This window comes from Piliocolobus tephrosceles, chromosome 1, assembly GCF_002776525.5.
Source record: "Piliocolobus tephrosceles isolate RC106 chromosome 1, ASM277652v3, whole genome shotgun sequence".
Taxonomy (NCBI): Eukaryota; Metazoa; Chordata; class Mammalia; order Primates; family Cercopithecidae; genus Piliocolobus; species Piliocolobus tephrosceles.
This window is the reverse complement of record NC_045434.1, coordinates 86848703-86920791: the sequence shown is the minus strand read 5'-3', so window position 1 is coordinate 86920791 and position 72089 is coordinate 86848703. Positions and strand designations below refer to the sequence as shown.

The 72089-nt window shown below is 40.5% G+C and overlaps 2 protein-coding genes, 1 non-coding gene and 4 pseudogenes across 4 annotated transcripts; 5 read left to right on the top strand and 2 right to left on the bottom strand.

The window, feature by feature from the left end:
- The first annotated feature begins 21992 nt into the window (after positions 1-21992).
- On the top strand, positions 21993-22063 carry TRNAG-CCC. Its single transcript has one exon. It is a non-coding gene; the product is annotated as a tRNA-Gly (tRNA).
- Positions 22064-26858: 4795 nt separating this feature from the next.
- On the top strand, positions 26859-27559 carry LOC111543921 (annotated as a pseudogene).
- On the top strand, positions 27168-29016 carry LOC116418871. Of its 2 annotated transcripts, none has more exons than XM_031935961.1 (2): positions 27168-28100; positions 28705-29016. In XM_031935961.1, the coding sequence occupies exons 1-2, from the start codon at positions 27931-27933 to the stop codon at positions 28808-28810; spliced, it is 276 nt and encodes a 91-aa protein (XP_031791821.1). In that variant the 5' UTR covers positions 27168-27930; the 3' UTR covers positions 28811-29016. The 2 variants fall into 2 exon arrangements, with proteins under 2 accessions (XP_031791821.1, XP_031791820.1); XM_031935960.1 differs by having other exon boundaries at positions 28646-29016.
- LOC111544015 lies at positions 28631-28772 on the top strand (annotated as a pseudogene).
- Positions 29017-36457: 7441 nt separating the features above from the next.
- On the top strand, positions 36458-37427 carry LOC111543920 (annotated as a pseudogene).
- A 23183-nt stretch (positions 37428-60610) lies between these two features.
- LOC111543581 lies at positions 60611-61574 on the bottom strand (annotated as a pseudogene).
- A 9309-nt stretch (positions 61575-70883) lies between these two features.
- On the bottom strand, positions 70884-71223 carry LOC111543580 (40S ribosomal protein S27-like). Its single transcript, XM_023213551.2, has one exon. The coding sequence runs from the start codon at positions 71190-71192 to the stop codon at positions 70938-70940; it is 255 nt and encodes an 84-aa protein (XP_023069319.1). The 5' UTR covers positions 71193-71223; the 3' UTR covers positions 70884-70937.
- Positions 71224-72089: the final 866 nt, after the last annotated feature.

Here is a 72089-nt window from a genome sequence, read left to right as displayed (position 1 = left end):
TTGGTAGAGATGGGAAGAGGAGATTAAGTTTTAAACCAGACTTTCATTTTCCCCTGCTCAGTTTTCTCTTTAATTTTCCTCCTGAAAAAAGTGTTTGAAGTTTTAGGCCAGTATGAATCAAATCCTAATGTGGACAATACCAATAAATTATGTTTAGTCCCTGGCTGTATCTGATGTTTTTTCTAAATTGGTTATTTTAGGCAATGAATGACGCATAATGGTTTTTTTTTTTTTTTTGAGACGGAGTCTCGCTCTGCCGCCCGGGCTGGAGTGCAGTGGCCGGATCTCAGCTCACTGCAAGCTCCGCCTCCCAGGTTTACGCCATTCTCCTGCCTCAGCCTCCCGAGTAGCTGGGACTACAGGCACCAGCCACCTCGCCCGGCTAGCTTTTTGTATTTTTTAGTAGAGACGGGGTTTCACCGTGTTAGCCAGGATGGTCTCAAACTCCTGACCTCGTGATCCGCCCGTCTCGGCCTCCCAAAGTGCTGGGATTACAGGCTTGAGCCACCGCGCCCGGGCATAATGGTTTTTTGTTGTTGTTGTTTTTGAGATGGAGTTTTGCTGTTGTCTGCCAGGCTGGAGTGCAGTGGCATGATCTCACTGCAACCTCTGCCTCCCGGGTTCAAGTGGCTCTCCTGCCTCAGCATCCGAAGTAGCTGGGATTACAGGTGCTTGCCACCATGCGCGTCTAATTTTTATATGTTTAGTAGAGACGGGGTTTCACCACGTTGGTCAGGCTGGTCTCGAACTCCTCACCTCATGTGATCCAACTGCCTCAGCCTCCCAAAGTACTGAGCTTACAGGCATGAGCCACCGTGCCTGGCCCATAATGGGTTTTGATCTGGTACTATTCTCATTTCTCATTTCACAATGAGGAGCAAAGCAGCAAAGTGTTTCCTTTAAGATTATAGCAGCCAAGGAAAGACAGGAACTTCTCATTGATTGAGCACCTATTATGCTCACATTATTGACCACTATACATACGTTGCCTCATTAAATTGACACAGTGATCCCCTCAAGTAGATAGTGGTGTTCTGCTTTTCTAGTGGAGGACACTGAGACTCAGCAAAGTTGAGGAACTTACTAAAGACAAAGCAGCTTGCCAGTACACTACAGGTTGACTGTTCTAGAAATTTTGGTTCAAAAAGCAAAGAGGAAGTGGTGATAAACAGTTGCACCTCTGAAAGGACAGTGACTTCAAATGGGAAAGAGAAGGGCTTCAACCTCCCTCAGGAAACATAGTCATGGCAAAAAGTAAGGCTGGTGGTCTCCACATGCATCACTCCAGTTCACTGTTACTGATAAAACTTAGAACCTCCTATGGCCATGGTTGAGAGTAAACTGATTTTCTGAGATAAACGAGATTTGAAAGAGGGTGGGAATGACATTTTGATTGAGTTCCTACTTTAAGTACTAGATCAAAGCAGCTTGGGGTAACATATACTTTGAGTCTACCTGACTCAAAGCTCAGGTTCTGAGTATTTCATTCTGAAGTCTAAGAAGTCAGGGGCTGCATACAGAGGGTGCTCACTCCTTCTCAGCACCTCTTTTGCTAGGCTTATGGAGCCAGTGTTTTTCTCATTCCACTTTTTCTGCTCTGTGCACCCAGCACAGAGTTCTGGCCTCTGAAGATGGGACAAGACCTTATACATATTACAATTCTATCTAAGAATTTGTAAATAGATGAGCTGCCCTTCATATGTACATCACCTATTCCAAGGGGCCAATGGGACTTTCATGTGCATCCTTGATTCAGTTGCCCAGAGGCACTTGTTTCAACCTCAGCACTGCCCCGAGAGATGGCAGAAGGGCAAGCCCACGTTTCCCTTACCTGCAGTCCCTGCCACTGCCTGCAGTGAAGTGTGGCCTCTGGAGTGATGCATCTAGAGAGCACCAGCCTTACTTTTTGCCACGACTATCTTTCCTGAAGGAGATCGAAGCCCTTCTCTTTCCCGTTTGAAGTCAGTGTCTTTTCAGAGGGGCAACTGTTTATCATCACTTCCTCTTTGCATTTTGAACCAGAATTGTTAGAACAGTCAACCTGTAGTTCACTGGAATGACAGCCACACTGTGAGGCTAAATTTCCTTCATGAAAATCTAGTCTCTGTTGCTTTCCATCTGCAGTGTAGGACATGTTCCCCTTGTGGTATGGTCAGGGAATGTGAAAACACTGATCACTGTTACTGACAAAACTTAGAACCTCCTATGGCCATGGTTGAGAGTAAACTGATTTTCTGAGATAAAGGAGGTTTGAAAGGGGGTGGGAATCACATTTTGATTGAGTTCCTACTTTAAGTCAGGCATTGTACCGACGACTTATCATAGTTTTCCTTACTCTATTTCAGAGTGATTCTAATTAGTATCTGATATTTTATAAATTGGAGAAGGAGAGACCTACTGGATACTGATTTAAATATGCAGTTCCTAAAAGAACGTGATGTTGTTGTGGGCAAACAGAAACCTCACTCCCACCTTCTCAGAGAAGAAACTTGTCTATTCTTTAGCCCTTGATAATAATACTTGAAAGGGGAAAGATTCTTAAACTTCTCTCTGAATTATGGCCCTGCCACTCCAGCTGGGTTTTTCTCTCAAAGGGAAGACAGTAATGAAGGGCCCAGAGGATCTGGCTATGTTGTCATGGTATCATTGAGCTGTAAGATGCTATGTATTTTCTGATTCTACAATCGCCTATTCAAGAGTACACTAGCTATTCTTTGGACAGGAGCCAGACAATGTGAGCTGCACATAAGAATTATTTTTGCAGTGTCAAAAGCCATTCTAGGTGGAATCCAAATGACCACTTGCCTTAGGCAGCGTGAGGGGGTCCTCAGCTTCACTGCAGGTCCAGAGTCAGCCCAGGCCACAGTGAGAACCACCAGGAGTGGAAGCAACACTGTCTAGAAACTGCACATTGTCTAGAAGTGGAGGCCATTTTCCCCTCCTCCTCCAACAACTTCAATGTAGAACAATCCCAGGAAGGAGTAGCTGGTGTGTTTCTGGCAAGGGCATATACTGTTGAATAAATAATCACCTGTTCACAGACCAACAAAATGCTTCACTCCTCACTGTCTGAACTCCTAGGATTGGCTGTAAGTCCTGCTATGAGAAGAAACATTTCTGAAGTACCCCTCTAGGATCATTTCCACATGGTGAATCATAAAGGGAGCTAGGAGAGGGGCCCCATACTTTTCCTGTGTGTGCATTGTGATGCTCAGATATTACATCTAACCACTACTGCTTATGTCACAGGCTGGGAAATGCCAGTGACTTTAGGGTGAAATGGTGAGTCCTTGGGAAATGAGTCTGATGACATCTGCCTTAGTCTTCATTCCTTGGATTGGTTTATTAGTTTTCGAGGGCTTCCAAAACAAAGTTCCACAAACTGGGCATCTTAAAACAGAAATGTATTCTCTCCTAGTTCTAGAGGTGAGGCATCTGAAATCAGAGTGTCAGCAGGGCCATGCTCCCTCTGAAGGCTCCAGGGAAGGATCCTTCCTTGCCTCTTCCTAGCTTCTGGTGATTTCTGGGGGTGTTTCCCTGGCTTGTAGACACATCACTGCAATCTCTGCCTCTGTTGTTACATGGTCTTCTTCTCTGTGTGTCTCTTTATCTCTGTGTCTCCTCTCCTCTCATAAGGACATCAGTCATGTTGTATTTAATACATACCCCCAATTCAGTATCATCTCATCTTAATGAGAGATGACAGTGTCCTGGCAACCCTCGCTAGCTCTCGGAGCTTCTTGGGCCTGGCGCCCACTCTGGCAACGCTTGAAGAACCCTTCAACCCGCTGCTGCACTGTGGGAGCCCCTCTCTGGGCTGGCTGAGGCTGGAGCCGGCTCCCTCTGCTTGCAGGGAGGAGTGGAGGGAGAGGTGCCAGCGGGAACCTGGGCTGCACGCGTGCTTGTGGGTCAGCTCGAACTCCGTGTGGGCGCCGGGCTCGGCTGGCCCTGCACTCGGAGCGGCCTGACAGCGCCGCCGGCCCTGGGCAGTGAGGGACTTAGCACCCGGGCCAGCAGCTGTGGAGGGTGCACCGGGTCCCCCAGCACTGCTGGCCCGCCCGCGCCGCGCTCGAATTCTCGCGGATCCTCAGCCGCCTCCCTGCGGGTCAGGGCTGGGGACCTGCAGCCTGCCATGCCCGAGCTCCCTGCGCACCGTGGGCTCCTGCGCGGCCCGAGCCTCCCCGATGGGCGCCGTCCCTTGCTCAGCAACCGCTCAAGGGCTGAGGAGTACGGGCACGTGGCACTGGACTGGCAGGCAGCTCCGCTCGTGGCCCTGGTGTGGGATCCACTAGGCGAAGCCAGCTGGACAGGCCAGTACTGATGCAGGCACTGCAGGACCCCTGACTCCACAGCATGTTCGAGTTCATTCCTCTCCAGCTTCTCTGCAGTTGGGAGCTGTTTCTCTTGGGACACTGAACCTGAACCCCACTGGAGTAGTCTCTGGCCCAGCAGCTATAACCACAGCTCAGTCTCTTCCACAGTCTTCTTTTGAGATACCGATGATGTACCTCTGCCAGCAGATTGGGAGATGGCAAAGACATCTTCTGGTCAGAGATACTTCTTAAATCACGTCGATCAGACAACAACATGACAGGACACCAGGAAGTCCTTGCTGTCTCAGATGAACGTTACAGTCCCTACCAGTCCACCAGTGCAGTAGAATATGATGAACTCGGCCTCAGGTCCTCTTCCTGATGGATGGGAACAAGCCATGACTCAGGATGGAGAAATGTACTATATAAACCATAAGAACAAGAACACCTCTTGGCTAGACCCAAGGTTTGACCCTAGTTTTGGTAAAGCCATGAACCAGAGAATCAGTCAGAGTGATCCAGTGAAACAGCCACCACCCCTGGCTCCCCAGAGCCCACAGGGAGGTGTCATGGGTGTCAGCACCTCCAACCAGCAGCAACAGATGCGACTGCAGCAACTACAGATGGAGAAGGCGAGGCTGCCGCTGAAACAGCAAGAACTGCTTCGGCAGGATTTAGCACTGCATAGCCAGTTACCAACACTGGAGCAGGATGGTGGGACTCAAAATCCAGGGTCTTCTCCCGGGATGTCTCAGAAATTGAGAACAATGACGACCAATAGCTCAGATCCTTTCCTTAACAGTGGCACCTATCACTCTCGAGATGACAGTACAGACAGTGGACCAAGCGTGAGCAGCTACAGTGTCCCTTGCACCCCAGATGACTTGCTGAACATGGATGTCATTTCTTTTTTTTTTTTTTGAGACGGAGTCTCGCTCTGTCGCCCAAGCTGGAGTGCAGTGGCACTATCTCGGCTCACTGCAAGCTCCACCTCCCGGGTTCACGCCATTCTCCTGCCTCAGCCTCCCAAGTAGCTGGGACTACAGACGCCCGCCACCTCGCCCGGCTAGTTTTTTGTATTTTTTAGTAGAGATGGGGTTTCACCGTGTTCGCCAGGATGGGCTTGATCTCCTGACCTCGTGATCCGCCCGTCTCGGCCTCCCAAAGTGCTGGGATTACAGGCTTGAGCCACCGCGCCCGCCCCGGAAGTCATTTCTTTTGCCCAGTTAAATATTCATTTTAACTTGATAAACCAATCATTTTAACTTAATAAGCAGACTTAGAAGTCAGATGCTTCATGTCACAGCATTTAGTTTGTTCAACAATTGTTTCTTCAGCTGCCTTTGGCCAGTGGAAAAACGTGATTTACTGGTCTCACAAGCCAAAAATGTTATATCTGATATTAAATACTTAATGCTGATTTGAAGAGATAGCTGAAATCAAGCTGAAGACTGATTTACTTTCAGTATTTTCTTTTCCTCCTAGTGCTCTCATTAGCCACATAGTGATCTTGATTTTATTTTAGGAGCTTATAAGGCACGAGACAATTTCCATAGAAATATATTAATTATTGCCACATACTCTAGTATAGATTTCGGTGGATAATTTTGTGGGTGTGCATTTTGTTTTGTTTTGCTGGGTTTGTTTTTGGTGGGGGTGAGAGGTAGTTTGTTGGTTGGTTGGTTTTGTCAGAACCTAGGCAAATGACCATAATAGTGAATCTGTTCATAGTTGTAGCTTGGGATGGTTATTGTAGTTGTTTTGGTAAAATCTTCATTTCCTATTTTTTTTACCACTGTATTTAAATCTTGATTATCTGCTCTCTCTTTTATATACATACACACACCCAAACATAACATTTAAAATAGTGTGGTAGTGGAATGTATCCTTTTTTAGGTTTCTCTACTTTCCAGTTAATTTTTAAAATGGTAGCACTTTGTATGCATTTAGAATACATGATTTTAAGTAAAGTTGCCTGGTGCTTCCTGAATGCCCAAGAGAGAGGAAGAGGCTGACAGAAGGATATAGATAGGTAGGGATCTTGCAGAGAGATGCCGAGCAGGCCCCACAGCTGCCCAGGGATGATCACGCTTCCCCACCTCCTACCTCTTCTGTGTCTTAGTGGTTTGCAGTAGCGGCCAACCTGCTGGAAAAGAATCTTGCTGAGATCCAGAAACTGCGCCAGCATCTGGAGAAGTCTGTCAGCCTCAGTGTCCGCCTGAGGGAGAGGCTGGAGCATGTGCTCAGCAATGGTGACCAAGGAAAAGGTAGAAAGGCAGAAATTTTATGTTTCTGTCCACATCTAGGAAGTTTCAAAAGGGCATATAGCTTCTTGGGGCAGAGTTTTACAGGTGTAAAGCACATTGGTGTGCATGATTTCACTTGTTCACTGTACAATCAGCCCAGATAGGGAAGCAGGAAGGGTACTATTGCTCCCAGCGAGTGGTTTGCCCCAAACAGGGCTGGGTCTCATTCTCAGGACTATCTGAAGTGATGTCATTCTTAAATGTCCTTATACTGCCTGGTGCTGTTCCTTGGGCTTGTGGCTCGACTGGCGACTGGTAGCACCAAGGTTTCCATGGTGCCCACTTCAGCAGAATTAGAGCAACATTCCACCTTTATGCCATTACTACATGCCTTGGATATCACCTGCCTCTTCTCTTGTGCTAATGACCCTTATTCCCACACTCTTCACCCTGGATGCTCTCACTTGGAGACCAATTCTTCCACACCCCTTCTTCTCTCATATTAAGGCCAGAAGAATGATGACCTACAACGTCATAACCAAAGCCAGTTAGGGGGAAAGACCCTGGTCCATACCAGAAGCCATTGCATGTGAGAGTGTGTGGCCTACTGTGGTGTGCCCAGCAAAACCTGAGCCTGAGCCATATTGCACTGTTAATCCCAGTGCGTGAGGACACCAGGTTTTCTGATTGGCTGAGACTAAAATTTTAATGGGTGCAGGAAAGTACATCTTTGAAAGTATCTGTTACCTAAAAGTGTGACTTGTCTGGGTTGTTTGTATTCCCTGTGAAGTATCTACCTCCATCTTCCATGGGTAGGACCTGTAGTCCACACCCTAGTTCTGCAACAGGAAAAGGGCTCAGGGAAGCAAACTGGAGTTTTCAGGCTTCCAGAAGGAAAAAAATCAAAGCTGAAGTCATTTCCATATTTCTTCCTTTCTGCAGCAATGTCCAGTCATAGAAGCAAAGAGAAGTAGGCAGCACAAAAATTGACCAGATCCACACAGCTTAAAACTGTAATAGATGATTCCCAGTCTAGACAAGGCTGCTTCTTACAAGATGCCACCTAACATTCACAGACTCCTAGCTCCAGGAGTAAATAGTTCTGGAAAATCTACATGTCTTGTATAAGTTCCTTTCCCAATCTTTGCAGATAATCAGAGAGTCACTAGCTGTCAACCAGAAAGCAGCTTGGTGTCTCTCTTCCTGTCTTCTCACTTTCAGCTGAGTATGGAATAGGAGGGAAGAAATACAGTTTTTGTTTGGTACAATCAGTGAATTCCCTAAATCCCTCAGGACTTCATGCAGCCCTGTCTCTTCCTGCCTAGGTACTGCATAGTCTGCTCTAGCCCCTCATTCATATACTCAGAGTCCCTCTTCTGGCTCTGGTGAGGACATCCTGTGACATGATGCCTAGAAGGTCTAGAATGATGTTCTCCAGAACTTTTCCAGCCCTATCCAATGGAATTCTTGGGTGGGAAATTGGAGGCATTGGATATTACCTTTAAATGAAGAGATCAAATTAATAAATTATTTTTAAAATTAGTATTTATATTTGTTTGAACACCTTTATATCTTTATAGAGTAAAATTTGTGTAGAAAAGAATAAACCCAGAATGGTCTGAAATTCATAGAAAAGGTTAAAGGAGAAATGAGTTTTCTTTATTAGCTATCTCTGTCTTAGAAGACTGGAATGGGAATTTCACCGTTGTTGGAAGGTAATAAATATTAATAGATGTGAGGATGTAGAATTCCTTGACTTCCATTACATGCTTAGAAAGAACAGAAAAACTGTCAGATGTGAAAGGATTACAGGATAAAATCTGAATGTTTTAAAATGAGGACAACTTACCATACCAGGTGAGCTTCATTCAAGAGAATGACAGAACCTGCTTCTCAATGTGAATAAACACTGAGAAGTCATGAAGAGCACACTTGCTTCGAGTCTGGAATGTAGCCATTCTGACTACTGTGAGATGATATCTCACTGTAGTTTTAATTTGTGTTTCTCTGATGATTAGTGATGTTGTACATTTTTTCGTGTGTTTGTTGACTGATTGTATGTCTTCTTTTGGTAAGTGTCTAGTCATGTCCTTTGCCCATTTTTTAAAAATAGGATTATTTGGTTTTCTCCTGTTGATTTAAGTTCCTTATAGAGCCTGGATATTAATCCTTTGTCAGATGCATAGTTTTCAAATATTTTCTCCCATTCTGTAGGTTATCTGTTTACTCTGTTGATTATTTCTTTTGCTGTGCAGAAGCTTTTTAAGTCCCATTTGTCAATTTTCGCTTTTGTTGCATTTGCTTTTGGTGTCTTAGTCATAGGCCAATGTCAAGAAGAGATTTTCCTAGTTTTTCTTCTAGCATTTTTATAGTTTGGCATCCTATATTTAAGTCTCTAAACCATCTTGAATTAATTTTTGTATGTGGTGGGATATAGGGGTCCAGTTTCATTCTTCTGCATTTGGCTAGCCAGTTATCCCAGCACCATTTATTGAATAGGGTGTCATTTCCCTCATTGTTTATTTTTGTCAACTTTGTTAAAGATCAGTTAGATGTAGGTGTGTGACTTTATTTCTGGGTTCTCCATTCTTATCCACTGATTCATGTGTTTATTATTATACTGGTACAATGCTGTTTTGGTTGCTATATCCTTGTAGAATAGTTTGAAGTTAAGTAATGTGATGCCTCTGGATTTGTTCTTTTTGCTTTGGATTGCTTGACTATTCGGGCTCTTTTTTGGTTCCATGAGGATTTATTTATTTATTTATTTATTTATTTATTTATTTATTTATTTATTTACTTGAGACAAGGTCTCACTCTATCACCCAGGCTAGAGTGTAGTGGCATGATCTCGGCTCACTGCAACCTCTGTCTCTGGGTTCAAGCGATTATCTCACCTCAGCCTGTTGAAGTAGCTGGTACTATAGGTGTGTACCACCACCCCTGGCTAATTTTTGTGTGTTTTGATAAAGACAGGGTTTCACCATATTGGCCAGGCTGCCCTCGAACTTCCGACCTCAAGTGATCCTCCTGCCTCAGCCCCAGCCCCCCAAAGTGCTGGGATTACAGGTGTGAGTCACCATGTCCAGCCCCATAAGAATTTTATAATTTTTTTTCTAATTCTGCAAAAAATGACATTGGTAACTTGATAGTAATTGCATTGAATCTTTAGACTGCTTTGGACAGAATGGTCATTTTAACATTATTGATTCTTCCAGTCCACAAGCATGGAATGTTTTCCCATTTGTCTGTGTTGTCTATTATTTCTTTCATCAGTGTTTTGTAGTTCTCCCAGTAGAGATCTTTCACTTCCTTGGTGAAATATATTCCTAGGTGTTTTGTGTATTTTGTGTGTGTGTGTGGCTATTGTAAATGGGATTAAGTTCTTGATTTGGCTGTCAGCTTGAGCATTTTTAGGGTATAGAAATGCTACTGATTTTTGTATGCTGATGTTGTAAACTGAAATTTTACTGAACTTGTTTATCAAGTCTAGGAGTGTTTTGGAGGAATCTTTAGGGGTTTCTAGATACAGGATCATGTCTTTGGTGAACAGAGATAATTTTGCCTCCTCTTTTCCTATTTGGATGGCTTTCATTTCTCCTGACTGATTGCTCTGACCAGGATTTCCAGTACTGTGTTGAACAGGAGTGGTGAGAGTAGACATCCTTGTCTTGTTCCAGTTATTAGGGAAAATGCTTCCAACTTTTGCTATTCAGTATGATGTTGGCTATGGGTTTGTCACAGATGGCTCTTATTATTTTGAGTTATGTTCCTTTGATGCCTGGTTTGTTGAAGGCGTGCGTCATGCAAGAGTTATAAGATTTTATTGAATGCTTTCTGCATCTATTGGGATAGTCATATGGTTTTTGTTTTTAATTCTGTTTATGTGGTGAATAGCATTTTTTAAATTTGCGTATGTTGAACCATCCTTGCATCTTAGGAATAAAGCCCACTTGATCATGATGAATTATCTTTTTGATGTTCTGCTGGATTCAGTTTGCTAGTATTTTGTTGAGAATTTTTGCGTCTATGTTCATCAGGGATATTGGCCAGTAGTTTTCTTTTTTATTGTGTCCCTGCCAGATTTTGGTATCAGGATGATACTGGTTTCATAGAATGAGTTAGGAATTCCTCATCCTCAATTTTTTGGAATAGTTTTAGTAAGATTGGTACCAGCTCTTCTTTGCACATCTGGTAGAATTCAGCTGTAAAATTCTGTCTGATTCAGGGCTCTTTCAGATTAGTAGAATTTTTATTACTGATTCAATTTCATAACTCATTATTGGTCTGTTCAGGATTTCACTTTCTTCCTGGTTCAATCTTAAGAAGCTGTGTGTTTCCAGGAATTTAACTATTTCCTCTAGGTTTTGTAGCTTGTGCATATAGAGATGCTCATAGCAGTCACTGAGGATCTTTTGTATTTCTGTGGTATGAGTTGTAATGTCACCTTTATAATTTCTTATTGTGCTTATTTGGATCCTTTTTTCCAGGTTAATCCAGCTAGCACGTCTATCAATCATGTTTATCCATTCAAATAACCAACTTTTTATTTCATTGATCTTTTGTATGTTTTTTTGTGGTCTTTATTTCATTTAGTTCTGCTCTGATCTTAGTTATTTTTTTCCTTCTCCTAGATTTGGGTTTTGTTTCTTCTTTTTCTAGTTCTTTGGGTGTGGTATTAGGTTGTTAATTTGAGATCTTTCTATCTTTTCAAGGTGGACATTTAGTGCTATAAACTTTTAACACTGCTTTTGCTGTATTCCAGAGTTTTTAGCACATTGTGTCTCTACTTTCATTTGTTTCCATTTTTTTATTTCTGCCTTAATTTTATTGTTTACCCAAAAATGATTCAGTTGTTTAGTTTCCGTGTATTTGTGTGGTTTTGAGAGTTCCTCTTGGCATTGATTTCTGCTTTTGTTCTGTTGTCTGAGAAGATACTTGATATAATTTCATTTTTTTAAGAAATTTATTGAGACTTGCTTTATGACTGAGTATGTGATCAATCTTAGAGAATGTTCTGTGCACAGAAGAGAAGAATGTATATTCTGTGGTTGTTGGATAGAGTATTCTATAGACATCTATTAGGTTAATTTGGTCAGGAGTCCATTTTAAGTCCAAAGTTTATTTGTTAGGTTTCTGCGTCAGTGATCTGTCTAGGGCTGTTGGTGGGATGTTGAAGTCCTTCACTATTGTTGTATGGCTGTCTATTTCTTTGCTTAGGTCTAGTTGTATTTGTTTTATAAATTTGAGTGCTCCAAAGTTAGGTGCATATGTATTTAGGATACTTAAACCTTCTTGTTGAATTGAATGCTTTCTGATTATATAAGCCCTTCTTTGTCTTTTTTTTTTTGTAACTCTTCGTTGGTTTAGTCTGTTTTACTTGATACAAGAATAGCAACTCCTGATCTTTTTTGTTTTCCATTTGCATAACAGATCTCTCTATCCCTTTACTTTGAGCCTGTGGGGGCTATAACATGTGAGATAGGTCTCTCTTAAGGGCCACAGAAAGTATTATATGTAATTTTTTTTCCAATTTTCCACTCTAAGGCTTTTTTTTTTTTTTTTTTTTTTTTTTTTACAGAGTCTCACCCTGTCACCCAGGCTGAGTTCAGTGGTACGACTTTGGCTCACTGCAGCTTCTGTTTCATGGGTTCAAGTGATTCTCCTGCCTCAGCTTCCCGAGTAGCTGGCATTATAGGTGCCCACTACTACACCCAGCTAATTTTTGTATTTTTAATGGAGACAAAGTTTCACCATGTTGGCCAGCCTGGTCTTGAACTCTGACTTAATTGATTTGTCTGCCTTGGCCTCCCAAAGTGCTGGGATTACAGTTGTGAGCCACCACGCCTGGTCTCCTCTATGCCTGTTAAGTGGAGCTTTTAGGCCATTTACATTCAAGGTTACTATTCATGTGTGAAGTGTTATTCCTGTCATAGTGTTAAGCTAGCTGCTTTGTAGACCCAATTATGTATTGCTTGATAGGGTCTATGAGCTTTGTAATTACATGTGCTTTTATGGTAGCAAGTACCATCCATGTTTAGAACTCCTTTGAACATTTATTACAGAGCCTGTCTGGTGTTAATGAATTTTCTTAGCATTTCTGTGTCTGGGAAAAACTATTTCTCCTTCATTTATGAAGCTCAGTTTGGCAGAGTATGAACGTTTGACAGGCCCCCCTTTTTTTTTTCCTTTAAGGTGGCTAAAAATAGGCCCTGGTCTCTTCTGACTTGTAAGATTTCCATTGAGAAGTTTGCTGTTAGTCTGATGGGATTTCCTTTATAGATAATTTGGCCCTTTTCTTCAACTGCCTTGAAGATTTCTTCTTTCACATTGATCTTGGAAAGTCTGATGACTGTATGCTTTGCAATGGTTATCTTGTATAGTATCTTGCAGAAGTTGTCCAAATTTCTTGTATCTGAGTATCAGTCTCTCTAGTATGATTAGGAAAATTCTTGCCTGAATTATTCCTTCAAATCTGTTTTCCAGGTTGCTTACTTTTTCTTCTTCTGTCTCAGGAATGCCAATAAGTCACAGGTTTGATCACTTTACATAACCCCATAATTCTCAAAAGATTTCTTCGGTTTTAAAATTCTTTTTTTTTCATTTGTGTTGGACTAAGTGAATTTGAAAGACCAACCTTCAAGCTCTGAAATTCATTCTTCTGCTTGTCTAGTCTATTGTTAAAGCTTTCAATGTATTTTGAAATTCCTTTAGTGAATTTTTTCAATTACAGAAGTTCTACTTTTTTAAATATACTTTTCTTGTCTTTCATATTCTGTATTGTTTTTCTGGTTTATTTGTATTGGACTTCAACTTGTTCTTGGATCTCATTGAGTTTCCTTGCAATCTGTATTTTGAATTCTCATCTGTCATTTCAGACATTTCAGTTTGGTTAGGATCCATTGCTAGAAACGAATGCAGTCCTTTGGAAGTATGTAAATACTCTAGGTACACTGGAGTTCTTGCACTGATTCCTTCTCATCTGAGGAAGCTGTTGCTTCTTATTTTTGAATTTGGTATTGTTTGGATGAGGATTTTAAATTTTTTTATTCTTTTATTTCCTTGATGGTATGACTGTGGCACATGTAGTATATGATTGTTTGACTTCATTTCTGGGTGCTTTTGGGGGTCCCTAGCTCTGTATGTGTTTCTTGGTTGTAGATAGCTTCTAACCAGTAGCTTTCTCAGATGCTGCTTGTTGTGGTGATGTATTGGAAGTAAAAGCTAACACACTGAGCCTTGTTGGGGGCTGAGGGTACAGAATTCTCAGGAAGGTTATATCATGGACTAACACTAAGTCCTTCAGGTAGCAGTTTTTTTTTAATTTGGAGGTCCAGTTTAGGATGCAGTCCAGTAGATGGTACTTAAGAGTAAGGGAGGGTAGGGTAGGCTGGTGTCCAGTGGAAACACCTGCCCTGACACGTTGGTGGCAAGAGATCATGTTAGGGTGTGCTGAGGCCTCAGGGGAAGGGGCAGAAGTATGCTAGCTCCTTCTCCTGAGTAGGCAAGAATGTGATATGCTTCCCTATCATGGCCCTGTCACAGAGCTCACAACCTTCAGTTTGTAAAGACTTTGTCCTTTGGTTCCTGGCTGCGGTGCAGCTGAAGTCTGTAGATCTGCCACTCTGACAACTACCACTAAAATGGGGTTCAGGACAGAGTCTCTTCTCCAAGTCCAGGGCAGGCAACTCCATGGCCTGTCTTCCATTGGCAGGGCACTGCAGCTCTGTATAGAGAGGTTGAGTTGGGCTTGTCCTTCCTTAAAACCCAAGCAGCACAGGCTCACTTTCAGCCTGGTTAATCACGTCACCATGAATAACGTGAATAATGTTCTCTCCTAGTGCACACTCACTGGGTCCTGGAGAAAAGAACCACTGCTATGTCTGCAGCCGTATGGAGGGGAGGAAAGAGATGACCCCTACTTTTCCTGCTTTTTCACCCCCGTTCCTGAATGTCAGTGCTGCCTTCTTCTGCGATTGGTGTCCTGCCAGTGTTTTCTTTGTCCCTAGGAGGGCTTTGGCAGTCTGTGCTTCCCCCTCGCTTATGGGTGGCCCATGCTCAGCATTAGCTCTCCAGGGGTCCTGCAGCTCCCCAGGGACCTGCCCTGTACTTATCAAAGTCAGAGTTGGTTGTGGGCATATTGCAGGTGGACAATGACTCAAGGGTAGAGAATCCCCAGGCAAGATAGTGCTCCACCATGGGTACACAACCAGCATGGCAGCCAGTCTCAGTTTGAGTGTGAGGAAAGTGCAGGCATGCCTGCATGTGCTGGCCACTCAGTTCTCTGTCCCTGGGAAGTTTTCAAACTGCTACTGATGGTGTTGTCCTATCATGAGGGCAGAGGGTCTCCCCAACAGTTTAACAGTCGGCAGATTGTCAGAGGGGTCAGGGGAACAGAGAAGCACTCCCACCTACCCTGTGGGGCTCCAAGTTCCTTAGGGGTTGATTTCTGCCAGACTCTTGCTGCTTCCCTTTTCTGCACCCCAGCTACTTCCTGTGGGCACTCCAGCAGGACCTGGCTTTCTTCTCTCTGTTTTCTGTTTGGAATGTGTCCATTCACTGGTAACTTTGATCTTTCTGAGGAGAACTGGTGTCAGCTGTCCCTAGTCAGCCATCTTGGAAACCCACCAAATTTCACTCCAGACATTTTACAGATAATCTCATAAATACATTTTATTCGATTGGGATGTTAGTTGACACATATGTGTTCCTTAGTCCTGTTTTATCAGCCAGTGATTGAAAACTGACTGAGTATAAATAATAGGAGTATATAGCTGAAAAAAGATATTTCCCAGGAGACATTCTCCTGAAATTCTTGTTTTAACAGTGGAAATAACTATGTTTGATACAAAGTCCTTTGACATGCCTGGAGGGTGAATTAGGTGCTTTGGACAGGGAAGCTGAGGCCAAGGCTTGTGTGGTGGCTCTGCTGCCATCAAGTAGTGAGGGAGATTGGGAAAATCTTTTAGCCTTTCTGAGCCTCCGTTTCCTCATCAGGAAGATCAGGTTATTGTTCTAGTTCTCTAGGGTCACTTTCTGCTCAGTTTTCTCTGAGTCTATGAGTGAGTGAGATGTGTATTCAACATACTTCGGACGCTGCAGCGGAGACTGACCTTGGTCCCTACTGCATGTTTCCAGGACCCAGCCCAGCCTGAGCCAATGCCCTTAAAGTGCAAAGCTGAGACACAAAATGGAAGAAAGTCAGCAAGTTTGGAGGATGAAAATAATTTTTTTAACTATTTTTTTTTTTTTTTTTTTGAGACGGAGTCTTGCTCTGTCGCCCAGGCTAGAGTGCAGTGGCCGGATCTCAGCTCACCGCAACCTCTGCCTCCTGGGTTCACGCCATTCTCCTGCCTCAGCCTCCCGAGTGGCTGGGACCACAGGCGCCCACCACCTCGCCCGGCTAATTTTTTGTATTTTTAGTAGAGACGGGGTTTCACCGTGTTAGCCAGGAGGGTCTCGATCTCCTGACTTCGTGATCCGCCCGTCTCGGCCTCCCAAAGTGCTGGGATTACAGGCTTGAGCCACCGCGCCCGGCCGAAAATAATTTTTTAAAGTCCAAAGTAATAGTGGAACATGTGGTAGCCTATGGTGGTGAGAATAAGGACAGATTTCAAGCTGGGTTCAGATAAGTCAGGAGAAAAGAGTGTCTACAGCATCATCAGATTCCTCAAAGAACATCTTGGGCTGAGCAGTTTGTAACTTACTCCACAGTGAACTTGTGCACCATGTGAAGGGGATCCATAAGATAAATTCAGGTCTGGTTTATACTGAGGGGGAACACCAAGTCCAAGAGGGGAACACCAATTCCATGAAACCCTGCCTAAGACCCAGGGGCCTTGACCTTGGGACTGCCCTAGCAGTGGACTCTCCTCAAGTAAGTGTGGGCTTAGCAGGAATAAATGGTGCTTAGAGAAGGGTTGGAGACTCCATTTTACCTTAAATAGTTCTGCCCTAAGTTTAGGAGGGGCCAGAGTAGGATAATTCTTGTATCTGAAGCAGCGATACTGATAATGTTCTTCTGTATTTACAATTGAGAAAGGCTTTACATACAATATCTTATGAACATGTTAAGTGCTGAATTTTCGTTTCCCTGTGTTTAGCACTTGGGTTCAGATATTAATGTCTTCCTGAGGAACTCAAGCCAGTGGGAGGATGAACACAAACAGATAATTTCGACAAATGTGATAGCTCTCCTAAACTGGGAGTGATAGCTCAAAGTATATGCAGGCCAAAAATACTCTTCTATATAAGAGGGTGAACCATTGAGAGGAATTGCTGAGAACAGTCTGTTTTCATCAAGTCTTATCACAGATAACTGGTCTCAGGACATGGACCAAATGGTGGTATAAAGTAGAGTTCTTTCTATGGAAGAGAAGTTGTCCAGCCATTGGGCAAATATTACTAAGAACTTCTTTAATTCTTGACCCTGAACTAGGAACCATGAATTCACAGATCAATAAAACATTATCTAAACTTTCAGGGGATCCAGGTGAGTAGTCAATAATGGCCAAATTGCATGAGAAGTGTTCTGACTAAAATATGGGGGAGGGGGAATAAGATTAAAAATAGGAATTGGCCTGCATCATTGCAATGATAATAAATGAATAGAAAGAACAACTTTACACTCTTAATTCAACAATTTAGAAGAAACGGACGAAGTTCTTAAAATCCACAAACTAGTAAACTCAACCAAGATGAAATAGACAATCTGCAGAATCCTATAAACACTGAAAAATTGAATTTGTCATTAAATAACTCCCCACAAAGAAATGGTCATGCCAAGATAGTTTTACTGAATAATTCTACTAACATTTAAAGAAGAATTAACACTAATTCACACAATCTATTCTGGAAAAATATAAGAAGAGGGAACACTTCCCAACTCATTTTATGAGGCTAATATCATCCTCACACCAAAACCAGGCAAAGACAGCACAAAAGAAAACTATAGACCAATATCCCACATAAATTTAGATGCAAAAATCAACAAAATATTAGCAAGTCAAATCCGGCAATGTACAAAAAATGCACCATCACAAAGCAGGATTTACTCCAAGTGTGCAAAGTTTGTTCAATATTCCAAAATTAATCAGTGTACTCCACCATATCAACAAACTAAAAAGAAAAAGGAGATGATTATACCACTTGAGGCAGAAAAAGCATTGGCAAAATCCAATACCCCTTCATGAATAAAACGCTCAGATTGCTTACACAATCCCTCTTCCATGATTTCTTAATGTGAGCAAACAACTGTTCTGGTAAACGCAATTTAATCCGCCACCCTTGGCTCGCTCAGGTCGTGGGGTTCTGGGGTTCGGCTGCCTTTGCGCTTTTCCTTTGGATCTGCCCCTCTTCTGGGTTTGTTCTCTAGAGCCAGGGGAAGGACTGAGTCCCCTCTCTTTGGCTCTTCTTGTCTTATCAGAAACCTCACACTCCTTCTGTTTCCAGAGAAGCTTCAGAGAATGCCTTGTTGGATTTGCTGGAACCCGGCAGGGCTCAAGTATATGGGGATGTGCTCTGTTAGTCTGTGTTTCCTCCCCTGTGAAGGCTCTTCCCGCTCCTGTAGGAAAAGGCAATGCCCCTTTTGTCTTGTCCATGTGGGACTCCAAAGGGTCCAGACCCGACATAAAGGTGGCGAATCCTCTCAGAGTGGGCAGGGGAGTTTAATCGAGGTTGGGAAACACACAGAAAAGTAGTTGAAGCTGTGGATACATTTTAGACCTCATCAATCTAGACAGATTGTCGATCAGGCTTCAATTTCCACTGGTCTGCCAGTAAGAGGGCGTCACAGCAGGCCTGCTTAATATTAGCTTTGGTTCCAGAAATTCCTTAAAGTTCTCTTCATTCTCTTCTATCGCCTGAATTTTCACAGGCTGACACTGAAAGTGGATGACATCTTAGCGCATTTCCTAAGGGTCCCGCTTGGCTTCGCTTTACTCTGATCAGTTGCAGATCTGGCTGATTTGCGAGACAATAAAACAAAACATGTTTTAAAAAGGTTCTAAATCTGCATCTGGAACTCTTAGAGTCGATATTCCGAAATCACATCAATTATGTATATACATTTGCATGCATACCCCTTCCCCAAATAATCCTCAGAAAACCGTTAAGTGTCCAAACAACTCTCCGGAGGCTTATGTAATCAACAATTCAATAAATAAAATTCGTAACGTGTGGTGTACAGATCCTGTATTGCCCATCCTTCTCTATTGCTTTGTCCCCGCGCACCCTCAATTTTGCCTAGATGGGTTCCAGGCCATAGCCACCAACTCTTGCTTGGCCTTCTGACCTCTTGGCAGTGCGCTTCAGCACCACTGGGCAAGGTGAGGCTGCTGAGAACAGCTAAGTGGCCAGCACTAGGGCAGCTGGAGGCCAAGGCCCAGAATCTTCAGGAATCTGCACTTCACCCAGGAGAAAAGCCCAACGGTTCTCCCCACAGTTTCCCAACAGTTTCCCAACATCCCTCTACAGATTTTTTAAAAAGTAGACTTATTAACCTGTAGAGGTGGAGAGAATCGAAGAAATCACATGATATCTCTGAGGGAAAAAGGAGAGTACCAGGAATACATCACTTAAGAGAATTGAACCATCAAGCCAAGGATAGGAGAATGGAATGGATAGGATGACTGCAGGGGATGGTACTGAGGTGAACAGCAATCACTACTTACTATTAATAGGTTGAGCCAAGCACACTAATGGGGGCATAACCAAAATACTTAACAGGGCACTCTTTTACTCACCATGTGTTTTACAGCATAGTTGCTGAAGGATGTATCACCCTGCTGGTTCTAGAAACTTCCAGAGCCAAGGAGCCAGAGCATGAGAGCATAAAAATCCTGTCAATTGAAGCCTTGGGCTCTACACTGCTAAGCCTGGCCCAGAGACTGGATTGCAAATGCAGGTGCTGGTGTAATGGAATGAATGTGTCCCCTTCAAATTATATATCAAAGCCTTAAACCCCAAGGTGAAGGTATTTTGGAGGCAGGGCCTTTGGGAGGTAATCAGGATAAGGTTATGACCATGGGATCTCCATGATGAGATCAGTATCATTATAAGAAACAGAAGAAAGACCAAAGTGCTCTCTCTCTCTCCACCATGAGAGGACAGAAGGAGAAGGTAGCAGTCTGCAAGCCAGGGAGAGAGCCCTCACCAGGGAACCGAATCAGCTGGCAGTTTGATCTTGGACTTCTCAGCCTCTCAAACTGTGGGAAAGAAATTTCTCATGTTTAAGCCAACCAGTCTGTGGTATTTTGTTATGGAAGCCTGAGTTAAGATAGCTGGTTCACCGGGGCATCCACTGGTGTGAATCTGAAAAGTTTGTGACATGTCAAGTAGTTTACTGCTCCTGGATTTGAGTATTGGCAAGAGCTATTAGAATGATGAGCATAGAGGGAAGCAGGGTACAGATAATATAGTGTTAATCATTGTACTGAAAAAATAAGGGGACATTACATGGTTTTAGGCTGAAGTTATGTGCGGATTTAAGCTGTGGAAGGGTCACTCAGCATACAGTGTGACAAGTGAACGGTGCATACTACAGTGGCTCTAGGGAGTCCAGTTGTTGTTGTTGTTGTTGTTTTGAGATGGAGTCTTGCTCTTTTGCCCAGGCTGGAGTGCAATGGTGTGATCTCGGCTCACTGCAACCTCTGCCTCCTGGGTTCAAGTGATTCTTCTGCCTCAGCCTCCCAAGTAGCTGGGACTACAGGTGGATGCCACCATGCCCAGCTAATTTTTTTTTTTTTTTGTAGTTTTAGTAGAGATGGGTTTTCACCGTGTTAGTCAGAATGGTCTCAACCTCCTAACTTCATGATCTGCCCACCTCAGCCTCCCAAATTGCTGGGATTACAGGCATGAGCCTCCGCTCCTGGCTGGGAGTCCAGTTTTTTTTCTGCTTATGTTAATGGATGCAAGAGCTGATAGATGGAAAAGTGTGGTAATAAAGTGGCAGTAAGCTTGAGTATCCAATACATTTAAACACTATTTTTTGAATTGAACCGAAATTGTTGTGCTGTGAAAATGAGAGAGTTTATCCAAAGAAAGATCTGGCTTGGCAAATAGGATGGATGGTGGTCCTCACCAGTTCGATGAGATCATGACCATGGGATCTCCATGATGAGATCAGTGTCATTATCGGAAATGGAAGAAAGACCAAAGTGCTCTCTCTCTCTCTCCACCATGTGAGGACAGAAGGAGAAGGTAGCAGTCTGCAAGACTAAGTGTGCCAGGCAGGAGTAGAAACAGGTTTTAGTGATCATTTAAACACCCAGGACAATGCACTACTCTTTGGGAGATGCTGTGCTTGGGTCTGATCACTGAGTTTTAAGATAGAGGGGGGTCCATGATGCTGACAGGGAACTCACTGGTGTGTTGAGTTTTAGCATCTGTGACTCTGAGATGCATATGAGGCCTTTGTAAATTTAAAAGTTGAGAGCAGAAAGTACAGGTTTGTATTTTAGAAGGAGATTTGGGAATAAATTTAGCTCTGGTTGATATAGATAAAATGTTAAGGTTTGTTGGCCAGAGTTGGTGTGTGTCTTGGGTGTTGGGCAAAGAACAGAGAACAGCCAAAGCTCTGCGAAGTCAATGTAAAGGGTGATTTCCTTCTTGGGCTCAAGTTTATGACCCAGCCTGGACCTAGCTTGGCTTCTCAGCTAGAGAAAAAGCATGATTCCATGTCACACACAGCTCCTGTCTTTGAAAAAGTCATAACAACTCTCAGACCCAACATGTAGGGCAAACTCTGGATTTTTCTCTTCAGTTTAATCTTTCCAGGGAAAATTGAGGAAAGAAATCTCTCTACTATTTGAACTTCATCAGAAGACTAATATGTTAATATTTTGACCATCAATATTTCCTTAGTCTACTCCTTACATAGATAATATGTCAAAGCATATTAACTTAGGAAATTGGATTCCCCTAACGATGAAATATTGACTGCAAGCGTTATTAATCTTTTCATATCACATTTCCTTCAAATGCTTTATACATCTTCAGGCAGACAAATAATAGTATTATAATGATTACAAGACCGATCATTACTCTTTTGCCAAAAAAACCAGCAACAAAAGACTAACTCAGTGGACCAACCTTTGTTTCTTCATTGTCTCTACCTTGATTTTGTCCTTTTATTTCCTCTTTCTTCTAATTCTGCTTCTGCTTCTTATTCCCTCCCTGGATTAGAACTTTACTTACCTAAACTACCAGTTAGGTTACCTTCTCAGAACCACTAAGGCAGCAGTTTGAGGTTGACAACTGAAGATTTAGGATTAGAAAAAAGAAACATGAATGAATTTCTGGTATTTTATTATATGGGTTTGTAAAGCAGGTAGAAAGACCTGAGAGTTAAGAGTTTGATTTGATAAATGAATTAGTTTGATAAGTCTTTCTAGATACTCTTTTTTGGTATCCTCCAGGGAGTTGATAGTGAGAGGCATTGGGAGTTCAATGGTAGAATTCTCGCCTCCCATGCGGGAGAAGCGGGTTCAATTCCCGGCCAATGCAATGGGTTTGTCTTTTTCACTTCTTCTCTGCAAAATTATACTCCATAACCAAATAGTGCATTTAGGGCCTTGGCCACCACAAAGTAAACTGCCAACACTCGTCAAAGTAGCGGCAAAAGACATTCAGGAGACTAACCCAGGACCCGTGCAGTTGTTGGACTCAACAAACGGCTTAGCAAAATGGCAAGCACGAAGTGTTTCTGGTGAGTCACTGCAGTTTTGATATTGGTACCTGTTACTTTCATCTATTCTCTGGGCGGATCCCTGCAAACCCAAAGAACCATCAGGTTCCTGATTCGCGTGCTGGACCTTGGGCTTACCGCTGAGTCACTATGGAGAGGATCAAGAAATGAAACTCCAGGAAGGAGAGAAGCTGCGGGCGGGGCAGCCACCTCAAAGGTCCAAGAGGCCTCGGCGGCCCAAAGAAAGGGGAGGTGTGTGGGGAAGAATCTGCGTGGAGATAAGAGGAGCGGCGGAGACTGGTCCTTGAGCAGAGGTGGCCAGTGGACCCTCGGGGCTGTACCCTAGACACCGTGGACCGAATTTGCTAACATCGTCAGCCACCGCGGCCTCCGCGTGTTTTGTGGGCCCATCGGTGTTCCGCGAGGGATTCCGTGTGTCTGGCAATGTATGTCAACAGGTGTTGGCCTGAAATTTGGCCGGGCACGGTGGCTCACGCTTGTAATCCCAGCACTGTGTGAGGCCGAGGCGGATGGATCGGTTGAGGTCAAGAGTTCACGACCATCCTGGCCAACATGGTGAAATTCGTCTCTACTAAAAATACACAATTTAGCCGAATGTGGTGCCATGCACCTGCTATTCCAACTACTTGGGAGGTTGAGGCAGGAGAATCGCTTGAACCTGGGAGGCCGAGGTTGCGGTGAGCCAAGATTGCCTGCTGCACTCCAGCCTGGACCCCACACATGGACTCCGGAAAAAAAAAAAAAGAAGGCAGAGGTGTAGATGGGACAACAAGATCTCCCAGCAGGCTTGTTGTAGAGGCAGTGGCCGGATCCTGAGAGATGAGACTTTTTAAAATTATGTAGCAGAGTAGGGAGAGAGTAACGGAGAAGTACGTGAAAGAGAGAAAAGCACGGAAATCTGCAGACGTCCAAGAATAAAGCATAGAAAATAGTGTGAGTGTTTTTACATTAAAAAAAAAATACATAAGAAGTACAATGGTTGTCAGCAGGCTTTGTGGTCATGTAGTGGTTAATACTTCTAGTTGTGGTTGCTGCAACCTGGGTTCTAATCTGAGTCACAGAAGTGTTTTGTATCCTGCGATTGTGGCTAATAGACTTGTCATTTGCTTCGCCTTTAATCCTAGCAGCCTCCAGAGAGCCGAGTAAACCGCTGGCCCAGAAGGGCACCAGCTTCTGGAGTTTAGCCCACAGTGCACAAACTAGGGGGCGGCCTGGCCAAAAGGAAAACTTGGACATGCTCGTAGTCTCACAACTGAGCAGAAAAAAATCCCGTAGGTGAAGCTGCTGCCTCTCAAGGACTCTTTGTCTGTAGCTTCCACTGATGACATAATGCGGTTATAGTCTTTCTGGTAGAGAAAACAGCTGTATCAGTGGGATTTTTAAAAAACACAAAATGAGAACGAGCTTTTAGTGAGTTTACAATAAAATCTAAACCAGTTGTCATGGTCGACACCGGCTTGCCTCCATTCCCCATCCACTGATTTTTATGAGAGCATAAAAATTCTCATAAAATGAGATTGTGCAAGGCACAATGGCTTTAGTGCACCTCTGCTGTTAAGACTACTATTACTATTATTAGTACTTTTGAGATGTAGTCTTGTTCTGTCATCCAGGCTGGAATGTCGTGGCTCAATCTCGGTTCACTGCAACCTCCATCTCCCGGGTTCAAGGAATAAGAACAGTAAATAAACTACAGTTCACATAAAGTGCACAAATCTTTAGTGCAATTTAATTTTGATAAATGTAATCACCATCCAGCTTAAGTTATAGAAAATTGCCATCGTCTGAGAAAGGCCTGTTAGAGCCCCTTTCCAGGCAATTCTCACCCTGTGTCCTCTTAATCACTATTCTGATGTCTATTCCCATAGGTTACAATCACCTGTTCTTAAAGTTCACATGAGTGAATGGACATATCTTTTGTATCTGGCCTTTTTTCTGCAGTTATGTTCATTATACTCATGAGATATATCCACGTAGTTCATGGATCACTTCTCAATTGTGGTGTTACTGAATTCTTGTGATGAATATTCTTATAACAGTCTTTTTGTGCACTTGAGATTCATGGAAGTACTTCAATTGCTGGGTCATGACCTGAGTATAAGTTTAACATTGGTATAAATTGCCAGTCTTCTAGAATGTTTTTTCACCAGCAATGACAGTTGAAGTGGCACCAAATTCTTGTCGGCATTTGGTGTACTAACTTTTTGAAATGTAGCTATGCTCTCAGACCAAACTGGCCAACATGGCAAAACCCCGTTTCTACCAAAAATACAAAAATTAGCCAGGCATGGTGGCATGCACCTGTAGTCCCAGCTACTCAGGAGGGGGAGGTTGCAGAGAGCCAAGATCGCACCGTTGCACTGCAGCTTGGGTGACAAAGAGTGAGACCCTGTCTCAGAAAATTAAAAAAGTAACCATACACTGATGAGTGGTTAGTGATGTCTCCGTGTGGAATTAATTTGTACTTGCCTAATGAGCAATACTATGAAGCATATTTTCTTATGGCTTCCAACATATAAGAAATTATCCTTTTCAAAGGCCTATTTGGATATTTTGCCCGATTTTATTTGGCTTAGCTTTATATTACTGATTTACGAAAGTTCTCTTATATATTCAGGAATTGAGTCATTTTTCAAATAAATATATTGCAAATGACTTTTCCCAGTCAGTGACTTGACTGACAACTGAAAGCTGTCAAGTGAAAAATCACACAATTTATAAATTTAGAAAGAAAGGAGATTTTATTTTTTATAAAGGGTTACAGCCTGCAAGGCATCCATTCTGACAGACTGGGAGCATACCCACCTGCTGAAACCTGAAAAGTAGGTCTCCAGGGAGGGGGGCGTGAAACAGGGATTTATGTTGATCTGGTTGGCCACATATACATATTCAACAGGGAATAGGAGGAGCTCTGAATATTCATGAAAGGATCCTGCTGCATGCATGCTGAGTAAACATGCCTGTTACATGCAACCGATATTCACTTTGGGGTGGAGAAACATTTCAATACATTATAATTAGGCCTTATGCTTCAATAGGTGAAGCAGGGACACAAAGCCAATCAAGTGCACAGCCTCTGTAAACTGTCCAGAACCAGTTCACAGTCAGTGGTCTCTTATCAAGAGAAAGTTACTGAAATCAGTCTCTTGTCCAATAAAAACTGTCGTTATGGCTTGTGTAGGGAGGGCTCAGCCAGTTTATGGTAATGGGTGAGCTGCAAGTGCTTATCTCAGCATTGCTTATCTCAAGGCCAGTGCTTGTTTAGCTAGAGAAAAAAAGGAAGAAGAAAGAAACCTGTGGCAATTAGAACATAGTTTATTCTTTAAGTTGAGGGGTGCATGACTTAACTTTGCCTCACATGGTCTTAGGTCTTGTTTATAATATAGTATCTTCCTATGGTAAGGAGTCTGTTATGTCAGTCTTATGATCTCTATTTTAACAATAATGCTGGTCAGTTGTGTCTAAACCACAAAAGGGAAAGAGTATAAGGACAGGTGTCTGACCTTCCAAATACTGGCCAGGAACTTAGTATTTAAGACTTCTCTGGGGTCTCCTTGACCAAGAAGGGGTCTGTCCAGTTGGTTGGGTGGCTTCGGATTTTAATTTCAGTTCTCAAAATATTTAGTTTGATGAAATTTTGCCATATTTTTTCTTTATTTTTAAAGCCTGTTCTATTCTATAAGAAATCTTTCTGCTCAGGATAGGGAATATATTCTCATCTCTCTATGTGTTCCAGAGTTTTAGTTTTAATTTTTAAATATATGACATCTAAAATTCTATTCCTAACCAAAACATTCTTGGGAGTTACCAAGGACAACTCCAAAAATCTTCCATAAATGGTCCTGAAAGAACTTAGTGGAATCCTGGGCTACAGGGCACAATGGCTTTAGTGCACCTCTACTGTTAGGACTATTCAGAAATTGTCTTTGTAAACCCATCAGGCTGTTTAAAAATCAGCAATTTAGGGCTTGCATGCAACATGCAGTTATGCAGCAGCTGTAGTGGCCCATAAAGCTTCTCTTCAACTGAAAGAGGCCTGAAACTCCAGGAGGGGCGAGAGGAGCCTCATTGAGCGAACGCAGCCCTCTGCCTGGCTGGCCCTGGTCAACAGGCTCAGAAGAGACCGATTTGGAGGACAGAACGAAAGAAAAGACCTAAAGGTTTCGAATCTCGTGATGTCAAGATGTTAAAGCCTAAATCCTAAGGTCTGACTGTAAGGGGGAGCGAGGGTGTCTCGAGCTGGATCGATCCTTGAGCCTTCACCTGGAGAGTCCTCTGCACAAGTTCAGAGAGCAGGACAACAGCGCACCAGTGGTTCTCAACAGGGGGCAGCTTCGCCCTCACACGCCTCTCCCATCCCCGCTGAGACGCTAGGCCACGACTGGGGGAAGCGGGAGGGAGAATGTTAACACCCTGGCATGTATCTAGTCAGCGGAGGCGACGGATGTTGCTAAACACCTTACAATCCACCGCGGGAGGGCCCCCCTCCACCCCGGGAGGGGCCCCCCTCCCCCACCCCATCCCCACCCCGAAGTAGCCATTCCGCTGAGGTGGAGAAACTTGCGTGTAGATCAATGCCCACGCACTTGGCCGATGGGAAATCACGAGTTGGTGACCAATTGGATCTTGGATCTGAGGAAAAAACTCCAGCGTCAGAGGGAACTCTCCAAGTTTTGCCCGGAGCAAACGGAAGGTGGCGTTGCCATCGCCTAAGACGGGAAAATGGTAGGCGTCACAGGTTGCAGGGGAAGGTGGGAGACCAGTTGAGGGCCCCGGAGCCTTCCTGGAAAGAGTTTCCCATGCAGCCCGTCTCGGTTTCCGCATCCGTCTGAGTCCTTTATGATCTTAGGGGTGCCGGGGTCTGGGTCCTTTATGATGCAGAGGGTATCCACGTCTCACCCCGGGCCCCTCCCCGCTCCCGCCTCCTCCTGGCAACCCTTTGCGCGGCTCCGGCCCTGGCGACCCGCAACAGTCTCTCCACTTGCTGCCTCCTCGCAAAGGCGCATCTCTAGGCCAGTGGTAAGCTGCGGCGGGGTCGCTGCAACTCGCGCCAGGACTCGGGACTCTGGCCTTGGTGCGCCCCGCGGAGCCCTCGATGTGTCGCCTGCAGGCTCTTTTTTTTTTTTTTTTTTTTGAAGAAAGCAGGGAAGCAATGGCCATGTGAGACGACTCCAGGAGCAAAGAGCGACCCTCACAAAGTCCAAGTCCTTCCAGAGCACAGGGAAACTGTCGCTTCAGACCGAAGAAGGGAGAGAAAGCAACCTCCCTTATCTTTCTGGTGGTCTAGTGGCTAGGATTCGAGTTTTCACCGCTGCGGCCCCGGTTCGATTCCCGGTCAGGGAATTGTTTTGTACTGGCCGCCTTCCCGCGGGAATCTTCCTTTATTACACTGTCAGCCGGCCTGCTCCAAGGGCCAGATGCAGAACAGCCTCCGCAGCGAGGGGCAAACCCGGGCGAAGTAGGGCAAGTCGTGGTGGACCACCTCTCACCACACACTGCTCCTATTTATGTCCGTGTCCGTCATCCGCAGACGCGGCTTTAGAGAGCGACTGAGCGTCTCGCTCAGGTGTACACAACAGTGCAGAGATGCCAGTCCCCGTGGAGGTGCACCCAATAAGCCCACCCTCTTTGCCACCGCCGCCACGAGGCGCCTATCTGGCCGAGGATGCGAATAATTAAGAGAGAGGCCAAGCCAAGTCGTGGCGTTTGTGTGTGCCCTGGACACGAGCACCGGCCCGTCAGCGGAGTCTCCTCACCCCCGTTCGCAGCTAACGTTCGCACCTTAGGCCTTCGGAAGAGGCGACTGGAGGCGATGCCTGCGAGGTTGGGAGAAGGGTGAGCAGCTGGTGAGGTCCTCGACGGCAGTCCCATTTGCTGATTGAGCGGTAGAGGGAGGCGATGTTCGCTGAGCCAACAAAGACAGCACGTGGAGTAGGCACAAACGGAAAACTGTTGCCGGTGCCCCAACAGAAGGCAGGTGTGAAAACCAGCACTAGGAAGTCGAAGTGATGGTCTCACAGTCAAATCCCACAAAGTCTGCACTCCAGCAAGCACTTGCGCACGCTTCCCATTTTCCATTCAGTACACTGTGAGCTCAGGGGAGAGCGGGAGCCAGGGAGGTGAAGTGCACAGACTGGGCAGAGGCGGCGGGCAGAACCGCGGGGGTGAGAGTGCGCGGTGGCTTGCAGGGCGGGAGCCGCTGCTGAAAGGCAGCCTGGGTTGTCTTGTAGGGTGACTGTAGGTGGAATCTTTGGCTGAGAGTAGTTTGGAAGAATGGCGAGGGGCGGCAGTGGGTAGGGTGGTGACCCTGAGAGTCAGGCCAGGACGAGGTGGCTGTGCTGTCCCTGCAGGGCCTGCGCTCATTCCCACTTACCTGGCAGGGGAGAGACTGGTCACGAAGGGGGTTCTCCCAGAGTGAAGCTTCTTCATCGCACTCTAGAGTTGCTGATGCCTGTGATTTCCTCAATGTGGGAAAGGGTGTTTGTGCTAGAAGAGGGTTGCCCTCTTTACCTAACATAAGGGGGTTCAAGACTGACATCGCCTGACGCCCACCCAAAAATGTTTACGTGGCTTCCTTGTCTCTTTTTTTCTGTTCTAAAGTCGCCTCATCCTCACACCCCCTCATTTTTTTCTTCCACACTGGAGAGTATCTCTCCCTCTAATTAAAAGTTCCACCAAATATTTGAAATATCTCAACCAGAAAGACTACAATGAATACATTATTTCATTCGTGGAAGCTACAGACCAGCTAGGTTGAAAGTTGCTTGATATTTTCTGCTAAACGGTGAGGCATAGAGCACTTCGACGGTTTCTCTTTGAGCCTTTGTTTATGTACTATTGGATTTCCTTCTTTTCCCCTGACCGTATGGCACTGTGGGTCCAGCCGTAAACCCTGCTTTCTGGCTTTCTGGCTGCAGATAAAGGCGGCAGCTGGTGCAGGAATTAAAGCAAACCAAAAGACACATGGGTTCGCCCAAGTGGGTCCAACGTTGAGTCTGACTGTACCAGGATTCCGATTAGAACAGAGGTTGCTGCAGGCACAACGCAGAGTACTAACCAGTATAGAATCCCAAAGCACCCCACACCTACGGCCTGTCGTTTTGCTTCCCCACCCATCTTTATTTATTTATATATATTTTTTGAGAGACAGAATTTCACTTTGTCGCCCAGGCTGGAGGGCAGGGGCGCGATCTCGGCTCACTGCTACCTCCGCCTCTCAGGTTCAAGCGATTCTCCTGCCTCAGCCTCCCGAGTAGCTGGGACTACAAGCCTGCGCCACCACGGCCAGATAATTTTTGTATTTTTAGTAGAGACGGGCTTCCACCATGTTGGCCCATCTTGTCTCGAACTCCTAACTTCAAGTGAGTGATCCACCCATCTCGGCCTCCCAAAGGGCTGGAATTACAGGCATGAGCCACCGCGCCCGGTCCCCCGATTTTTTTAAAAAATGTAAAAACATTTATGCGATTTCTACCTCTTTATTCTTGGGCAGCTATAAGTTCTTGTGATTTTCTCTCACGTCTTCTCCTCTCCATTCTGATACATGTCCCATCTTCTCTGCATCCAGCCGGTGCCCTCTGCACGGGCATCCTGGGCTGTCCTATTGTCTCGTCCTGGTCTCCCTCCTCCTTTTCACCTTTTCCCTTTTGACTCCCTTGCCTCTTCCCCCCCACCCCGCCCCACCGACCCGATCTACTGAAGTCGAATTGAGTGAGGGGAGAGCAAGGGGGAGAAGATGATTGCCTGAAGGCGGCCCAAGAAAACAGAAAGAGCTACTATGAGAGCCGTCGGGGCGTTTGGCTTCCCTTAGGCCCTACTAGGCTCAGGCGGGGGTCTCAGATCCAGGCATTTCCGGAGGCACTGGCTTATGAAGCAGGCGAGGGTCAATGCAGGTTGAAGGCCATTCAGCTGCCCTTCTGGCTTCAGAGTCAGGCAATGTAGGCATTTCTAACGCGCAACAACACGATTAGTCGACCCGCCCTCTCCGGGTTTCCAAAGCTTTGTAGTCTTCACACTTGTCCTGCAGAAAGCGAATGGCAATCCCTAGAGTTAGTGATGGTTTAATCTATGTTGAGATGAAAGTGAATGCTTAATCTGTTTTGTTGAAGGTGAGTAAGTGAAGTCGTCTCTGTGGCGCAATCGGTTAGAGCTTTTTGGCTGTTAACCAGGATGTTGGTGGTTCGAGCCCATCCAGGGATGTCCTTTTAAATGGTATTTGTGGCCAGTCACGGTGGCTCACGCCTATTAATCCCAACGCTTTGATAGGCCGACGTAAGGAAGCCTCACTGGAGCTCAGAAGTTCCAGACCTCATGAACTTCTGTGAGAATCCCATCTCATTTAAAAAAAAAAAAAAATTGCAGTTGTTTCTCCTCAGGCCTATCACTGTATTTAAAAGTGAGAGAGTGTTCACTTATCCTTGTGTCTTGTGCATCCCATGAGAACACAAAGCAAAACGTGCCTCTCCAAGCCTCCTAAAAAATAAGATCCCTCCAGAAAAAAACTAGGTTGTATGTATGGGAACCTGAAAGTGTATGAAGAAAGAAACTTCAAAAATTCCGCCTTGCTTTCCACAGTCTGCCTTCAAGTGGTATCATACCTCTTCACATTACTCCTCTCCCTGCCTTTATGCTATTGTCATGCATTTTACTTTACACGTGTTATAAACCTTACAATCCATCTTTATTACTTTTGTTTAAACTGTCAGATGTGTTTTTGTTTGGTTTTGGGTTTTTGTTGTTGTTGTTTTTAAGAAGAGTCTCGCTCTATCAGCCAGGCTGGAGTGCAGTGGCACAATCTTGACTCATTGCAACTTCTGCTTCCTGGGTTCAAGCGATTCTCCTGCCTCAGCCTCCTGAGTAGCAGGGATAACAGGCGTAGGCCACCACACCGGACTAATTTTTGTATTTTTAGTAGAGAGGGGGTGGTTCACTATATTGGCCAGGCTGGTCTTGAACTCCTGACGTCAAATGATCCGCCTGCCTCGGCCTCCCAAAGTGCTGGGATTACAGGGTGAGCCGCCACAGCCAGCTAGTCAGATGTTAAAATTATAAATTTGCCTATGTAGATGTCATTTTTAGTGTCTTTTTTTTTTTTTTTTTTTTTTTTTCATCCATATTTTCAGCCGGTGTCAGTTTCCTTCTGCCTGGAGGACTCCTTTAACTTTTTTTTTTTTTTTTTTTTTTTTTTTGGGGGGGTTTCGCTTTTTTTGCCCAGGCTGGAGTGCAATGACACAATCTCAGCTCCCTGCAACATCTGCCTCCCAGGTTCAAGCAATTCTCCTGCCTCAGCCTCCCATATAGCTGGGATTACAGGCATGCACCACCATGCCCGGCTAATTTTTGTATTTTTACTGAAGACGGGGTTTCACCATGTTGACCAGGTTGGTCTCAAACTCCAACCTCAGGTGATCTGCCCGCCTCGGCCTCCCAAAGTGCTGGGATTACAGGCTTGAGCCACTGCTCCTGGCTGTCCTCTTTCTTAATTCTAACATCATGTTAGGTCTGGTTCAATTTTGATTAACTGATTATTTCCCTTCTTTATGGGTCATCGTTTCCTGGCTCTTTGCATACGTGATATTCTTTAATTGGATGCTGGACATTGTGAAGTTTACCATCTTGCACACTAGCTATTTTTAAATTCCTTTTTTTCCCTTGTCAGCAGGAAAGTTATATTTTATAATTCCTATAAATCATCTTGAATTTTTTCCGGGGTGCACTTAAGTGACCTGTAAACAGTTGGATCCTTTTGGATCTTGCTTTTATGAACTTTTACGTGGTTCAGGAGTAGTGCTCAGTCCAGGGCTGATTATATCCCATTACAAAAGCATTATGAATTATGAATAATTCCAGTCTGGCTGGTGTGAACAGATACTGTTTTCTGCACTGTGTGAGTACCGGATGCCATTCCATGATTTTCTTGGATGTTTCTTTCCCTGGTACTAGTCAGCTACTCTTTTCACAATCATGCACTGACTAGTGCTCTGCTGAATACTGGTGGCAGAACCTGTACATACGCCCAGATTCTCTCTCTGCTCAGCCCTCTTCTCACTGGATCTTTGTCCTATGAACTCTGTCTTGCTCTCCCCAGACACTTAGCTTCACTTCCTCAATTCAGGGAGTCTGCCACCGATCCTTTTCTTTGTGCCTAGCCTGGAAACAATTCTGCACCAGGCTGGCATTCCCTTCCATCCCAGATGGAACTGGGAGTTCAGTGTAACTGAAAACAGCTGGGCCATTACATTCAGTTTGAACCAGTTGATTTGCATGTCTGTAAAAGAGTCTGGAAAATGAACCCTAGGCCTAATGTGAATGATGAACAAAATCAGATCTAGAAGTATTGAATGTATCATAAGCTAAGGAGAATTTTTTGAACTAGCAGCATTAGTGATTCAGGTGGAATGTTTTTCTCTTCCCTAGGTTCCGTTTCTGGCCAAAGCATGTAGTTTTTTTTGTTGTTGTTGTTGTTGTTTTCTTACTGTCAACATAACCTCATTTGTTGCATCTGTTGGAGTCTTTATTACTCAGGTGAGTCTGGCCTACATAGAGATTCAGCAGCCAGGTGCAGGGCCACTGTGAGCTGAGGAAATGTGAGAAAGAAAAATCCCATTGGCTCCTTTTTTTTGAAGAGTCTCACTCTATTGCTCAGGCTGGAGTGCAGTGGTATGATCTATGATCTCTGCTCACTGCAACCTCGGCTCACTGTGACCCCTGCCTCCCAGGTTCAAGCAATTCTCCTGCCTCAGCCTCCCCAGTAGCTGGGGTTACAGGCACCTGCCACCACGCCCAGCTAATTTTTGTACTTTTAGTAGAGACAGGGTTTCACCATGTTGGCCAGGCTGGTCTCGAACTCCTGACTTCAGGCCATCCACCCACCCATCTCCCAAAGTGCTGGGATTACAGGCGTGAGCCACCGCACCAGGCCCCATTGGCATTTTTGGAATAAAAGATGGTAATACGTTGTCTCCTCATCAACGTGTCTGCCTTGGGGGCAGGGTTGTGATACTGGAGGAATTAGTGCTTGGCCTGAAGGGCAGCAACAACCCCTCCAGCCCACCCCATTCAGCTTCCAGATTGGGAGGTAAGTTCTGGTGTGTATCTATGGGTTTCTAACCTTTAGAACTAGTAACCTTTTCACAATCATCTGTACTGGTACCCCGTCTACCAGTAACTTTAAGCAGTACCCTAGACTGAGTTAAGCCAAATATTTCCATAGTAAATTTTATTTTTGACTATTAGTTTCCACATAGGTTCCAAGGATGAATTTGAAAGAACAGATTGTTGATGGGGTAGGAGTTATAGAGTAGATACTGAGTAATGTGACCTTACTTCTCTTTCAGGTACACCAATTTTCTTTCACGTACACCAACTTTCTTTGCATACTTTGTCACTGTTAATACTGGGGATGAACCTATAAGTGAGAAAACACTCCAAGAAAGGATATATGGAAAGTGGAAAGGCATAGATGATGTCTCAGGAAGAATGTTAGTGAGGAATCTGTTTTGGTCAAATGCATGGTGTATATTCTTTATTTATAAAGTTTAGAGATAAGGCCATTCAAAAATATATTGAGATAGAAAATAAAACTCTTGGTTCTCATCCCATTTCAAAATTTTATTAAACATTTGCCTAAGCAGAACAGCAAATATTGATAGGAATTTAGTTATTTGTAAAGGACTTCAAGCCCCTAAATCAAGTGTTTCTAAAATTAAAATCAAAAGTTTAGCTAGTGAGATAATGGAGGAGACTATTTGATAACCAGAAACGATAAATAATATAGCAATATTTTTTATGGAATTTTTTGCTCTACATTCAGAGAATAATGTCAGAGAGATTTTTCATCCCAAAATGTTGAAGCAGAGTGTTAATATCACAGGGTAGGTAAATATTAAGCTAACGAGTTTTGAAAATCCCTGGAATCAAATATCATCTACTTGAGACTTTTGAAATGATTTAGATAATAAAGTGATATCATTGGTCATTGATTTTTTTCAACAGGGTTTGAAACACTTAATATATGTTGGGTATCATGGTATGTGTTCGAGATGCAGTTTCTGTTATCTGGTGAGTTATAGTTTGTAGAGTCAAAGATAATCTTATAATAGTAGTTTGTGGCAAGACAAGTAAGATTCTAGTGACTACTCAGGAAATTAAAAAAAAAAAGTAGTGCAGCATGATTAGGAAACTGTAGGAAGAATTCTATGAATAAAGTCATTTTAAATGAAAAGTAAAAGGAGACCACAAAATTAAAAGCAGAAAAACAGTAAGTATAAAGCAGAGACTATTTCCAGATACAGAAAGCAGTATGAAAAATGACTTGATTGTGTAAAAATTCTTACTGCTGAAGTACATATGAAGGAATCTATAATGGCAGTTATGAGTGAAAAGATGAAACTGGGAAAAGTGTGAAAGACCTAGAATATTTGATAGATAACTGAGAGTCAGTTGGTTTGGTAATATGATAGGATTTGTTCTATAGAAAGACAATTCTGCTGCTATTATGGAGGATTACTCAGAGTGGAAGAGAGAATCTTGGCAGTTCACTTATATTACTATAGTCCCAGCAAATGACAATTACTTGCAAAAAAAGAATAATGAATCCTAAAAGTGAACAAAAATAGATTGAATGTGGAGGATTAGAAAAATGGTGAGTTTAAATATGTCTTAGAAATTTATAGCTTAGATGGCTTAAGAGTATTTTGAAACTACTTATTGAGATACAGAATCTAGATAAAAGAACACATTTAGGCAAGAGGTAGCACAGAATAAGAATGCTTTGATTAAAATGTATGTAATTCAGTACCAGCAATGATAAATATATTGGACGCCTTAGGGAAGGTATCTGAGCCCACTTTAGAGGCAGCTCTTTGGAATGACAGCCTTTTGGGCCTCCAAGCCAGGTACATCAAGGATAGGACATAAAACAATGGGCAACAAGTGAATGCTGAAGCAAAACTAAATGATTCTAGCCATGTCTTTTCTGTAAGGAGAAATCAGGCCTATAATCCTGAAAGAGTCTGTAGAGTAATCATAAAGCTAGTCCTAAAACAATAGCAATAGTTCAAAACCAATTTATGTTTAACAAATGAATACATAAAAATTGGTTATATAATTAGTTGTAAAAGGGAACAGTGCTCTTTAAGTAACACAAAGATAAATGGATGTTTCTCTAGATGGAAAAGGTATTAAAAACAGTAGAAAGGTGAATCATCAGACAATGGTGTTATAGCTTATTCATGCTATCCCTTATTGATATATGTATCAGTAATCAGGATAAAAGTGTGACCATTGAAAATAATAATTAATATAAAGGATTTTATAACATTAGGTTACAAGAATCCTCTCTAGTCTGCAGGGAATATATTCCAAGACTCCATTGTATGCCTGGAACTGTGAATAGTACTACTGAACCCTAAATATACTATGATTTTTTTTTCTATAATACATGCCCATGATAAGGCTTAATTTATAAATTAGGAATAGCAAGATATTAACAACAATAACTAATAATAAAATAGATCAATAATAACATTATATCAGCATCACTACTCTTGCACTTTGGAGTCATTATTAAGGAAAATAAAGGTTACTTGAGCACAAGCTTGGTGATACCATGACAGTTGATCTGATAACTAGACGGCTTCTGAGTGACTAATGGGTAATAGCATATACAGTCTGGATACACTGCACAAAGGTGAAATTTCAACATGATACGCAGAAGGGCACACAACTTAAAACTTATGAGTTGTTTATTTCTGGAATTTTCCATTTGATATTTTTGGATTGCAGTTGACTTTTGTACTTGAAACTGACCTGGGTACTAGAAACCAATGAAAGCAATACTTTGGATAAGGAGGAACTACTCTATTAAAAAATTAGATGGGATCTATATGAGTCTCCAAGTAGGGGACCTGATGGATAGGCTTTATTTGAGCAAATCACTGTACACTTCCTATGAACATTTGTCCCCAGATTCACTGCTAAAATCAGCAGCAGAAAAATAGCAGTTTGAATGCATATCAATTTAGAAGATCTTCTCGTTACATTTACAACTCTTTTTTCTCTCCCATGCTTGTTGTTTCTCATTCAAACAAGGCTGGCATGGCTACTTTATGAGAGTAAGTCTCCCTGAATTTTAAGTTCCAAAGATCTCTGGGTCTGATCGTATTGGCTTTATTCCATGGGATCAACTCTTCATGGCTAATTCCTCCTCTGTCACTGAGTTCCTACTGCTGGACTTCTCCAGCCTTGGGAAATTGCAGCTTGTCCTCTTTGCGGTCTTTCTCTGCCTCTACTTGATTATATGGAGTGGACACATCATCATCATCTCAGTCATTCACTTGGATCACAGCTTCCACACACCCATGTACTTCTTTCTGGGTATTCTTTCTATCTTGGAAATCTTCTACACAATCGTTATCCTGCCCAAGATGCTTATCAACTTATTCTCTGAACTCAGGACACTCTCCTTTGTAAGCTGTGCCACCCAGATGTTCTTCTTCATTGGTTTTGCTGTCACTAACTGTCTGCTTCTGGGAGTGATGGGTTATGATCATTATGCTGCCATCTGCCAGCCTTTGCACTACACTGTTCTCATGAGCTGGAGAGTATGTGGACAACTGGTAGCAACTTGCATTATTAGTGGCTTCCTAATACATCAGGTGTATTAGGTCTTTAGCCTTCCTTTCTGTGGCTCCAACTTTGATCTTTAGCCTTCCTTTTTGTGGCTCCAACAAGGTCAACCACTAGTTTTGTGATATTTCACCAGTTATCCGACTCGCCTCTGCTGACAGCTACATCAATGAACTGGTCATCTTCATCTTTGGGGTCTTGGTGCTTGTTATGTCCTTGATATTTATTTGCGTTTCTTATGGATTCATTGTCTACACCATCCTGAAGATCCCATCAGCTGAAGGCAAGCAAACAGCCTTCTCCACCTGTGCTTCCCATCTCATTGTAGTCATTGTCCATTATGGTTGTGCTTCCTTTGTCTACTTGCGGCCCTCAGCCAAATATACATCGGACAAAGCTAGGCTGGTGACAGTGACCTATACCATCATCACCCCACTGTTGAACCCCATGGTATACAGTCTCAAGAACAAAGATGGGCAGCTGGCTATTCAGAAACTGATTGGAAAGTCTGGGTTTTCTCTTAAGACTCTATAATCAGAATACTTTCTAAGAGTATGGACACCATTAGACCAATTGTGTCACGATTATTTAAATCATGAGATTATCTATCTAACTGTGAAGCCTCAGATAAGTTGTTTGACATTTGGGGCCTTCATGTTCTATGTATAGCAGAGATAGCAATATTTTCTTCCTGGAGTCATTGTAATTAAGAGAGATTACAAAATATCTAGCAATAAAACATAACTCTCCTCCTCTTTCTCTTCTTCCTCTGGATTTATAGTCCTCAAAAAGGTCTTAGCGGCCAACATTTTTTTGCCCTATATTTGTCTTGTTTGACCGAAGTCTCTGATTGTACTCTGTTTAAGGTTATGTCCAGCTTAAAATGAGGTGTCGAGGCCTGAAGGTGGCTTAGATCTAGTGGTATGACATGGCAGGGAAAACTACCATGTAGGTAATTAGATGATTTAAAATTGGACACTGGTTAGGTCATGACTAAAGCTTTGACTCTTCTCTGAATCTAAATTCTAATACATGGAAAGTAGGGGTAATGTAATTTTCGTGTTCTACTTCACGGGGGTTTTATTTGTATCTTATAAACTGTATAAAAGAAAGTGTAAAAGAAGTGCAAAATGTGAAACTATATACAATGTAGAACTCATATCAAACAACCTTTGCATAACGGAGAGGATTTTTTGTCTTTCAAGTTCTTCAAAACAGGTATTTTGGGATAGCTTTTCTGACTGCTCCTTTGAACCACTTCTTATGTAACATAGAAGTTATGCTACATAATGGAATGGAAAACAATATTCAACCATTCTGTCCCATCTCAGGCTAAAGGTACCTACATGGCTTTCCACACTGAATTTATTATGAAGAGAAAGCTACCCAGTTTCAAATTTATCATGGGAATATATAAGATTTGAGAGAGAAGTACTTTGGTGATCATCTGGTCCAATCTCTCACCCGTACAGAAATTTCTTCTTCTAAGGGAAACCCTTCTCCACTGATTGGGCATCAACGACCTCACAAAATGTATGATCCCATTGCACTCAGCTCTTACTATTATTCCCTCTCATTTCAGCTGATGTTTGCATCTGCTTTTCATGTATTCTATCCCTTGTGTCATACAGTAAGTCGAGTCCTGATTCACAGATGTTTGAGACAGTTATTATGACAATCTGAATGTTTTCCATAACTTACGTGACCTGAATTTTGGATGCCTGACTATCCTGGGTGCAGTTCTCTAGCTATGGTGTAGATTATCAGTATTCTTTTAAAATAATAATAAATAAAACTGAAGTTCATATTTCATATGCAGCTTCTTTTTTCTGGGGTATAATATAAATGTATTCTTTCTTGTTAACTTTATTTAGATTTTCAGATTAAAATGTGTCAAATCACAAATAATTTTTTTTATATTTAAAAATTATAATCTCTGTTCCTATTTTTATCTCCCTTTTCCAGTTTTTGGTCTGAGTATTTTTATTTATTTTCATTTTACTTCATTTCATTTTCATAGTTAAATAATTAAGGCATTTCAAGTAAAACATTGGTTATTACCATTGTTTCTTTCTATTCTTTTTTTTTTTCTAATGGGTTTACATTTCTCATCTGTTGACCAAATATTTATTTAGGAATGAAGTGTTTATGTTTTATAGATAAATTCTTGCTGATATTTAAAAAACTTCTGTTATTTATTTCTAGTTTAGTTTTGTGTTGTGGGAGAATGTGATTGACAGTTCTATTTTTATAAATTGTTATGTTTTATTAATGGTTTCTTATGAATTATGCCCAGCAAAGCACATTCACTTAGGTTAAAATTTTGGTATGTGTAGATGTTATATTTATTTTATGAATTAAATTTAATTAAACTATTTTAGTACACTATATTGTTATTGGTGTGTATATGACCTGTCATGGTTTCATATTGCTGAATTAAAATATTTCACTGCATTTTAGAGCTTATTAGAGCTTTATTATACTTCTAGCAACATTGACGGTGAATTTTGTTGTGAACTCTTCTATTACATACTAAGTAAATCTCTTGGGATTTAACATGTATGTTCTACCTATAAATGCACTAAAATAATAGTAGGTGTATTAAAAAATACATATAAGCCTTCATCAAGAAGGTAAACAGGAGAGAACAACACAGGGGAGACATCAAAACAATTATAGAAGGAAAAATAAAAAAGATGATTGACATGGTTGTAAGAGGAAGAGAGAAAGTTGAAAACACACCTGCAAAACAGAGAAGCCAACCAGTGCACAACGCTGAACTGTATCTGGACATTCTTGTCACAATTGGGTCATCCAGATGATATTGGAAAGAGTAAGATTGGTTTAATATCTGAATAAGGAACTCAAATTCTCCATCAGTGCTTCTCAAATCATCTGTAGTAAAGAACCAGTTTCATTTTACATTTCATAGAAAGCCAATACTTCAATAAAATACAATAAAAATCAATGACTAGAAAAAAGAAATGAAAAGCACCTGAGCTATTCTATACTCTGTCCCAAAAAATGTGTCTGATTGCGTGTTTGTATGTCTCAGTAACATCAAATTTTATAATAGTTGCTTACCACTGGTAAGTAACAAAAATATAATTTAGTTTCTATACCTGTCTCATTACAAGACAATAACAAAAAGCTCATAGATCAGCACTAGACTGCCGACTCCCACTGGAGTAGCATTGCTTTGTATCTGTTACATGCCAGGTTAAGATTGGAGGTTAACTTTTATGGCAGTTAAACTAAGGACTTCTGACTTCAAACACTCGATAGAACAGAGGCAAATGTAAAGGGCTGTACTCCAAGCAGAGAAGTAAATGTGAGTGCTTTCATACTGTGAGGAACCACCAGCCTCTTTCCCAACACTCAGACCCCAAATTGACAGACAGTCTTACACCTTTCACTTAGGTAGTAGGAGTGTTTCTTTCTGGAGAAGGTAATGAGAAGTTAGGAGCAATTTCAACAAAATGAATAGCATTGCTTTGCCTGACTTCTTCATTGGAGCCCACCAGTTCACAAGGTCTCCCCATGTGCAGAGAGCTTCAAAGGGGCTTTTTAGTGCTGTGGTCTGGAATATATTTGAACATCCAAGAGTTATCAGACATTTGAAGAAAGCTTTAACATGAAACACAGATACCCAAAGATAAGAGAGAATCCCTAGGGGGGATACATAGACACTGCATAGGATGAAAAACAAAGTAATTGATACATTCGTATGAAATATATCAGAACCATGAAAGAACAGTATACCATGTACGCTTTTTAATTAAACACAAACACACAGAAAAGTGTACAAATTATGATGAGCACATCAATTAATTATCACAAAGTGAATATGAACAGGTCAAAAAATATAATATTCCAAACACTTCATTACCCACCGCCTATTCTCTAACAGAAACAACATTCATGGCTTCTAATATCATGCATTAGTATTTTCATGCTTTCACACTTTATAACAATATAATTACAGAGATATATTCCGTAGGATTATTATTTTCTTTTACTCTAGTTTTTTTTTCTCTTTTTGTATCTTTTTCTGTTATAGCCTTATCCATCATGTTTATTGTCTTATGTTCCTCCAAGTTTAGCCTTCATTTATGAAATAATTTTTCTTTCATTTCCAACTGCTTCCTAATTTATCCCCTCTTTTCAAAACTTCTCCTGTATTCACTCCTAAGTTTATGATTCTGATATTTGCTATTATTTTGTATTTTCTATCACTTCTTTAACTTCTTTGACCTCATTTTGAAATATTTACTTAGAGTTTTCAGAGATTTTGAAGTCATATCTTCCTGGCTATTGCAAGTTGTGTTCCCTGGGAAGCACGTTCTGAGATTGCTTGGCATGTAGAGTATTTGTTAATAAATGCATGGGATTAACACCTGTGGAATGTGGGGGGAAGTATTGGGTACAGAGAGAGGTCAAGCCGAATGCACTCCTAGTGACAGCCTCAGCTGACCCAACAGTGAGTGCCGTAGCTAGAATGACCGTTCAAAGGCATCCTGAGCTGGGCCATGATGACCAGGGCTTTATTAATCTGCATAATTTTGTTTGCGTGTAGTCTGCTCCACGAAGCCTGTTACTTTGGACAAGGTGTCTGTGTTGCTGACACAATGACTAAGTTGACAGCTAAAGTCTGCCTACTGACAGAGCTACCATCAGTTGGGGAGCAACAAGTCCTTTATTTGAACAAGAACCTGGGCAGGATATCTTGGTTTTCACTCTGCAGGTGCACAGTTATTCTCTATAGTAATGCTGTATTGCTAATGATTTTTTTCTCATAATAACTTCGTATGAGATATAGGGGTGATCTTTTCCTGAATTCATGTTTAGTGAGATTAGTTTTCATGTACTCTTGTAAGGGGAGGATAGTATTCCTAGTTTTGCAGCTCTTGAGCTCCCTCTTGTGTTGTCATCAGAAAGTATGCAACTGTCAATTGGAGCCTCTAAACATTCCTTGTTTTGGCAAATATCAAATCGGCCAACTGACTTTTTAAGTTATTACCATTGGCAGTTTTTTTTTTGTTGTTGTTCTTGTTGTTCTCCCGATATTAGTACTTCCAGAAGTTGTCCTTTTGCTCTTGTTTCTTTATCACCATTTCTAATACTATACTTAGAGTTCCTCTCTAAGTATAGTATTTTGTTAATTAGATTTTTAAAAAACATGGTCATGAGGGTTTTTAATTTCCCTGTTACGCTCACTTTTTTCCTATTTTTAAATTAAGGAATAGCTTATATTTAAAAATGTAAGTATTTTAAGTATCAGTTATTTGAGGTTTTACAAATACATTCACCCATTTAACCACCCCACCAATCAAGAAATATGACATTTTTATCACATCCAAAAGTTATCTCATGCGAATTTCCAGGTGACTCCCTACCCAGAGACAACACATAATTGATTTCTATCAACACAGTTCAGTTTGTACTTCTTGAATCTGAGATATATGTAATATTATAGTATGTACTCTTGTGTGTCTAACTTCTTTCAGAAAACTTAATGCTTATGAGATTCATCTATCTTATTGCATGTAAAATAGTTTGTCTTTCTATTGATGTAGTCACCTAGATGGATATGCAAAAACATATTTATTCATTTATCTGTTGATAGACATTTTGTTCATTCTAATTATTGGCTGTTATAAACAAACCTGCCATGAACATATTTTGAGCAAATCTTCTGTGGACATTTGTTTTCATTCCTCTCTCTTATATATTTAGGAGTAGCACTTCTGGGGTCATAAGGTAGGTATACATTTAACTCTATAATATGATTCCCAAATCATATTATAGATTTGGGTACACCACGTAACTTTCCTACCAGCTGCTTCGCATTCCCTCCAACTTTTGGCACTGCCTGTTTTATTTTCCTGTATTTTTAATATATTAATAATTTTTATTATACTTTAAGTTCTAGGGTACATGTGCACAACGTGCAGGTTTCTTACATGTGTATACGTGTGCCATGTTGGTGTGCTGCACCCATTAACTCGTCATTTACATTAGGTATTTCTCCCAATGCTATCCCTTCCTACTTCCCCCATCCCTTGACAGGCCCCGGTGTGTGATGTTCCCCACCCTGTGTCCAAGTGTTCTCATTGTTCAATTTCCACCTATGAGTGAGAACATGCGGTGTTTGGTTTTCTATCCTTGCCATAGTTTGCTCAGAATGATGGTTTCCAGCTTCATCCATGTCCCTACAAAGGACAGGAGCTCATCCTTTTTTACAGCTGCATAATTCCATGATGTATATGTATCACATTTTCTTAATCCAGTTTATCACTGATGGACATTTGGGTTGGTTCCAAGTCTTTGCTATTGTGAATAGTGTCGCAATAAACATATGTGTGCATGTGTCTTTATAGTAGCATGATTTATAATCCTTTGGGTATATACCCAGTAATGGGATCGCTGGGTCAAATAGTATTTCTAGTTTTAGATCCTTGAGGAATCGCCACACTGTCTTCCACAATGGTTGAATTAGTTTACACTCCCACCAACCATGTAAAAGCGTTCCTATTTATTCACATTCTCTCCAGCACCTGTTGTTTCCTGACTTTTTAATGATTGCCATTCTAACTGGTGTGAGATGGTATCTCATTGTGGTTTTGATTTGCATTTCTCTGATGGCCAGTAATGATGAGCATTTTTTCATATGTATTTTGGCTGCGTGAATGTCTTCTATTGAGAAGTGTCTGTTCATATCCTTCGCCCGCTTTTTTGATAGTGTTGTTGATTTTTTTTCTTGTAAATTTGTTTAAGTTCTTTGTAGATTCTGGATACTAGCCCTTTGTCAGATGGGTAGATTGCAAAAATTTTCTCCCATTCTGTAGGTTGCCTGTTCACTCTGATGGTAGTTTCTTTTGCTGTGCAGAAGCTGTTTAGTTTAATTAGATCCCATTTGTCTATTTTGGCTTTTGTTGACATTGCTTTTGTCATTTTAGTCATGAAGTCATTGCCCATGCCTATGTCCTGAATGGTATTGCCTAGGTTTTCTTCTAGGGTTTTTATGGTTTTAGGTCTAACATTTAAGTCTTTAATCCATTTTGAATTAATTTTTGTGTAAGGTGTAAGAAAGGGATCCAGTTTCAGCTTTCTACCTGTGGTTAGCCAGTTTTCCCAGCATCATTTATTAAACAGGGAATCCTTTCCCCGTTGCTTGTTTTTGTCAGGTTTGTCAAAGATCAGATGGTTGTAGATGTGTAGTATTATTTCTGAGGGCTCTATTCTGTTCCATTGGTCTATATCTCTACTTTGGTACCAGTACTATACTGTTTTGGTTACTGTAGCCTTGTAGTATAGTTTGAAGTCAGGTAGCGTGATGCCTCCAGCTTTGTTCTTTTGGCTTAGGATTGTCTTGGCAATGGGGGCTCTTTTTTGGTTCCATATGAACTTTGAAGTCATTTTTTCCAATTCTGTGAAGAAAGTCATTAGAAGCTTGATGGGGGTGTCATTGAATCTCTAAATTACCTTGGGCAGTATGGCCATTTTCATGATATTGATTCTTCCTATCCATGAGCATGGAATGTTCTTGCATTTTTTTGTGTTCTCTTTTATTTCATTGAGCAGTGGTTTGTAGTTCTCCTTGAAGAGGTCCTTCACATCCCTTGTAGGTTGGATTCCTAGGTATTGTATTCTCTTTGAAGCAATTGTGAATGGGAGTTCACTCATGATTTGGCTCTCTTATTTGTCTATTATTGGTGTATAGGAATGCTTGTAATTTTTGCACATTGATTTTGTATCCTTTTTTTTTTTTTTTTATCAGTTTAAGGAGATTTTGGGCTGAGGCGATGGGATTTTCTAAATATACAATCATGTCATCTGCAAACAGGGACAATTTGACTTCCTCTTTTCCTAATTGAATACCCTTTATTTCTTTCTCCTGCCTGATTGCCCTGGCCAGAACTTCTAACACTATATTGAATAGGGGTGGTAAGAGAGGGCATCCCTGTCTTGTGCCAGTTTTCAAAGGGAATGCTTCCAGTTTTTGCCCATTCAGTATGATATTGGCTGTGAGTCTGTCATAAATAGCTCTTATTATTTTGAGATACATACTATCAATACCTAGTTTATTGAGAGTTTTTAGCATGAAGGGCTGTTGAATTTTGTCAAAGGCCTTTTCTGCATCTATTGAGATAATCATGTGGTTTTTATCTTTGTTTCTGTTTATATGCTGGATTATATTTATTGATTTGTGTATGTTGAACCAGCCTTGCAAATCCCAGGCATGAAGCCAACTTCATCATAGTGCATAAGCTTTTTGATGTGCTGCTGGATTCGGTTTGCCAGTATTTTACTGAGGATTTTTGCATCGATGTTCATCAGGAATATTGGTTTAAAATTCTCTTTTTTTGTTGTGTCTCTGCCAGGTTTTGGTATCAGGATGATGCTGGCCTCATAAAATGCATTAGGGAGGATTTCCTCCTTTTCCATTGATTGGAATAGTTTCAGAAGGAATGGTACCAGCTCCTCTTTATACCTCTGGTAGAACTCAGCTGTGAATCCATCTGGTCCTGGACTTTTTTTGGTTGGTAGGCTATTAATTATTGCCTCAATTTCAGAGCCTGTTATTGGTCTATTCAGGGGTTCAACTTCTTCCTGGTTTAGTCTTAGGGGGGTGTATGTGTCCATGAATTTATCCATTTCTTGTAAATTTTCTAGTTTATTTGCATGGAGGTGTTTATAGTATTCTCTGATGGAAGTTTGTATTCCTGTGGGATCAGTAGTGATATCCCCTTTATCATGTTTTATTGTGTCTATTTTATTCTTCTCTCTTTTCTTCTTTATTAGTCTTGCTAGCAGTATATCTATTTTGTTAATCTTTTCAAAAACCAGCTCCTGGATTCACTGATTTTTTTTCAAGGGTTTTTTGTGTCTCTGTCTCCTTCAGTTCTGCTCTGATATTAGTTATTTCTTGCCTTCTGCTAGCTTTTGAATGTGTTTGCTCTTGCTTCTCTAGTTCTTTTAATTGTGATGTTAGGATGTCGATTTTAGATCTTTCCTGCTTTCTCTTGTTGGCCTTTAGTGCTATAAATTTCCCTCTACATACTGCTTTAAATGTGTCCCAGAGATTCTATACACTGTCTTCATTCTCATTGGTTTCAAAGTACATCTTTATTTCTGCCTTCATTTCGTTATTTACCCAGTAGTCATTCAGGAGCAGGTTGTTCGCTTTCCAAGTAGTTGTGCGGTTTTCAGTGAGTTTCTTAATCCTGAGTTCTAATTTGATTGCACTGAGGTCTGAGAGGCAGTTTGTTATGATTTCTATTCTTTTACATTTGCTGAGGAGTGCTTTACTTCCAACTATGTGGTCAATTAATAACCGTGATGTGGTGCTGAGAAGAATGTGTATTCTGTTGATTTGGGGTGGAGAGTTCTGTAGATGTCTATTAGTTCTGCTTGGTGCAGAGCTGAGTTCAAGTCCTGGATATCCTGGTTAACTTTCTATCTCATGGATCTGTCTAATGTTGACAGTGGGGTGTTGAAGTCTCCCATTATTATTGTGTGGGAGTCTAAGTGACTTTGTAGGTCTCTGAAGACTTGCTTTATGAATCTGGGTGCTCTTGTATTGGGTGCATATATATTTAGGATAGTTAGCTCTTCTTGTTGAATTGATTCATTTACCATTATGTAATGCCCATCTTTTCTCTTTTGATCTTTGTTGGTTTAAAGTCTGTTTTATCAGAGACTAGGATTGCAACCCCTGCTTTTTTGGTTTTCCATTTGCTTGGTAGATCTTCCTCCATTCCTTTATTTTGAGCTTATGTATGTCTCTGCATGTGAGACAGGTCTTGTGAATACAGCACACAGATGGGTCTTGACTCTTTATCCAATTTTCCAGTCTGTGTCTTTTAATTGGAGGCATTTAGCTCATTTACATTTAAGGTTAATATTGTAAGTGTGAATTTGATCCCATCATTATGATGTTAACTGGTTATTTTGCTCGTTAGGTGATGCGGTTTCTTCCTAGCATTGATGGTCTTTACAATTTGGCATGTTTTTGCAGTGGCTCACACCAGTTGTTCTTTTCCATGTTTAGTGCTTCCTTCAAGAGCTCTTGTAAGGCAGGCTGGGTAGTGACAAAATCTCTCATCACTTATCTGTAAAGGATTTTATTTCTCCTTCACTTATGAAGCTTAATTTGGCTGGATATGAAATTTTGGGTTGAAAATTCTTTTCTTTAAGAATGTCGAATATTGGCCCCCACTGTCTTCTGGCTTGTAGAGTTTCTGCTGAGAGATCTGCCGTTAATCTAATGGGCTGCTCTTTGTGGGTAACCTGACCTTTCTCTCTGGCTGCCCTTAACATTTTTTCCTTCATTTCAACCTTGGTACATCTGACAATTATGTGTCTTGGGGTTGCTCTTCTTGAGGAGTATCTTTGTGGCGTTCTCTGTATTTCCTGAATTTGGACATTGGCCTTCCTTGCTAGGTTGGGGAAGCTCTCCTGGATAATATCCTGAAGAGTGTTTTCCAGCTTGGTTCCATTCTCCCCATCACTTTCAGATACACCAATCAAATGTAGATTTGGTCTTTTCACATAGTCCCATATTTCTTGGAGGCTTTGTTCGTTCCTTTTTACTCTTTTTTCTCTGAACTTCTCTTCTTGCTTCATTTCATTCATTTGATTTTCGATCACTGATACCCTTTCTTCCACTTGATTGAATCGGCTACTGCAGCTTATGCATGCGTCATGTAGTTCTAGTGCCATGGTTTTCAGCTCCATCAGGTCATTTAAAGTCTTCTCTACACTGTTTATTCTAGTTAGTCATTTGTTTAATCTTTTCTCAAGGTTTTTGGCTTCCTTGTGATGGATTTGAACATCCTCCTTTAGCTCAGAGAAGTTTGTTATTACTGATCTTCTGAAGCCTACTTCTGTCAACTTTATTCCATTGCTGGTGAGGAGCTGTGATCCTTTGTAGGAGAAGAGGCTCTCTGGTTTTTAGAATTTTCAGTTTTTCTGCTCTGTTGTCTCCCCATCTTTGTGGTTTCATCTACCTTTGATCTTTGATGACCGTGACCAACAGATGGGGTTTTGGTGTAGATGTCCTTTTTGTTGATGTTGATGCTATTCCTTTCTGTTTGTTAGTTTTCCTTCTAACAGTCAGGACCCTGAGCTACAGGTCTGTTGGAGTTTGCTGGAGGTCTACTCCAGACCCTGTTTGCCTGGGTATCACCAGCAGAAGCTGCAGAATAGCAAATATTGCAGAACAGCAAATGTTGCTGCCTGATCCTTCCTCTGGAAGCTTCGTCTCATAGGAGCACCTGGCCGTATGAGGTGTCAGTTGGCCGTTACTGGGAGGTATCTCCCAGTTAGGCTACTCTGGGGTCATGGACCCACTTGAGGAGGCAGTCTGTCTGTTCTCAGATCTCAAACTCCATGCTGGGAGAACCACTGCTCTCTTCAAAGCTGTCAGACAGGGACATTTAAGTCTGCAGAAGTTTCTGCTGCCTTTTGTTCGCTATGCCCTGCCTCCAGAGGTGGAGTCTAAAGAGGCAGACGGGCCTCCTTGAACTGTGGTGGGCTCCACCCAGTTTGAGCTTCCTGGCCACTTTGTTTACCTAGTCAAGACTCAGCAATGGTGAACATCCCTTCCCCAGCCTCACTGCCGCTTGGCAATTGGATCTCAGACTGCTGTGCTAGCAGTGAGCAAGGCTCCACTGAGACCGGTGCTGAGCCAGGTGCAGGATATAATCTCCTGGTGTGCCGTTTGCTAAGACTGTTGGAAAAGTGCAGTATTAGGGTGGGAGTGTACCGATTTTCTAGGTACCATCTGTTATGGCTTCCCTTCGCTAGGAAAGGGAATTCCCCTATCCCTTGCGCTTCCCAGGTGAGGCAATGACCTGCTTTGGCTCACACTCCGTGGGCTGTACCCACTGTCCAACCAGTCCCTATAAGATGAAAATGGTACCTCAGTTGGAAATGCAGAAATCACCTATCTTCTGTGTTGCTCATGCTGGGAGCTGTAGACTGGAGCTGTTCCTATTCAGCCATCTTGGAATGATCTACAATATATTAATAATTCTAGGGAGGGTAAGTAGTACCTCATTTAGTTTTATTTTGCATTAGTCTGATATCTAATTATGTTGAGCCTTCTTTTATCATTTGCCTATTGACTATTCATTCCTTTAGTAAATTGCCCTAGTCTTCTGCTCATAGTAATAAGATCATTTTAAAATTATTTAATCATACTATTTATATATTCTGAATTAAGTTTGTTTGGAACACATATGTACTATGAATATTCTCCCCAAGTCTGTGCCTTGAATTTCTATTATTAAGTAGTGTCTTTTAATGAGGGCAGGCTTTATAGAATTTTGATTAATTAAATTTACAATTGTTTTCTTTTGTGTTTAGTACTTCTTGTGTCTTGTCTAATAAACATTTTCCTAAACCGAGATCAAAGGAACATTCCCTTATATTTGTGCCTAGAGCTTTATAGTATTAGCTTGTATGTATGATGCAGGTTCATTTGTTTATGTTTTATGCCTTAATCAAATATACTGAGACATGATTTATATACAATAAAATACACCAATTTTAAGTGTATAGTTTGATGTTCTGACATATATGTACAAACATGTAATCACTACCATTATCGAGATATAGAACATTTCTTTGCATGTAAGACAGAAACAAAGCGTTGTCAGTGACAGCTTCTACCCTACATCAGGCTTAGCCTTCAACGTGTTCTGCATATATTTGTATTGTACTCTATTACTTATTCATACAGATAAGTCATTTTAAGTTAAAAGAGGATTTTTTGTTTTTTATATTATCCCTTCTTGCAATGCTTTTCAATTAAAATCAGATATAGGCAATCCTTTACCCCAGACTTACCCAAAGCAACTTTTCTGCTGATTTCAAATGTGTTAAAAGTTGTATAACAGAATATCCAGTCTGTCTTTGTTTTAAAATTCTTTTAAAAAACATCAAGAAAAGTTTATTAAGCTACACTTTAAAAGACAGGTTATTATTAGAATAAAGATGAACAAATAGATTAATGGAACAAAACAGAACATTCAGAAATAGAAACACATATGTATAGTTAATTTTCTACAAGGCCCTCAAAGCAATTTATTGTAAAAATGATATTAAAAATGAAAAAAGATATAGAACATTTCCATGACCCAAAATTTTTTCACACGCCCCATCCCATTGCACCCTGTATACCACCATCAGCCCCAGGAAACCAATGATTGCTTTCTATTGCCAGAATTTAGTTTGACAATACAAGAATCTTATCAGAATAAAATAACATTTTGCTTTCTAACTTCTTATCACTAAGCATATTTTTGAGGTTTATCCATGTTGTATGTGATTTCACAGTTCATTCTTTTTGTACCATTGTGTACATATACACAATGGTTTTATTTTCTTACACGCCCAACAGAAATGTATGAGATTTACCAGTTGCTTAACATTCTCAACAAAATGTGTTAGTCTTAATTTCATATATTAAGCAGATGCATAATAGTATTCAATTTTGGTTAGAATTTAAATTTTCTTGATGACTAAAGACACTGAATATATTTTTGTGTGTGTATATTGACCATCTACATATTTTTTAGTTGAGTGCCTTTTCAGATCTTTTGTCCAGTCCTCAATTAGAGGCATATTTTCTTCTTTCCAATATTTGAATTGGTGACTTTGTCTTCTTAATTGAAATCTAACAGTTCTTTATGTTTTCCAGGTATATCTATTTTTGTTACATGTATATTATGCAAATATTGTAACTTGCTTTTAATTTTCTACTATGTCTTTTGAAGAGCAGAAGTTTCCTTTAAAAAATAAAAAAAATTAAAAAAAAAAGAAGTTTCCTTTAGTTTTGATAAAGTCCAACTTATTGACTTTTTATTTTTATTTTATTTATTTATTTTTTTGTTTGAGACGGAGTCTCGCTCTGTCGCCAGGGCTGGAGTGCAGTGGCCAGATCTCAGCTCACTGCAAGCTCCGCCTCCCGGGTTTATGCCATTCTCCTGCCTCAGCCTCCCGAGTAGCTGGGACTACAGGCGCCCACCACCTCGCCCGGCTAGTTTTTTTTGTATTTTTTTAGTAGAGACGGGGGGGTTTCACCATGTTAGCCAGGATGGTCTCGATCTCCTGACCTCGTGATCCGCCCGTCTCGGCCTCCCAAAGTGCTGGGATTACAGGCTTGAGCCACCGCGCCCGGCCTTGACTTTGACTTTTATAGTTTAAGTGTTTTCTGTCATACTTAATACGTTTCTGAAAAATTCAAGCTCACTAAGGTTCTATTTAATGTTCTTTTAAATAATATTAGTTCTTACAAGTAGGATATGATTCATCTCCAGTTAATTTTTGTAAGTGGTGTGAAAAAATGTCAAGATTCTTTTCTATCCAAATAAATTATTATTATTGGAAAGAGTATTCTTCTACCATTAAATCGCGTTGAGGCTTGTAGAAAATTAACTATACATATGTGTTTCTATTTCTGAATGTTCTGCTTAGTTCCATTAATCTATTTGTTCATCTTTATACTAATACTAAACTGTCTTTTAAAGTGTAGCTTAACAAACATTTCTTGAAATCAATGTAATGCCCTCCAGATTCTGCCCTCATAGTCCTCATGGGAAGCCATCCATGAGGAAGTGCTATACTTTAGAACTTGCTGGAAAACCACTCTCTGATGTACTCTGCGGGTAGGGGGCATCTATGGGAAGATGCTTCTGTTTGCAATCTTCTGGGAAAATATCTTTGATGATGGTATTGCCTGGGAGGTAGCGCTACTGGGAGTCGTACTTGTTATTAGATTTCACACACACAGCATGTCCAGGTAGATGAAAGCATGCCAGAAATGGGAAGAGAACCCCATTTTAGCTTCAGTGTCCTTTCACACCTTCCACAGAAAAGCTTAACATCATGTCTGCTGGGTAAAGGAGAAACATTCCAGTAACACAATCAGGACAAATAAAGGTAGATTTGGAGCTAAAAGGCAATTACATTCTTAATTCTCTTTCTTTTTAAAATTTTCACAAGATTTAGTTTTTATTCATCTCTGTGAGCCTTGGTATTATGTTAATGTCAACAGATGTTTATAAAGTATACTCCACTAAAATTTTTCTGAAAATTCTAACAAGAGCATTTGAAACAAGGGTTATAGAGGTCAATTACAATTTCACTCACAAAAAACAATAGCACTCTTGATTTATTCAATAATTGTTTTTTAATATAGCATGGGTCACAGGTATGCTAATTTTTCAACTAGGTCAACACTGACTTTTTTTGTGTGTGGTAAGAATATTTAACGTAAATCCACCCCTGGTAAAATGGTATTGGTAACTGTAATAACATCTTACGCCATTCTTGCATTGCTATAAAGAAATACATGAAACTGGGTAGTTTATAAAGAAAAGTGGTTTAGTTGGCTCATGATTCTGCAGAATTCATAGGAAGCATGGTGCTGGCATCCACTTGGCTTCTGGTGAAGCCTCAAGGAGCTTTCAATCATGGTGGAAGGTGAAGCAGGAGTGGGCACATCCCATGACCAGAACAGGAGAGAGAGAGATGGGGGAAGGTGCCACAAATTTTGAAATGGCAAGATCTTGTGAGAACTTACTACTATCATAAAACTAGACCAAGCCATGTGAAGTTCACCTCCATGACCAAAACACTTCCCACCTTCAGCACTGGTGATTACAATTCAATGTGAGATTTGTATGGGGACAAATATCCAAACTATGTCAATATTTCTTTGGCTCCTCCCAAATCTGTGTCCTTCTCACAATACAAAATATATTTATGCCTTCCTAACAGTCTATGGCTTTGCAGGGTTCAGTCCCCGTGGCTGTTTCCGTGGGTTGGTGTTGAGTGCTCTTGGCTGTTCTATGTGCAGAGGGCAAGCTACCAGTGGATCTTCCTTTCTGGGGTCTAGAGGATGGTGGTCCCCTTCTCATAGCTCCACTAGGCAGTGCCCCAGTGGGAACTCTGGTGGGGGGCCTAAACCCACATTTCCCTCTGCATTGCCATAGTAGAGGTTCTGTGTGGGGTTCTCCACCCCTGCAGCAGACGTCTCTCTGGGCACTCAGGCTTTTCCATATGTCCTCTGAAATCTAGGCAGATGGTGCCAATTCTCATTCACTCATGAACTCTGTGTGCATACAGACTTAAAACCATGTGCAAATTGTCAAGGCTTACAGTGGCTTGAATGCTCCAAAGTGGCATGTTGAGCAGTACCTGGGCCCCTTTGAGCTCCAGTTGAAGCTGGAGCAGCAGAATGCAGGGAGTAGTGTCATGAAGCTGTGTGTGGCAGTAGGGCTTCTGGGCCTTCAATGGAGGGGGCTGCCGCAGAGGTCTCTGAAATGCCTTCAAGGCTTTTTCCACATTGTCTTGGCTATCAGCACTTGGCTCCTTTTTAGATATGCATATTTCTTTAATAAGTGGTTGTTATACAACCTACTTGAATTCTTCTCCCCTCAAAAGCTTTTTCGTCCTTTGCCACATTGCCAGGCTGCAGATTTCTCAAACTTTTATTCTCTACTTTCCTCTTGAATATGCGTTTCAGCTTTAAACGCATCTTTGTGCCCACATCTGAGTGTAGGTTGTTAGAAGCAGCCAGGCCACATCTTGAGTGCTTGGCTGCTTAGAAATTTCTTTCATCAGATACCCTAAATTATCATTTCAAAACTTTAACTTCCACACATCCCTAGGGCATGAATAGAAGGCAGCCAAGTTCTTTGCTAAGGCATATCAAAAGTGACCTTTGCTCCAGTTCCCAGTATGATCCTCATTTCCATCTGAGACCTCCTCAGTCTGAACTTCACTGTCTATATCACGCATCAGCATTTGGGTCACAACCATTTTACAAGCCTCTAAGAAGTTCTAAACTTAACTTCAACTTCCTGTCTTCTTTTCAGCCCTCCAAACTCTTCCATTCTCTGCCCATTACCCAGTTCCAAAGCTGCTTCTACACTTTCAGGTATCTTTAGAGTAATGCCCCACTCCTCTGTACCAATTTCTTGTGCTATGCCATTCTTGCCTTGCTATAAAGAAATACCTGAGCCTGGGTAATTTATAAAGAAAAGAGGTTTAATTGGCCCATGGTTCTGCACACTTAACAGAAAGCATGGTGCTAGCATCTGCTTGGCTTCTGGTAAAAGCCTCCAGGAACTTTCAATCATGGCAGAAGGCATAGTGGGAGGAGGCACATCACTTGGCCAGGGCAAGATCGAGGGGGGGGGGAAGAGAGAGAGAGAGAGAGAGAGAGAGAGAGAAAGGGAAGGTGCAACACTTAACTCACCAGATCTTGTGAGAACTCAGCTAATATCACAAAGAAAGTACCAAGCCATGAGGGACTCATCCCCATGATCCAAACACCTCCCACCAGGTCCCATCTCCAGCGTTCGGGATTATAACTCTACATGAGATTTAGATGGAAACAAATATTCAAACTATATAAAATCACAATATTTTACAGTTCGTTTCTAGAATTCGTTTATCTTGTGTAACTGAAACTTACATTCAACAAAATGGAACTCACATTTTCTCCTCCTCTGCCTACTGGCAACCACTGTTCTACTCTGTTTCTATGAGTTTGACTAATACTGTATCACTTTCTCTTCTGGGCATATATTCAAAATAAATAAAATTGGGATTTTAAAGTGACATTAACAATCCCATGTTTATTATAACATTATTCACAATAGCCAAGAAAAAAAAAATAACCTAAATGTTCATGAACAGATTGATGGATTAAGGAAATATAGCATATACTTACAATGGAATATTATTGGATGTGATTAGTAATCTTAGGAAAGATAAGAAAAAACTTGTTGCTTTTTCTCTGTTCTTCACCATGTGAGGATATAATTAGAACACAACTATCCGAAAACCTGGAGCAAGCCCCCTTAGTAGATGCTGAATCTGTGAGTAGTTGAGCTTGGACTTCCCTCCTGCAGAACTGTGAGAAATAAATGTTTGTGGTTTAAGCCACCCAGTCTATGGTAATTTGTTATAGCAGCTGGAACTGGTTAAGACAGATGGTTTTCACCGCATGTTCTCACTCATAGGTGGGAATTGAACAATGAGATCACTTGGACACAGGAAGGGGAACATCACACACCAGGGTCTATTGTGGGGAGGTGGGAGGTGGGAGGGATAGCATTAGGATATATACCTCATATAAATGACGAGTTAATGGGTGCAGCACACCAACATGGCACATGTATCCATATGTAACAAACCTGCACATTGTGCACATGTACCCTAGAACTTAAAGTATAACAATAATTAAAAAAAAGATTAAAAAAAAGACAGATGGTTTTCATTTCTGTGGCATCAGTGGTAACGGCTTCTCATTTGTTTCTGATTTAATGTATTTGAGATTTTTTTTTTTAGCCTACATACCTTTTTATCATTTTTTTATCTTTTCAAAAAACTAATTCTTGGTTTTAATTTTTTTCAATTGTTTTAATATTCTCTATTTCATTTATTTCTGCTTTAATCTTTATAATTCTTTTAGGTATAACATTAGATGGCTTATTTGAGATCATTCTTTTTTAATGAGAGTGTTTCTTGCTATAAACTTTTCTCTTACTGCTCTTTTTGCTGCATTCTATAAAATTTTTAAATTTGTCCTGAGATACTTTCTAATTCCCCTTTGATTCCTGCTATGACTCAATGGTTGTTCAAGAGTATGTTGTTTAATTTCCACATATTTGTAAATTTTTCATTTTTTCCTACTGTTGGTTCCTAGCTTCATTCTATTGTGGTTAAAAAATATATTTTTATGTGTATCAGTCCATTCTCACATTGCTACAGAGAAATACCTAAGACTGAGTGATTTATAAAGACAAGAGGTTTAATTGGCTCATGGTTCTGCAGGCTATACAGGAAGCATGATGCTGGCATCTGTTTGGCTTCTGAGAAGACCTCAGAAAAATTACAATTATGGTGGAAGGTGAAGGGTGAGTAGGCATATCACACAGCCATAACAGGAACAACAGAGAGAGTGAGGAGAAGGTGATATACACTTGTAAACAACCAGATTTTATGAGAACTCACTCATTCATTATCACAAGAACAGCACGAAGGGGATGGTGGTAAACCATTTATGAGAAATCCATGCCCATGGTCCAATTGCTTCCCATCAGGTTCCACCTTCAATACTGGGAGTTACAATTTTACATGAAATTTGGGCAGGGAGACAGATCCAAACCATATTCATATATGATTTTAATCTTCTTTTATTTTTGAAACTTAGCACATGATCTTTCCTGAGGAATGTTCTGTGTATTTTTTGAGAAGAATGTGTATTCTGCTGCTGTTGTCTGGAATATTCTGCATATGTCTCTTAGGATCATTTGATTATTACATTGTTCATGTTCACTGTTTCTTTATTGATGTCCTGTCTGAATGTCCTATCCTTATTGCTATCACTGTGTATTTCTTTCTTCAGATCTGTCAATATTTGTTTTATATGTTTATGTGCTTAGATACTGGATGCACACACACTCATATATAGATTTATAATTAGTGTATCTTCTTATGAAATGACCGTTTTCTTCTGTCCTTTCTTCTATGGTGTAAAAGTAATCTTCTCTGATAGTAAGTATTAATTTCTTACTTTTTATTTTTTGTGTATTTCTTGCAGATTTTTGATTTGCTGTTACTGTGAGCTGGTAAATGACATTTTATAACCAAATATTTTAAATTGATGTCTACTTAACTGGTTATTTAAAAAGAAAAGCAAATAAACAAAGAGAAAACAAAAAAACTACACTTTGACTCTATTCTCCCTGCTTTTTGAGTTTTTGTTGTTTCTATTTATAACTTTTTCTACACTCTACCTCTTAAAAAGTTGTTGTAGTCATTATTTTTGATAAGTTTGTATTTTATTCTTCCTATTCAAGATATGAGTAGTTTACACACCACAGTTACAGTGCTAGAGTATTCTGTATTTACTTATTTATTTACTATTACCAGTGAGTTTTATACCTTCAGGTGATTTTTTGTGGTTCATTAATGTCCTTTTTTCAGATTGAACAACTCTCTTTAGCATTTTTTTTTTGTAGGATCAGTCTGGTGTTGATGAAATCAATAAAAAGTTGTTGTAGTCATTATTTTTGATGTTTGTATTTTATTCTTCCTATACAAGATATGAGTGGTTTACACACCACAGTTACAGTGCTAGAGTATTCTGTATTTACTTATTTATTTACTACTAACAGTGAGTTTTATGCCTTCAGGTGATTTTTTTGTGGTTCATTAATGTCCTTCTTTCAGATTGAACAACTCTCTTTAGCATTTTTTTTTTGTAGGATCAGTCTGGTATTGATGAAATCTCTCAGCTTTTGTCTGTCTGGGAAAGTCTATTTCTCCTTCACGTTTGAAGGATATTTTTGCTGGATATAATACTCTAGGATAATAGTCTTTTTTTTAGCTCTTTATATATATCATCCCACTATCTCTTGGCCTGTAAGGCTTCCACTGACAGGTCTTCGGCCAGACATGTTCAAGCTCCTTTTTATGTTGTTTCTTTTCTCTTAGTGCTTTTAGGATTTGCTCTTTATCCTCGATCACTCAGTTTTGATTAATAAATGGCTCGAGATAGTTTTATTTGAGTTGAGTCTTCTTAGTGTTCTATGACTCTGTATCTGGATATTGATATCTTTCTCTAGATTTGAAAAGTTCTTCGTTATTATTTGTTTGAGTAAACTTTCTACTCCAATCTCTCTACCTCCTTTTTAAGGCCAATAAGTCTTAGATTTGCCCTTTTGAGACTATTTTCTCACTCTTGTAGATGTGCTTTGTTTTTTTCTCTTTTCTCCTCTGACTGTGTATGTTTACACATCCTGACTTCAAGCTCACTAATTCTTTCTTCTACTTTATCAATTTTTCTGTAGAAAGACTCATGCATTTTCACCTTTTTGATTGAAGTTTTTAGCTCCAAAATTTTTGGTTTTTTATTATTTCAGTTTCTTTGTTAAGTTGCTCTGATAGAATTCAGAATTCCTTCTCTATGTTATCTTGTGGTTCATTGAGCTTACTTAAGACAGCTATTTTGAATTCTCTGTCTGAAAGGTCACATATCTCCATTACTCTGGGATTGATCACAGGAGACTTATTTAGTTTGTTTGGAGGGGTCATGTTTTCTTGGATGTTCTTGAGGCCTGTGAATGTCCAGCAATGTCTGGGCATAGAAGAGTTAGGTATTTGTTTCAATATCACCAGTTGGGGCTTGTTTGCACCTGACCTTCTTGTTTTCCATGTATTCAAAGGGAAATGAGGGCTGGGTTGTAAGCCTACTGTCACCACAACAATATCAGCATGAGGGGGCACCCCAATCCAGTAATGCTGGGACTCTTTTGGACTTCTGGAGTCATTGCCTTGGTGGGCTTGGGTAGAATCGTGGAGAATTATTTGGATTACCAGGCAAAGTCTATCACTCTCTTCCTTCATTTTCCCTTCATCAAAAAGTCTCCTCTCTGCACTGGGTTGCCGGGAATTGGGGGAGGGCTGATGCAAGTAATCTTATGGCTACACAGCTGGCATTCTGCTGGGTGATACTTGAAGCCAGGAGAGTACTAAGTCTTGCCCATGGCCTGTAGAAACTACTGCCTATCTATTGATGTTATTTATTCAAAGCCCAAGGACTCTTTAGTCAGCAGATGATAAATCCTGTGAGGACTAGGTCCTTCCCTTCATGGTAGCAGGTTCCCTTCTGGTCCAAGGTGGGTCTAGAAATGCTATCTGGGAGTTAAGGCCTGGATGGGGTCTTCAGGAATTTGCTTGGTGCTTTGTTTTACTGTGGCTAAACTGGTACCCAATGCACAGGACTCTTCCCTCTCCTTTCCCCAAGCAGAAAGGGTCTTTCCCCGAGCTGTGCAAACACTCCATTGGCCACCACAGTTTGTCTTACTGGGTCTTGTGTGCCCCAATTGCACTGCCTCCAAGCACAGTACAGCACTAGGGCTTGCCCAAAGACTACAGTCCTTAGGACCTAACTACCTCTGAAATCTATTTTCGGTCCCAGACCACATTAGTGAGCTTGTGGTAGAACCAGCCAGAACTTAGTTCCCTCCTGCCAGGGTTGATCTAATTGCTTCCTCCATGGGTGCTGGAAGAATTCTGTCCTCTGTTGAGCTCTGCTGTGACAGAGTAGTGTTGAGTTTCAATGCATAGTCTCCTAATCACTTTCACTTCACTGTCTCTTCCCCAAGCACACAGATTCTTTTCCATGTGGTGCTGCCAGGGATTGGGAGAGAGGTGATGTAGGCAAAGGAAGATTATCTTTCCTAATCTCTTCAATGCCTCTTTCCTTGATATTGTTAACAACAGGTACTGTGATTGCTCACCTGATTGTTTGGTTCTTATGAAGGTGCTTTCTTACATGGATGATTGTTCAATTTGGTGGTCCCATGAAGGGACAATTGCTGGATGGTTCTAATCAACTATCTTGTTCCCATGACTCGACACTTTTGTCATTATGTAAAGAGCCTCTCTTTCTCTTATGATAGTTCTTTACTTAAATATTTTTTTCATTTAATGTAAGTATGGCCACCCCTTCTGTCTTTTGGTTAACATTTACTTAACTATCTTACTTTCAGTTCATGTGGGTCCTTAAATACAAAGTGAGTCTTCTGTATATAGCATAAAGTTGGATCTTGTGATTTTTTAATCAATTTAGCCTATGCCTTTTAATTGAGGTGTTTAATCCATTTAAGTTTAATATAATTATTGATAAAGATTTATTGTTGCCATCTTGTTATCCATTTTCTGCTGTCTTATTGTTCTTTTGTTTCTCTTTTTTCTCTTTTCCTTTATGATTTGTTAATTTTTTGTAGTGATATGCTTTGATTTATTTTTAGTTTTCTTTTGTGCATATTGTGTACTATTTTCTTTGTAGCTACCATAAAACTTATATACGACTTTTCAAAGTTATGGTTATTAATTTCAAACTGATAACAACTTAACTTCAAATGCATACAAAACTCTAAACTTTTACTCTTCCCTTTATACATATTATTGAAGTCACAATTGACATCTTTTTATGTTGTGTTGTGGATACCTTGACAAAGTATGTAGATTTAGTTATTCTTAATAGTTTTATCTTTTAAATTTTATGTTGGAATTAAAAGTAATATTGCTACATCACCATTACAGTATTACAGTATTCTGTATCTGTCTACATGTACATTGTACATTGTACATGGTTCCCTATGTACAATGTTTCAATTTATGATTTTTTTACTTTATGATAGTGCAAAAGTGATACACATTTTGTATACTCCTTGAACATATGATGGGGTTATATCCAGATAAATCTGTTGTCAGTTGAAAATATTTTAGGTTAAAAACACTTTAACTTAACTTTTAACTTAAAATATTTTAACTTTTAACTTAAAATATTGAAACATTGTACATGGAAGTTCTGAAAATTATTCACAGCAGGGTCACATTCCAGACATACTCAGTAAGACTCTCCACATATTTTTTTGGGTGGGGGGAATCTTTATTTTAACAAATTCCCAGGTGATTCTTGTGTAGCTAGTCCAACCTTCGTTTGAAAACCCCTGTAAAAAATAAATGATTCATAAACTTTCATTTCTATCAGAAGGTCCCAGACAATATTTAAAGAAAATGTTGGCATATTATATTTATGTTCCCTTTAAGCCCATTCTGATTCCTTGAGGAAGTCCTATTAAGATTCTGCAATTTTTGCCTCTCCCAGGACCTGTTGTATATCAGTCTGGAACATCCCTAGGATAGTGACATCTGTCCATCACTGTCTTCCTGAAGACATCCTTCACCTCCTTGTTCCTCAGGCAGTATATGACTGGGTTGAGGGATGGTACAATGATAGTGTAGAGCACAGAGATAATCTTGTTGTGGTTGAAGGTGTACACGGCCTGGGGCTGTGCATAGGTGAAGAGAGTGGAGGAATAGTAGATAACAACCACTGCCAGATGAGTGGCACAAGTGGAAAAGGCTTTGCAGTGTCCCCTGGAAGTAGGGACCCTCAGGACGGCTGCAATGATGGCAGCATATGATGAAACCACAGCCAATAGAGGGAGGAGAATCATCACCAGGGCCAGAAGGAAGTCTACTAGCTCTGTTTGCTCCTTGTCAGAGCAGGTGAGGTTGAGTAGTGGGGAAATATCACAGACAAAGTGGTTGATAGTTGGGTCCACAGTAGGACAATTGGGAAATAAAGGGAAGCTTCATCATGGAGCTGAAGAAGCCACTGCCCCAAGAGGCAGCAGCAAGGCGAGTGGCCAGACTGGAAGGCATGAGACTAGGGTAACGGAGGGGTCCACAGATGGCCAGGTAGCAGTCACAGGCCGTAACTGCCAACAGCACACATTCAGTACAGGCTAAGGCAATAAAGAAGTAGAGTTGGGTCATGCAACCTACATAGGAGACTCTACCATCCTGGGTAAGAAAGGCTGCCAAGAGCTGAGGAATGGTAACATTGATGTACCATAGCTCCAGGAAAGAGAGATGACCAAGGAAAAAGGACAGGGGCAATGAAAGCTTCGAGTGAGCCATATTGTGAAGACAATGAGTGCATTCTCCAACAATGTCAGAAGGTAAATTGCAAAAAAAAAAAAAAAAAAAAAAAGACAAAGAGGAGCAGCTGGAGGGGTGGAGCGGTAGGGAATCCCCCAAGACAAACTCCTCAACATGGCCTCCACTCAAATTTCTCATGGTCTCTGTCCACTTAAGTGCCTAAAATAAATAATCACAGAAGAACAAGAAGTTTGAAAGATAGGTGCAACAAACCACCAACATACCCTCACAGTTTATAACCACTGAAGATGCTTAGTGGTATATTAATTATTAAATCATTTTTCCTCTTCACTTTACTGTTTTGTCTCTCACCTTATAGGAAACATTAACAGACTTGGGTACTCAATTACCTAGCAATCTTAACTACAGTGGGTATTTGATAAATACTTTCTGAGTGATTTCAGAACTGCCTTGGCATTTTGATTCTTGTTTTCTTGTCCAGGACATGCTCTTCCTTTACATCCCTTAGAAACAATCATAAACTCCTAAGCCTACAGCACCTTTACTCAGTATCTGTTGAATGAGTGAATAAAAGAAGGTGCGATCTCAAGCTGGAGCCTACAAGCTTATTTCTCAAGGGAAATTATACTAAGAGGAAATAATAACTCAAGGAGGTTGCTTGAACTATAATGCAAGACAATATGGCAGTATGAAGTTGGTTTGAAAAATATTCATTTCCAAATGGAGAGACAATTCAATGCAAAGGAAATTATCTGGAGATAATGAAGCTCTGCTCCAGAGAATAGTTATTTTTACATTCACTTTACATATATATTTGAATATATTTTTAGTGCTAGCATTAGACAGTCTCATTTCCAAGAGGTATAATAAGTTAAAAAATGGACCTTCTAAAAGTTGTACATGTCTTAATTCCTGGAATCTGTAAATGTTACACCATATAGCAAATATTTCGCAAATGTGATTAAATTAAAGATTTTGAGATGGGGGCTTATCCTGGATTTTCTAGGTGGGCCTTTAATACAATCAAAAAGGTCTTTACAAGACAGAGACAGAGTAAAATTTGAAACAGACACACAGAGGAGAAGGCAATGTAAAGATAAAGCAGAGAGAGATTTAAGGATGCTGGCCTTGAAGACTGCAATGCTTTGGCCATAAGATCTTTATCTTGAATGAATGCCCACAGCCATCAGAAGCTAAAAGAGGTAAGGAAGAGTTTCTTAAGAGCCTCCAGAAGGAGTGCGGCTCTGCCCATGCCCTGAATTGAGCCAAGTGATACTGATTTTGGATTTCTGGCCTCCAGAACTGTGAGACAATAACTCTCTGTTGTTATAACCCACCACATTTGTGGCAGTTTGTTACAGCAGCCATAGGAAACTGATGCAGCTGGTGAGGCAGGAAAATGAAAGAGGAAGTCATTTTCCCAACCATTCTTCTGTGCTTTTCCAGGCTTCTATTAACATTGCCAGTGACCTGACGTTTCCAGGGAGACACTGGTAAAATTACAAGTCTGACTTGGGACTGGGTCACATGTCATTAAGCATTTTCATTTTTGGTGTGATTTAAGTACCTGTCTTTAACCATTATTTTCCTCTAAGACACTTAAAAAATGATATACTAATTTGCATAGTTTTAACTTGACATCAATTTTTTTTTAAGGATGAGTCCTTGCTGTGTTGTTCAGGGTGGACTCAAACTCCTGGGCTCAAGGAATCCTTTCACTTCAGCCTCCTATGTAGCTAGGACTACAGACACAACATCTATTTTTTTATCAGACATTTATGTGGCCACAGGGAATCTAATTTTTTACTGCATTATGATAATTGAACTTTTAAATGAAACTATTATATTACCTCTTTATGTATTCAATGAAATCTAAATATCAGTGCTATGGTAATGATATCCAGTGATACTTGTTTAAACAAGTACACAAATGAGCATATCTTTGTAAAACTGGAAATTTAACATCATTTATTTCACCAAAGTCACAATTCATGGTATTGTAATATATTTATAATTTTAAGTCTTTTATTGATTTCTCTGTATCTACCTACATGTTTTTTGTTTCCTGTACTTTTAAGACTATGAGTGCTTCATGTATACATATGTAACAAACCTGCACGTTGTACACATGTACCCTAGAACATTAAGTATAATAATAATAATAAAAAAGAAAATGTGGTACACATACACCATGGAATACTATGCAGCCTTAAAAAGGAACAAGATCATATCCTTTGCAGGGACATGGATGGATTATCCTTAGCAAACTAACACAGGAACAGAAAACCAAATACTGCATATTCTCACTTATCAGTGGGAGCCAAATTATGAGAACACATGGATACATAGGCGGGTGGGACAACAACATACACCGGGGCCTGTTGGAGGTTGGGGGGTGGAAAGAGGGAGAGTATCGGGAAGAATAGCTAGTGGATGTTAGGCTTAATACCTGGATTATGGGATGATCTGTGCAGCAAACCACCATGACACATGTTTACCTATGTAACAAGCCTACACATTCTGTACATGTACCCCTGAACTTAAAATAAAAGTTGGAAATTAAAAAAAAAAAGACTATGAGTGCTTTATAGAAGATTTTCTCTAGCTGTTATATAATTAGAATACATTTACCTAAAGCAATATACATATAAATAAAACATTTAAAAATATGTTAGACAAAAATTTTTAAATTTACTGGAAAACTATCTCATAATAACATATATTATGCTTTTGTCCAATGTTTGCGTGCATTGTAAGACTTATTATCACAATGAGAAAGATTTTAGCATCAATTCTATTCTGAATTTTCATTTTGGAGGTGTAAACCCTAAGAAAACTAATTCACATATAAGTGATATTGATGTACCATAGCAAAGTTAGTTTTGTTATAGAAATAACACGAGATTATTTAAACTTTTTATTAGTTGTGTGCCAGAAAATATTCAGTAACATATCATTAAAATTATTTTCATTCATCTATTAGCTGACAACTTGATTAGCTTTTATTTCAATTGCGTTGAAAGGGATAGATTGAAAATCACTGACCTGCAAAAGGATTTGATACCCAGTTATTAACCCTTTACTTTCTCGACACTGACATTGGCATTGGCACTAACTTACACTCTTGGACACTTCCATATGGCAATATTTTGCTATGACTTTCCTTGTTAAAAAAATTGAAAAGAGAAGTGGGAAAGGAAAAGACACTTTCTCACTTTCTCTAGCAGATCAATTTTAAGAGCTCTTAAGGGAGTTGAAGATGAGAGAATCAGTCCTTTGGAGCTATTCCTGCCTGGACATTAGAAGATTTTTATTTTTATTTTTGTACCCTCAAGTGTCCAAAAAGTCCAATTTGGAAACAGTGACTTTAATGCAACAGATACTTTTCTGAGTGAGAGTTTAAAGAGAAAGTATGTGTGGTAAGGTTAGGGACAGAGTAGGAAGGAAGCCCAGCATGACTCAGGAGTAGGTAATAACAGAGGATGGGAAAAACTTGAAAATGATGGCTGGAAACTCTCAAAAGAGACAAGGTAAGGGAATTGAAATGCTAAGGCCGACTGAAAAATGACAGAACATCTGAAGAGGGACTTGTCCTCACCCCTCTATTTATCAGTGTAATAGAGCAGTAGCAAAACATAGTAGACACTCAATAAATATTACTGGAAAGAGTTTCAGTCTTGATTAGTATAGCTTGAGTTCACATCATTCAGCTTCATATTATACTTTGAAAATATAGATAATTGAACTAAAGGAAAACTAGCGTTCTTTTCCAGTTATTGCACTGCATAAAACTGGTTGAAATTCCAACTTACCAGGTCAGTCCTGAGGGATATTGAAGAGAAGTTGTTGGAAAATGAAGTGAAGGGTGGGAAGCAGCCTTAGAAATTTACTGACCGTTCACAAGTTTGTTGGAAGCCAATCTTGCTCTGTAGCCTACCGTGGCTTGATTGTTTGCTGATTCAAAGACAAGCCTGCAAGTTGGTCCCCTTGTGCCCAGAGGTGCCCATACCCCTACCTTCTGCCCACTCTCAGTAATATTATATCATCATCTTCGTAAGTTTCAAGCTCAGTTGCTCAAAACTGAACCCTTTTTTGCTATTCCACCTGGCCTGCTACTGCCAAGAACTTTCTTCTCCAACCAAGGCAACTTCAGCCCCTATTGTCCACCAGAAATGATCTGTTATTTTATTCTTTTCCTACTCCCCGTCTGCCCTCCCTTTTTGAAGAGGCCCTCCTCAATAGACTACTTCTGAATCATAGTACTTAGATCCCTTCTGTAGCTCTGAGTGTATCAAGGCACTGTGCCCACTGATCTCTTATTGTATTTGTTCTTTTGTTTGTTTGTTTCTTATTTGCTTTAACTTTTAGGTGTGTCTTTTCTCCATCATCAGTTGGGAGCCCTTCCTCCTCTATTAGTGTTACAAAATTTTTATATTAGGGGAGAATTCTACCATCAGGGCAGCAGAGTACAGCTTAACCTGTAATGTTAACAGTCACACAGTGATGATCTCTTTAAACATACCCTTCTCATTTGGCAACTTAGATTCCAAGTAATAATTCATGGGGAACACCTTGAAGACTTCTCCCATTGCATTTTCCCTCAGAACCAAGAAGAGCTGTTTATGGGTTGGTCTTCTCAGGACTAGATGATATTGATGCTATTGTATAATTTATTTTTTATATGAAGGCTCCCCTTCAATATTACCTTCCCCTTTACTCCTGTTTTCCATTCCTCTTATTTATTCCTCTAGTCACATCGGAGTTCTTCAAGACACCACTCTGTTATTCTTATCTCCGGTATTTTGCACGTGAATAAACCTAATAAACAGCAGTGCCTCTGTGAGGACTTTGTGCAAAAGGTCCTTCACAATCACAGCTGCTATTATGACTATGACTCCTGTGGGGTAGCTACGTATCTTCCTGGATTTTTCCTCCTTGGTAGCAGAGATCTCACTCATTGCTCTATTCTAGTTAAGTTCATTGCTTTGGCCATAATACATAACCAATGCATATTTATCAAATTAGTTAAGAAATAAATAAGGTAATACTTTAAGAACTTGGAAATTTAAAAGGTAAAATGTCGTTTCAAGGGTAGAATGTCGAACCTGTTTTATTATTTGTGAAATAGTTCTGCTGCTGCAGCTGCTGGTAATATATGTCATTCCTACTTCATTAGATTATATCACATTAAAAGAGATAATTAGCTGATAATTATTTGCCCATAATATGAAACAATTTATTATTGTAAAGCACACTGGTGATGCCATAGCTCTGTGGGCCTGAAACCATGTAGACATCACTTGGATCATCCAAACCAGCTATTCACACCAGCACATTTACCTGGATTCCTGTTTAACCTCTACCTTCTAGATGTTACATAAGTGAAGGTTAGTAGCAGATTGCCTGGTGTTCAGTAGTGCTCTATGGAAAGCAACACAAGCCTTCTTCTGGAGACACATTGGGCAGAGCCCTGTGCATAGGCATATCCCACTCCCAGAGAAAACTGCCTGTTTTGTTTCTCTTTGTTTCCCCTGAATTCCTCATTTTATCATCGCAAATTGAACAATCTTAATTCGCCTACCAAAAAAACTGGTGAATTAACAACTGAGGACTGTCTGAAGTTATTATAATTACTGTCTTCGTCTGTATCTACAAGGCATATAAAGAAGATATAATAATAAATGATTACTCTGTGTAGGGTAGTATTTTTCATATGCTAACTTAATTCTCACAACAGCCCAGTGAGTTTAAGCACCATTATTTCATTTGTAAATGACACAGAAAGATGAATGTTTTTTTTTCTCAAGATCATACATCTAGAAAATTGTAGAAGTGGAATAAACCTAGATAATCTCTCTGTGAAGTTATGGTGGGAAGTTTAACCTTTATCCTTTACATCTTCCACAGAAGTAAGTTAAATGTCTATGGGTATAGCCAGATGGACTCATTTATATAAGAATGAAAGGTTTTTGTTTGTTTGTCTTCTTTGTGCATGGCAGTCAAATTCATTCAATAATTTTTTTTTAATCTCGTTCGAATTCATAGATATAGACTTAATATGATAGGTATTTCTTTGGGTTTTGCCTTAGGGCAAGACAAGTGCCACACCCTAAACACACCAAGATTGGCTTCTGCCTCTCTTATCATGGCTTTCTGCTTTCTAATTTCCCCTTTCCCACACATATTTTCCTGCCCTGACTAATGTCTTTACAAATCTCTAACTTTTTACCACATTGCCACTTAAAAAAAAAAAAAAATCCCTCACTCTTGTGAACATTTCAAATGCATTTCTCAGGTGCTATCTCTACAATCATAAACATATGAATAAAAGATTAAAATGACAGGGTACTCACCCTGAGATGTTTGAATGATTAAGTTTTTTCAAATTTTTAGCACATTGTATATCTCGAGAAATTCAGGTGATTTTCAGGATTATCAGGAACTGAAAATTGTAGGGAATGGATGAATGATTTGAGGGTGTCTAACCTGAATAAGGACAAAATTTGTCACAGAAGTTCACCTACTTCTTTGCTTGACTGTCTTCCACATTCACACATATACCCTGCCTTTTGATATTTGTCAATAGGCTGTTTAACTTTTACCTCTGAGCAGGTATGGCTTGCCCTAGAAACTCTTCAAAAAAGTTGATACTTCATGCTGGTCTCTAAGTCGTTTGTGGCATGGTAGGACTGAGGTTTTGCAGATGGGGTCCTGAAGCAAACAGAGGCAGCAGTAGCCAGCCCTTATTACATTTCCCTTATTACGTTCTTATCAGGGACATAGCCCTGTAGTACGCATTGTCATGGTGACCTAGCTCTCCCTAACAAGATTGTGTCCAAGTCGCCTCAGGGACCATTTGTTCTAGGGCATAGGTGACACAATGAAAAAGCATTGTCCAGAGGGACACGGGTGTGCACTGAAGTGGAGTAAAGTCCTCGGGTTCATTGCCTGAGTGCTATCCATGTAGTGTTTCTGCAATCACTATTTTCAGAAGTGCCTAAGAGGCGCCTAGATATATTGATAATTCAAGACTAAAATTCTACTGAGGAAATAAATAAAACAATAAAGTAAGAGTTACGGACAAATTAATTCTGATAGGTTATTTAGACTATTACATTTTTTGAGACAAAAAAATAGTTTATTTGTTAAACTCTGCTCACCATTGCCTCTTATCACTTGTTTGTGTTTATGTATGAGGGAGAGATGTTTTATCTCTCTTCCGTAAGTCTACAAGCTCCGTGAGGAAAGCCTGTTTGCTACTTGCCCTTCTTTACAACCCTTTCTAAATAAAACTTGATGCACAGGGAAGAGCTCAGGATAATTGGTGGGAAGATATGTACAGGAGTGCTTGTGAATTCCTGATGCCTGCCTCAGATCTGAGTCTGTTTCTGCAAACAACGGGGTTTTCTTTCTCTTACCACTCTGGTTTTCCTGACTGTCATTCATACCGAGGTTGCTTCTTTGCTTCTTGGTCTACTGAACTGTCACAAATGGAATAGGGTACCTCGTGGGGCATGTGCTAAGTAGCCTATCACTGAAAGTGTTCAAGCCAAGCCCAGGTGACCGGTTTAGGATGCAATATTGGAGAGGAAGTGACTGCAGTAAAAATGATGGCTCTCTCTTCTTGGCAATAATGACAATTTGTTGTTACTACAGAATAAAAGAGTTATAAGTAAGTACTTTGCAAAAGATTAAATGATGCTATAAGGAGTTGGAGAAATGCAGTTATTGCTGAGATTTATCTCAAAGTGGTAAGGAGATGGTAACTTTCAGAAAACACAGAAGGCAGAACAACATGAGAAAGCCAGGGATGAGTTCAGTCTTGACATATGAAGCTCAAGGGAAAGGCAGATATATGCAGCAATAAATCAGAAATATTGGCTTGGATCTTAAGTCTGTCTTCAGTTTATACACTTGGGAGTCAGCATTAATAAGTATGTAGAATCACACTTGATAAATGTAACCAGAGGAAGACAGTTGAGAAAGAAAGAAAAAAAGAAAGAGAAAGATGGAACGGAAATGCTTGAGAAGTGCAGACCAAAGAAGGAAAAAGACCAAAAGTTGTCCAAGAAAGGAACTGTAAGAGTACAGTGGTTTCTGGAGGTTAAGGGACTAGACAATTTCAGGAAGGTGAGGGTGGTGAAAAAACAAGAAAAAAGTATTAAAATAAAAAAGAGGAAACTGTTTTTATACTTTTTCCTATTGCTGCAAAAAATACACAATTGCCATTTACTGAACAATCACTATATACTATATACTGGGCATTTTGCTAAAAACGTTATATATATTTTATTTAATATCTTAGCAATACAATGTAGCTATAATCTAAACTACCAAGTTTAGATTGGTACAAAAACACATCTGCTTAAATAAGATAGAATTTATTTCTCTTTCATACAGCCCTACAGTGGTGAGTGGTTCAGAGTTGGCAGGGCCTGTGGAACAGCTTGACTTCACAAGAGTGTATAAAGCACAGGCAGATGGTTGGTCCTCCCAGACTCAATGGAAGGCTTCTATTGGAAGTCCAAGGCACTGTTCTGTTTTTCTATATCCTCGCCATCAGGAAAGCAGAAAGAGAGAAACTGATCTTCAGAGAGAGATACAGAAGTTTCACCCATCATTTCCACTTATATCTCATTGATAAAAACTTGGTCACTTAATAGTCAAATCTGGCCACAAAGAAAGCTAATAAATGTAGTAACTAACTGGCCATCTGTGCACTCAGCTAAAATTCCAGAGGGTTCTATTACTAAACTCATAGTGAGAATATATATTATCACTGGCAGTTTCAGATACAGGAAATTATGATCCCGTTAAAGAGGTAAAAATGATGCTTAAAAAAGGTAAGTGATTATCACAGAATCACACACTTAGTATGTGGCAAAGACAGAAATTAAACTCAGATCATATTGATTCCAAGTTTATTTTTAGATGACTTAAGATTCATATGCAATTATGAGAAGTAATACAGAAAGATCTCATGTATCCTTTACCCAATTATCCTCAAGAGTAATATCTTTCAAAACTATACTATGCTGTGACAGCTAGGATGTTGACATTATTACATTGAAGGTACAGAACATGTCAATCACCACATGAATCCCTCCTGTTGCTTTTTTATAGGCATATTCACTTTTCTCTCACCCACATTCCATTCTTAACCCTTAGAAGCTTGGCAATCACTAATCTATTTTCAATTTTAATAATTGCTTTATTTGAAGGATGCTATACACACACACACACATATCTCTGTGTATGTATATATATGATGGAATCACAAACCTAGTATGTGACAAAGACAGAGATTAAACTGAAATGTAAATATTTATATATTTATAAATATAGTATGTATTTATAGTATAGTATATATAAGTATGTATTTATAAATATAGTACGTATTATTTTTCATTTGGCATAATTGTCTAGAGATTGATTTAGATTGTGTGTTTCTATCAACAGTTTGTCCCTTTTCATTTTTTTTTTTTAATCCAAAATGTGTTTATTGAGATGGTTTCCCACTCATGTTGATTCAGAGTGCCTTTAGTGCTGCTTCCTCCTAAAGGAACATCCTTCCGTAAGCCTTGCTTTTCCTCCTGTAGGCTGGCAGAGGACAGTAGAGCAGCCAACACACAAAACTACCGTTTGTGCATGGCTAAAGACCGTGGTGATTTTATAGCATCCTGGGCATTTCACATCCATGAAGTAGGAATTGGGGCTCTGCACCAGGCGTTTCTTCTTGTGTTTCCTCTTCTCCCCTTCTGGGGAGGGATGAAGGAGATCCTTTGCGAGAGGCATGTTCTCGTGTGTGTAGGTCGTCACCGCCGGAAAGCCCTTTTCATTGTTGAGTCAAGATATAGATACACTACAGTTTAAGTAGTTTCTTCTTGAAGAAAATTTTGGTGGTTTCCAATTTTTTTTTAAATTTCTTGCACTTTATTGAGGTATAATTGACAAATAAAAATTGTATATATTCAAAGTATACAACGCGAATACTTAATATATATAGCCATCGTTCAACGATTACCACAATTGAATTAAGCAACACATTCATCACCACACATAGTTACCCTTTTGTGTGTGTGTGTGCATATGGTGAGGACATTTAAGATCTAGGACTTAGCAAATTTCTCCTTCTTCTTCTTTTTTTTTTTTTTTGATATACAGAGAGAAGGAATTTATTTCTTACAGTTATAGAAAGTGAGAAGTCCAAGGTCAAGGGGCCACATCTGGTGAGGGTCTTCTTGCTGGTAGGGACTCTCTGAAGGGTCCTGAGGTGGCACATGGCATCACATGGTGACAGAACTGAGTATGCTAGCTCAGGTTTTTCTTCCTCTTCTTATAAAGTCACCAGTCCCAGTATAAAGACACATGCACACATATGTTTATTGCGGCACTATTCACAATAGCAAAGACTTGGAACCAACCCAAATGTCCATCAATGATAGAGTGGATTAAGAAAACATGGCACATACACACGATGGAATACTATGCAGTCATAGAAAAGGATGAGTTCATGTCCTTTGTAGTGACATGGATGAAGCTGGAAACCATCATTCTGAGCAAACTATCACAAGGACAGAAAACCAAACACCGCATGTCCTCACTCATAAGTGGGAATTGAACAATGAGAACCCTTGGACACAGGAAAGGGAACATCACACACCGGGTCCTGTCGTGGGTTGAGGGGAGCAG

Bases quoted from the DNA above. Each gene is read 5' to 3' on its own strand.
- LOC116418871 (XM_031935960.1), top strand. From the start codon at position 27,931: ATGCGAATAATTAAGAGAGAGGCCAAGCCAAGTCGTGGCGTTTGTGTG. The intron at 28,101-28,645 runs GTGAGCAGCTGG...CTTACCTGGCAG, and splicing joins CCTGCGAGGTTGGGAGAAGG to GGGAGAGACTGGTCACGAAG.
- LOC111543580 (XM_023213551.2), bottom strand. From the start codon at position 71,192: ATGCCTCTCGCAAAGGATCTCCTTCATCCCTCCCCAGAAGGGGAGAAG.